Source organism: Pinus tabuliformis, chromosome Q (assembly GCF_031772625.1).
Source record: "Pinus tabuliformis cultivar Carrire ecotype Pingquan chromosome Q, CPIR1, whole genome shotgun sequence".
NCBI lineage: Eukaryota > Viridiplantae > Streptophyta > Pinopsida > Pinales > Pinaceae > Pinus > Pinus tabuliformis.
The window spans coordinates 1,188,464,893-1,188,536,981 of NC_142296.1; the positions used below are offsets into that span (position 1 = coordinate 1,188,464,893).

Here is a 72,089-nt window from a genome sequence, read left to right on the forward strand (position 1 = left end):
TGTTGTCTTCCGCTACTCTAGAAGGAAAATTATTGCCAATGAATTTTTGGTGTCTTTGCCTTCAAGTGTGGCCCTCCAGCCTACCAGTTGTCAATCATGAACTGGTCATGTGTATAGATCTCCTAGGCCCTTCAACAAAGACAAATTTGATAGATCCCGAGAGCATTGATATGTTGGGTCGTTTTATCAGACTTCATGTATGTATCCTCTCGAATGATACAATCGGCCTCTAAATCATCGTTTAACCCTTAGATGCTTGCACAATCTCCGTGTTTGGCTTCACGATATTAAACAAGGATTAACAACAAATAACACTCGAAGAGTACCTTGTTACCCCCTGCTGAGGTTGGATCTTTCACTAACTTTTGAGTTTGGGCGGTGTTGTAATACTGTCCACAAGCCACGACTCCCCAATCAATGGCCCTTGCTACGAAATATTCACTTGGCAAGTTGGCCCTTGTAAACAGCGCTGACCCGTTCAACGTGCTAAACATTGCTCGCCTGATCAATATACCCATAGCTCAGGGTTAGTAGCTCAACCCTACCTGTTCGATGCACACATGGCTACCTGGTCTACAACCCCTGGAATTCCATGCTAACCCGAATCGTCCACCTGATCCACTGTGACTGTAATAACCTCGACCCTTTGTTGCTTTGAGATTTCAATGTGCATGATGATATGGCTTGTCGAGCACGAAATTTATGTTCTATAGATGGCTATGGTTACCCAACCGCACACACGAAAGATATGGCCTATCAGGCTTAATCAATAATTTGGTTCTGGCCTATCGACCTTGATAACATATTGATCTCGACGGGTATAATTTGGATCTGGCCCGTTGGCCTTCACAACAGATTGCCCTCGATGGGTAGAGATTGATCAACAACATGGGTGCATTCTGGCTTCTTGACCTTGGTGCGCTCTGAAACCGTTGCGCGCAACAACTGTCGATGTAAACTTTGGTATGGCCTCTCGTCCTTGGACACATGCCCTCTCTCCCACCAACTACCAACGTTCTCTTTGTAATTATATGAAACACCTTGGTCTATCAACAGAGACAAAACGTCGTGGATTTGGATAGTTTCGCCTCCTTGACTGAGAAATGGTAAGTAACTCTGCCCTTGAAAATAATTTGATCTAACAGAAATTTGACAGATCGAGTAAAGAACGCACCCATCAGATCTCCCTACGCATAATACGCATAAGAAACCTTCAACGTTCAATTTTGTCTGGTTAGATCCTGCAAAAATAATAAACCCTCGAACTCGTTGTAGGAATCCATTTAAAATAATTAACTGGGAAAGAATAGACCAACTAGGGTGATATAGAGGACCACTGAAGATGGAGAATGTTGGTGAATATTGGCTACGGTGAGAAGAAATCCCATCGAAGTTCCCTGCATAAAATTCTTAGGCTGGTAGGATGCACAACTATGATGTCATTTTAGTATTCCATAACCTGGTAGGATGTACAACTATGATACCACTTTAGTATTCCATACAAAGAAATAATCAGTTGATCTGACACTCTTAGGTGTTCTAGCTAAAAGTAATTGCAATCAAAATACTAAACACAACAGCATCGAGAAATGCAACCTTTAGAAATGGTACATGTCCATACAATAAATTTCAAGTCCATCCAATGGGATGTACAAATTCTTATCAAAAGAGAATATAAATGCATTGAAGCACAATTGTGGGCCCTGGATGGATCTCCGACGAAATAACACCCACAGGTTTTCGTCCCTAGGATCAAATAGAACTAGCCATGCCAAGTTCTCAAGAAAAACACAACAAGATAGATAAACCCAAATGATCCAAATGCTTAGCTTTTATTCCCTTCTATAGGCTTGGTGGACTCCCTTAATGCCTTATTTTATTATTTTCCCTCGGACACTAAAGGAAAATATCATGGGAAAATACCATGATAAATACCATGCTTGATGGACTCCTTAAAGGCCCTATTTTATTATTTATTTTCCCTCCAAAACTGAACCCAAATACCATGGGCTCATATAATGGGAAAATACCATGGTAAATACCATGGACAGATTCCATCCATTTTGACCAGATCAAGAAACAGAATATTACAAGTACATATCTAACATGAGCCTAGACGAATCAAATTTCTTCACCTGCAAATCTCTTGAGTGCAAAATACAATGTTATATTTCATTTTTTAAATTGTATTTTTAAATGTCAAATAGAGTATATATATGACCAAACAAACATTTTAACTATAATTTTTTTTTTTTTCATGATATATATATATATATAAAGTTTTTAAAATGATATATAATATATACATAATTGACATTAAAATATTTTACATAACATGTACATTTAAATTAAAATGGTTTTTTATTATTAATGTATTTTTAAGTATATGTCAATATTAATTTGTATTAAAATATTTTATTGATAACTGGCATTGAATATTGTTTTATATACAACATTAAAATATTTTATTTTAACAATTTTTTTCTATATATAGATATATATGAAATTGATACTGATAAGGTTTTTATATTACAACTTTGAAAACAAAATAGAAATAAATCAAATCGAATTTGTAAACCCTCATTAAAAAAATCCAAGGAAAACATGTATAGAAATAATAACCTAAGCTTGTGGCCCAAGGTGTTGCCACCAGCAGAGTTGAAGACTAAAATCTCTTCTTTATTGAATACCGTCATTTATCATAGATGAATTTAACCCATAAGTTGAAACCATAGTCTATCTTTTGGAAATCTTGATATGCAAAGATGAATATATTTAGCAAGCTAAATCCTAGTCTATCCTCGAAAATTTTCGGTTGCAAAGACAACAAATATGCAAGTTCGAACACTACTTCATCCCCGAAATTTCAGTCTATAAAGGCAAACACAATGTCGACAGACGAGGCCAAGAGGGTAGTCATTCCGACCAGTTTGTTCGATGAGCCATTTTAATCATTTAATCACCTTAATTCACTAGAACCCCCTAATTGTGATTCTATCAATATCGTGGTTTACATGTATGACCATAAATAAAGGACCCATGTGACATGAATGCCAAGTGTGTCTTCTAGAGGGGGGTTGGGAGCTACCCTATATTGTGAGGGCTCCCTATTGTATTATGACATTAGAACTAAAGCAATCATAGGTACAAGTGTGATAACTTCTTGACTTGAGATTTATTTCACCATCCGTATCACCATAAGGAGCAATAATTCTATTTGTAAAGAACACAATTTGGTTTTGGTGACTTTGAATTGATTATTAACAATTTAACCGGGAATTTATTAAGAGTGTGTATCTTTTATTGAAAATTTATGACTTACTTTTCTAGTCCCATTAGCACAATCGCTTGAGAATGGGTTTCATAAGGAAGGTGGTTTGTGTTCAAACCTCACTAGACTACTAAGCATGTGCTTTGGGACGAAACATTTGACTTGCAAAAAAAGAGAATTAATGACTTATTTGACTAGATGAAGGGATAAGTAATACTCTTAAAAATATATTTAAGATCAAGATATCACCAATTGAGAATAAAAGAAAAAGACATTCCAAAACTAAATTGAAGATAACATTTGTATATAATGACATTGTGGTATTCCGTTTTTTATTAACAAATACTCCAGGTGTATTCATGATTTTGATGAATTGGGTATTTGATGAATACTTAGATATGCTTTTTCAAATGCTTTTATCTAATATTTTGATTCATTCATTCACATTAAAATAACATAATTAACATTCACGATTAGTTCTACAATGTCCGAGAGAAAACAAATTGTACTATTTTTATGAATTGAAGATTAATTATTATGACATATTATTTATAGAAAAGGAATAGTTCTAGATCCAACAAGTATTGAGAAAACAATGGATTGGTCAACACCTACAAATGTACATGAAGTACATAGTTTTATGGGATTACTAGGTTACTATTAAAGACTTGTGAAAAAAAAATCCAAAAATAAAGAATTCAATAACTTAATTAAAAAAAAAAAAAAAGATATTTATGTGGATTAAAAATTTGAAGAAACATTTCAAAAATTAAAATAATTGCTAGCAAAAACTCCTATCTTAAAATGGTGAGATATGGATAAGACATTTTAATATGCACATATACATTGAAGGAAGGATTGGGTTTTACTCCTATGCAAGAAGGTAGGGAAATAACTTGCAGTTTTAGTTGGAACAATATATAACTTATGATTAAAAACTTGTAGCAAAAGTGCATCATCATGGAAAGTAACCTTTTTTACCTAGTGTAACCTAATAGAGAGGATGGTTAGAGTTATTAAGAGAACACTAGTTTTGTGATAGCACATATAAAGTGAAGAATTAATAGACTTGAAGATGCCTTAAGTTATACTCCACAGGTATTTGTAGTTACACCACTAAAAAATATTTTGAGAGAAAATATTCTAAAATTACAACTATAAAATGAATGGTATAAGAAAGTTAAATTGGAACTAGAGAAGGAAGAAATGAAAATTTTTAAAGTTCAAAGGTACTTATTAGATGATGATAATTTATTACAAATTTCTAAAACCTTCCATCAAATGAAAAATGATCATATATATATATATATATATATATATATATATATATATATATATATCTATATCTATATCTATATATATATATATATATATATATATATATATATATATATATATAATTTTTCTTGAAAGTAACAAGTGGGAGAAACCAATTTTACTATGAAAAGAAATCAAGAGATGAGAGATAACATTTATAACAAACTGTATTGCTAGATCAATGTCATAATACGAATAAAAAATATTTCATTAAATTTGGAAGTTTTCTATTACAAGGCCTTCAACAACATTCTTTCTTTTGTAAATCATCATATTAACTTAATTCAACATTAAAATAATTTTAGTAATTTCAAACCAATTAGAGATCATGAATAGGTCAAACATGGGGCTTTTATTTACAATAGTATCAATACACAATATGAGTGTGAAATAAAACTCTTAGAAGCAATTGATTTAGTCTAAATCATATTATTATGTCGAATATCCAATAAATATTTTATAGTTATGGATAAGAGACTAGATTCCTCGACGTTTGAATTTTGTGTCTGACAACTCTAACCCCATTTCCCCCAACCTATAGGGGATTTTGTCATTAAATGATGGTGATGTGAGGATCTTAGAGTAAATGGCAAGGATAGGCGTCCCTTGTGTTGCAATGAAACTATTCTACTAAAAACTTAGTTAAATGTTCTTGTGCTCAATTTCCTACGGTCCCTTTGTGCCTTTATGAAGAACTAATGAGGGGGTGATCATTCATGTTCATAGCATCCAGGCATCCACTATAAAAGTTAGAGATTGTTGATCTAGGTATTTCAAGAATGTTAGGAACCATTGATCTATCTTCACTCAAATCCAAGTACATAAAATGAGAGTTCTTAAATGGGTGTTCAAGTCATTCCATTGTGATGGACAATGTCACAAATTGAAGTAAAAAAGAAATTTTAGTGGTGACTTCTTGTAAGTAGTGAAGACAAAGGTTTTCAAAGATTTGTACCATTGATGGTAGTGTGGATATTGATCTCTCCTTGTAAACATTGTCAAAACCAATAATAGTCTTGATGTAACAATGTGAACCAATTGTATGGAAAACCATGATTGACCATTAATTTCACTGAGAGGAGAAAATGATAAACATTTTTAATGGGGAAGAAATAATTGTGAAACATTACTCATGGACTTTAGTTGAAATTTATAAAAGTCCCCATGTTATTTAATTATTAAATACTTAATGTAAATACAAATAAGTTATCATTAATATGTTGATTTTGAAGATTAAATATGTATTAGAAGGCATTCATCTATGACACTTGATTTTTCATGTAGTCTGAATAAACCACTTATCAATTAATTCTAATTAGTTTGGTAAAAGATATATGTTTAATTATGTTAAGAGTTTTATTTCAAAAATAAATTACATTTATAAACTTATATGAATACATATAACTAAATGGAATTCAATAAATAACTTCAAAGTCTTGTTGGATTCTATGAGATTATTTTAAGTACAAATCATTTATTTAAGATTTGAAATTTACAAATGTTAATATTAATGAGAAAATCATATCAGATGGTGCAAAAGGTTTAAAGACATCCATTAATGGCCCATCTCTTGAATGAGATTAAATGATCTACTTAATGCTCATTGTGAATTCATTAATCCATTTTTTATTAGAAAATTCAATTTTTTTACATGGATTTTTATCCTAGAAATAACAATGTCACATTTGTACATTCATATTAAACCACATGATAGTTAAATAAAAATGAATTAATGGTTTCTCGAATTATTCACTTATATGACATGCTTGCATATAGAAATAATTGAATTAAGAATGCATAGTTAGAAAAAGTTGTCAATTCAAGATATAATAAACTAGTTAGAGCTCATGAACAATTGATTTTAAAATATTAATTTTCTAAAAAATATATCTTTACTTACATTAAGAGTTTTATTTCAAAAAAAAATCGCATTTATACATACAAACATACTAAATAGAATTTAATACATACTTGTGTTGTTGGTTTCTATGAGATTATTTCAATTACAAATAATTTATTAAGATTTGAAATTTACCAAATGTTAATAGAGGTGGGAAAATTAAATGCCGTATGTTGCAAAAAGTTTAAATACATTTATTTATGCCCGATATCCTGAATGAACTTGACAATCTACTTAACATTCATTACCAATTAATTATTCCATGTGTTGTTAGGAAAAACATTTCATATTACATGGAGTTTTATTTCAAAAAAAAAAATACCAGATTTACACACTTATATTGAAACTCATGATAGGAAAATAAAAGTCGATAAATGGATTTATATACACCAATTATAATTCATTATCAATTATTTATAATTTGTTTTGTAAAATATATATACTTACTTACATTAAAAGTTACATTTCAAAAATGCATCACATTTATGAACTTCTATCAATGCATATAACCAAATAGAATTCTTCAATCCTATTAGATTCTATGAAATTATTTAAACCATAGATAAACTATTTAAGAATTGAAAATGAAAAAATGTTAATATGGATTGAAAAATCAATGTCTTATGGTGCAAAAAGTTTAAATATAACCATTTTTTACCTGTCTCTTTAATGAGTCTAGATGGTCGACTTGACACATTGTTAATTAATTATGCCATGTTTGATTAAGAAGAGAATTGTGTTTTACATAGATTTTTGTTTTAAAACAATACAATATGATATTAATACACTCTTTATAAATTACGTGATAGAAAAATAAATTTCAATAAATGGATTCCTTATTAGATTATATGAGATGAGATGTTTGCATATACAAATAGTTGATTTAAGAATATATATATATATATATATATATATATATATATATATATATATATATATATATATTATGGATTAAAAATAGAATGCCTTACAATTTAATGAATAGTATTCACCTATGAGACATCACCCATTACCCTAAATAGTCCACTTAATACTTATTATCAAGAAACTAAAAGACTTGTTTTTTGAAGAAATTCATCATAATATATGGTTATTATAAATCACATTTATACACTCATATTAATGGACATAGATAAGTACAAGTCAATAATATGATTATAGCTCAAATGATATGATTCAGTTTATTTAAAATACAAATTTACAAAAAATTAACTTTAAGTAATGAAATTAGATGCCTTACTATTCAAAAAGTTCAAAGGCATAATTCATCCATGATATTGTCTAATCAAACCTTGATAATCCACTTAGCAATCATTATCATCAATTATATGTTTTTTGAAGAAGTGAAAAATTATTTACAATATATTTTTATCTCAAAAATTAAATATCACATGTATACACTCATATTAGTGCATTTTATATGTAAAAAATGAATAACTAATTTAGTGCCTTGTTGATTTTCAATATGATATGATTGCAGTTACAACCATTAATTGATTTAAGCATATAAATTTATGAAAATTATGGATTGAGAAATCACATATCTTATGCTTCAAAAAGTTCAAATCATTTACCTATGACACATTTCCCATTAGCCCTAACAATGAATAATGCATTGTGAATAGTGAATAGTGCACATAACATTTATCAAGTAAATTGTTGTAATTATTTAGTAAGAATATCACCTTTTCTTGAAAGGATTTACATTTCATAACTTATATTTCACATTTATATTTGATTATTGATGCATATAAGTAAACATAAGTCATTAAAAATAACATGCCTCAATGGTTCATGTAAGATAAATTGAATGGAAAACAATTCATTTAAGAGCACACGCACATGCGTCTTAGAGAAAATAAATTGATACAACAAAGTCATTACAAAAACAATTATAAATAATAAGAAATATACATATTAATATAATTGGAAATTCCAATATATTTCAAAAAATATAAAATCATACAAATTGATTCAACAAAAACTATGTCCAAAATGTATTGAAAAATTGGAATGTACTTTCAACAAATTTATAAAGGAAACTATCTCCATCCACTACTATGAATTACATGTTCTATTGAACATTTGAATGTACTCATGTTTTGTTTGATAAGATGAAGTGTCTTAAGAAAGGGGAATAAAACTTGCATATGCCAAGTATCTTCCTCTTTTCTTGCATAGGCTTTTATTAAGATGTGGTTTGATCGATATCCAATGAATTGAGAAGTATGATTTTTCATATCTATTAGCAATACATTTGGTTATTAATAATTATATCCATATTGGGACCACACATCAATCAAAATTTTCTCATAAAATTGTCTTGGTCTCCCTGCTTCCAATTTTGTTTGGAAATGACAATGAGACCTGTCCCATGCAAATTTAAAGTCCTCCATATCAATATTTGATTTTTCAAGTACTTTTTGGATGTACTTGCCAGTGAAATTTAATGTCCATATTGCGACATAATAATTTTTTAAGTAATATTTTAATACTTCTAGCTGAAAAGGCCTTAAACAATAGGACCTATCACCAAACTGTCAATCTGTTTCTCTTTCAATATGATTTTTTTTTTCATCTTTGGTGTATGATTGGAAGAATACTCCTTCCATTTCAAATATCAACAAAATATTTTGACTTTTCGTAATGCCCATCTGCATCTTCACTGCAACCACATGTATGATATTAACATATCTCCACTTCAACAGTTCATTTCTTAAGGACATAAAAACCTACTATTTTAAAAATGATGTTAATATTTATTATGAATTATTTCCATTTGTATGCAAAGGGGATTTTACATTCAGTTAATAGTAATCACAAAATACAAATACAATTTCCCCATTAAAATGAATAAACTAATAATACGTTTAGTTTATACATAGAACCTAATACCTCTATTTAATTTGTATGGAACAACAGTCTTATAAGATTGCATTGACCCACCATTTAAATAATTGATTTTAAGACTTATAATTATTTCTTTAATTGCAATTGAAAAATATAATTACAATAGTACAGTGCAAGTAAAAAAACTAATTATATATTAATTTCCACATACAATATAATAAAAAAATTTAATTTCAAACCTAATTAATTATATGCTAATTTCTAGAGTCTCTACCTTAGTTTATTTTTGTGCTTCTTTTAGTACAAATTATATGTTTATTATTGGTGCTACATACAACCTAATATAGTTTTTCAACTTATATGGAATAAAAAGGTTATAAGAATGCAATGGGCCATCCTTCACATTACTAATTTCAAAGAGGTATAATCATAACTTAAACCACATTTGAAACAAATAATTGTAATGATCTAATTAGAACAAATAGACCAGTTATATTTTAATTTTTACATACAATGTAATCCATTGTAAAAAATTCTATAGCATAGGAAATTTTGATATGAAAACATTATATGACCATTCAAATCAATAATTGTTATGAACACAATATCTCACCACAAATAAAAATATTTTATTTTTAGTAATGATAAACGAAATCAATCATTATTTTATTAATGTTGTGGAATAAAAGTAATAATTCATGATGTCATACATATAATAGCGTGAAGTAGACATTGGTCGTGTTAAGATACTTCTAAATGTAGTTGAAGATCCTTAAAATTAGCTCGAACATCCATAGTCTTGTTGAGTTTATGAAACATTCTCCATAGCTCATTGATCAACCAATTATCCTATTGATTTTCTCCAATGAATGGAGGGGAAAGAATTACATTTTCTTTGGGATTCTCTTTCACTCTCTCAAGTGAGCAATCCACTATAACAATATTGGTTGCATCATATTGGGTATGCATTTCGCACACTCTTTTTCAATGATTTAGTGTGTATAACTTTCGTTGGATTGTCAATGACCTTATGTCCCTTTTGTGGTTTACATTCTGAACCAATCCACTTAAACATAAGTTTACTTTGTAATGTTTCTGAAACAAACTTTTTTAGAAATCTTTTTGTGTTTTTTTTCAAAGTTGTCATCCAAATTGGAATGTCAAGAGATTCATTTTTGAAACATATTTGAAAAAATGTTTATGCATGTGGATGAATCCAAAATAACTTTTTCTCTATTGTGTAATCAACATCAGTTCCCATTTTCTCAATGTTCCCTTTGTTTGTTGCTTCGTCATTGATGCTATGATAAAAATGTCCTTTAGTTAAAAAATAGCTAATTTATTTTCAGTTACTTTAGCTGCAACACAATGAAAAATAATCTAGTCAAACCATTTTATTCATGTTACAAAAATTACTAAAAAAATTGTTGAAACAATACACATACCATGAGTGGTTTTTTCACTATTTATAGGTGAAACAATAATTTATTTTATCATCTTGATAGAACATGGAGTAAACATATTAACCCTTCAATCATATACCAATAGTACTTCTTATTAAGCCTTCAATCAAATACCAATACCAAGAAAAAAATTAGTAATGCAACCCTTAAAAGAAACACACACAAACGCACCTTTAACATTATTTTGATTGTTATTTTTTTCCTTTTTATTTGTTCCTATAATAAAAATATACAACATTATGGTAGGTACAAGCATTAGAGTTGAAGAATATTAAGATAAAAAAGTAGACACATTATAAATGTTTGATATGGCATTATCTTCATATTTGTAACTTTGCACCTCATCATCATCTTTGTTACCTTTATTTGTCTCTAAACTAAACATATAAAATATTTTGAATTGTGAAAATGAATAAAATAATTAAATAATAAGGAAAACAAGTGGACAGATTAAAAGTACCTGATATTATATTTTGTCCTTGATTAAAACTTTGTTTCACTTTCATTTGATCAATGTCTTTGTTCTCCTTTCTTGTCACTATAATAAACATAAAAAATGTTATAAATTTTGACAATAAACAAAACTCATTAAACAAGTATACAAAAATGGAACAATTGTAATTGTCCATATAATATTTTGGTCTTCATTTTAGTTTTGTGGGACATTCCCTTGGCCACTATATTCATTCTCTTTATTTCCAACTATAATCAACATATTAAATGTTATGAATCACGATAATAGAATTAATAATCTAGAATAAAAAAGAAGAAGATAGAGTTACAATGATTAATGCCCATTTCTATCTTCATCATTCCATGGTCATTGTCTTGATTAATTTCATTCTTCTCATAATTCCCTATAATATTCATCCAAAAATGTTAAATATGGAAATTAAATAAATTGAAAAAGTATCAAGAGCAACAACCAAACAAATTATGTACCTGGTATGATAACTTCTTCTCCTCCTCCTTCTCCTCCTCTTTCCATCTCTATACTTTTGTCAACATCATAAGAACTATATTGATTATTTTTTTGCTTCCCACTTTCATCATTCTTTGTTTTAGAATTTCCATCATTAGTCATTTTAGTAAACACTTTGAAAATTAAGAAATATGAACAAAATAGTATCCAAAGTATTATAAGAGAAGCAACAAAGAAATTGTAGTAACTAAATTTTCCAAGAAGTTAATGGATCTTGGATTTGATAGTTGAAATGATTTGTAATTATTTAACATGATTGCCCTTTATGACTCTTTTGCACAACACATTCAATGCTTGTTCTATATGTACAACAAGCCTTGATTAAATTTGTCCCTGCATAAAGAGAAATAACCACTTTTGCATCACAACATTGTTGGTGTTTTTCTAATAAATCCATTCCATAAATAATAATCTCTCTCATTTTCATCAAATGTGTAAGATTATTTTGAAGCCTCCAAAATTTCTAATTCTGAAGTATAGAAATGTATAGTAATAACTATATCATAACTATAATTGTTTTGGGACTTATATTCATAAATACCAATAGTCATTTTATAGTTGAACTTGGAGTTTTTTATGGAAATATCTAAAGACTAGCATACATCATTACAAAACAAAATTTCTACTAAGAGAACTGTAGTAAAGTCATTAAACTCGTTTTTCAATAAGAAATTGAAAAAAATAAATATAATATCCCTTGCGGAATGGTTCTTTTTTCAAATCCAGTGTATCCAGAACAACAAGGTCGGTATATAAAAATGAATGCAACTGACATTAAAAAGAGTGCAAGAGCGTTGACAAAAAATCAGGACCCCCAAAATGACAACCAAATTCAAAATCGTTGTAAACTTGTTGAACACTTGTTAATCCATTTATCATTTGTATTACATGTTCATTTTACATAAGTAGACCCCTCCGCCATGTTGCAAAAATTGGAAAATATGATATCATTAGTTTCATAATGCTCAAGAATGTTGAATGTGGTAAGACTCTTCTCATTCAAGTTAAAATCATGACTTTGACAATATGTAACCATTTCATCCAATATTGTTTTGTTGGTTTTCAATTTAGAACAATAACCTTTTAATTTTATGGAATTTGTTGGATGATTAAGTGGAATAGAAAAACCAAATGGTTCCATCCAATAGCTTATCTGCTACTGAAGCAATTTCTTCCATGGTTAATCCTTGAATGGACCGAAGAGTAGCTATTGTCAAACTATGTGGACTATTTCTTTTGTAGTTCTCAAAATTAGATTGGCCTGGACAACACTTTAATGTTCGTAGTTGGTAATAGTTAAAAACATTGTCCCATTTATCCCAAAGGTTCATCAAGATATAAGAGATTTTTTTTATCAGAAAAAACTGCAATTGGATAGTCGAAGAAGGAGCATAACATTTCATCATCGACCTAACAAAATAATAAGTATAAACTAATAAGAATTTAATGTAGAAATGAAACTAAATAAGATATTATAAACTAATGAGAATTCATTATATATATGAGAAAATATGACTTATATTATCAAGTTTAATCATTTATCTAAAATAAAAAGAGGTACAATAATAAAATGCTAAATGTAAAAATAATTAAAATTACATACCTTGTTTTCTGCTGTCTTAGAACATCCAATCCTCATTTTCTTTAATTTTTCATTAGAAATTAAGAAATGTCTAGCCGAGCGCACACAATAAATAAATGGAGTTTTGTAGAATACCTTATTTGCATAATTTAGTTGACAACAATTTCAGATCACCTCAGTGGGTTCAACTTATGGATGCAATAATCGAGCATTATGTTTTTTATATTTTTGTTTCGCCTCCTTAGATACATTATATTTAGGATTTGTTAAAATTTCTTTCGCTGATTGAATGGTGTGTTGACCATGAACTATACAAACATTAATATTCTTAGAATTTAGATCTGTGTCATTTATAATTTTGACAAAGATGACCAATGGATTAGACTCATTGATGCCAAATGGAATCAGAAGAGCATCAGGCAATGATGTTTGAAATTTCTCTGGGAATTATTTCATTAGTAATTTAAACCATCTCATGATCTCAATTTAAACACCTTGGGGGCTTATGTACATCTTTCAACAACCACTTTTCTACTAAAGGAACTTGAAAATAGATACCAATGCTTGAAGACTTAATGAATTTCGTCACATTGATTTGCAACCTTTGTTGTCTTAGATTTACCTATCTTAGTTTTTTGAAATTATGTAGTAGGCTTGAAATCAGTTTCTGTTATGTTCTCCTCCAAACCAGATACTCCTATTAAAGCAAGTAATTGAGAATCAAGTTTATCATCTGGTATTTTTTCATGAATTTTACCTTTTTGTTGTAAATGAGGAAGTACAGATGATGTTTTCTAACATCTTACATAGTGATATCTCACAATGGTGGTGATGCATTTTAAAGATTTGCACATCTATTTAGTCCAGATTTAGTGAATCTTTCATAGTTATCGAACTTTAACATTGAATTCTTTATTGTATTTGGTGAATAAAGACTTGAGGCTTCAATCAAATCTGGTCTAAATTTTGTATACTCCACTTGACAAGAAATTAATTTTACCTCATTTTATTTTATCACCTTCACTTGAAAGTCAATGTCATTTTCATTGCAAGCATAGAAATAAATAATTATTCCTAATATCTTAGGTTCTTTCCCATCTATGGATCCAAATATATACATATTAGGAAACATATTCATGGGAGATTCTATTTGGACGTACCAATCTTGCACAAACCCATATTTATTAGATGTATTGTACTTTTTAATCATTTCAAAAGTAGAAGTAGAAGGTGTTATTGATACTATCATTTGAGTTGAATAACTTTTATTTTTCTTACGTGATGATTGTAACATTTCATTTTCTTTTGGGCCAACCAATTATGCAAACAACCAAAAAATAAAATTTGCATGAAGAAAAATGAAATTATAATTCCAAATATTGTCACATAATGTTCTTTTAAATTTTGTAAAACCACCTAATCTAACCATTTCGAAGAGAGTATACATCAAAGATAAAACTACAATCCTAGTTGAAGGAGGCATCGTTCGCATATCACTTGTTTTTGGTTTTCTCTTCACTACTATACATCGAATTTCAGGCACACCAAATTCCACAGTTTCTAGAAAAAAATTATGGAAGACATGAAATACAAAATATTATTAAACAACCTTATAATAAACAATTTCCATTTACATGCACAATAATAAATGAGTACATATGTTATGCAAGTTTACTATACGACACTAAAAGTTATCACTTAGCTAAACTTGCTAGGAAACGAAAGCACCTAATCTAACCATGTCTAAAAGAGTATACATAAAATATAACACCACCATACTAGTTGAAGGAGGCACTGTTTGTATATCACTTTCTTTTTATTTTCTCTTCACTACTTTAATTCAAATTTCATGCACACCAGATTCCACAATTTCTAGAAAAAAAATTATGGAAGACATGAAATACCAAATATTATTAAACAACCTTATAATACATGATTTCCATTTACATGCACAATAATAAATGAGTACATATGTTATGCAAGTTTACTATATGACACCAAAAGTTATCACCTAGCTAAAATTGCTTGGAAAAGAGAAATACCCATGTTAGTATGGGTTGTCCTCATTAAAAACCCACTCCTAAGGCTATTTCCATGGGTTTTATTAATCAACAACCATTTATTAGCATAATGTCTAACCATTGTAACAAAGTATAAACTAATTTTAAAATTGTCATACCATTTAAAGATTTTGGTGTCATGTTTCTTGAAATTCCTTTTTCCTTGGATGGTTTCTTTGAATTATCACAAGCTTCATAGTCCATGGTTTCTGAAAATAAGGTAAAAAACTATTATCACAGTTTTGAATTATTAAAAAAATTATGAATTTATAAATACTATAACTATTCACATCATTATATGTGTGACAAAATGAACAAGAACAATAAAAAGTGTAAAACTCAAAATAATATCTAATCATGGTTAGAAAAAGGGCACCCCAAAAGAATTTATTATGTTCTTTTGATCGTGATTATATGGAAGCTAGCAGCTACTTTCTTTCCTTATAGCACGAGCATAAGGACATTTCCAAAAGACATTACATTGTGAATAAATAAATAAAAATGTAGAGACTACAACAACATCATATTTACATAAAATTTATCTCTTATAGTTATGTATATTCTTAGTTTGCTTTAGAAACCGTAAAACAAAAACACAATGAAAAAACACTAGCTATGGCGATCATTAGATTTTATTCTAAATCTTCGTCTAGCACAAAGACAAACACATAACAACATTGCAAGGTGAAGGAATTATATAATGTGATAGAATTGCTTCTAGCAAGAGCACAAGCATATTTCCAGCAAGAATGTTGCAAAGCAAAAGAAATATTTACATCCTATATTTCTTCTTAGGAGCCAAATCTACAATATTATATTTAGGAGCAAAAGCTCTAGTATATATCTTCGTAGTAGCCAAATCTACAATAGCATATTTACAAATATAAAATATTACAAGTTATAAGTGGCAAACAGCCTTAAATCATATATATTCCTCAGCCACAAACCTAGAAATATCTTTAAGCTCTGAATTAAAAATTTTAACCAGGGAAAATTGAATGCAAATCAGATTTGTTCGTAGTCCCTAGTATGGTTGCGAAGATGTTATCACTCCCTAATTTCTTAAGGCTAAGAAAGAAACCTAGAGGTAACCACAAAACCACTTTTAAGCTTAGAAGATAGTGCTTCTAAACTCAGAGAGGGATCTCTCTATTGGATTTAGATTCTTCAGAACTATTGTCAATGGAATTGATGCCAACTATGTGAATTTTTCTCTTTTGTTTAACAATTTCTCCATCTCAATCTCCATTACTTTGATCTATCCACTTTGTTCAGTAATGATTCTAAACATGTCTTCCTTTTCCTTCTCTAATTCTCCAACTTCCTTAGTCAATGGGTATTCTATGGACGGAAGCTTAGGATGCTTCTTGAGTGCTGCAATGTCAGCATTTTTCCTTCCGATAATATCCTCTATAGCTTTGACGTTCCTCAGATCATATCCCTATTTAATTACTAGATCCTCTAAATATTTGATTTTTGTGTCTTTAGTCAGACAAAAGATTTTCTCTAATTTAAGCTAGGGCTAGATGTTATTGACTGAAGCTTGCAGAGTAGAAGCTGCCATTGCTGAAGATGTGAAATTTGAGTACAACATCTCCCCTCGTTGCTTATGCAAATCTATTTGATCAATTAGATGAATTTTCTTAGTATCGAAGGAAAAAATTGATTTCTTGTATTCTTATGGAGTTTTTGGGAAAGGTACCATAGCCTATAGGAAGGCTATCTGCATTTTCCCTTTCTCTGTGTCAAAGGTAGAGAGTAGCCTATGTTGTGAAGAGGTTGTCTGCTTCCAAAACTATGTATATGTTGTAGCTTTTAAAAATTTGTTTTTCTTCTTGATCTCTTTGTACGTAGCAAATATGTTTGGTCCAGCTTGGTCATGAACTAATTCCCCTCATTGAGAGGTGTCTAATGGATTTTTGGAGGCTGAAGAGGATGGAGATCCTATAAAAATATCTTTATCCCTCCTTGAAGCATGAGGGCCTGTCAAAATAATAATGGACTGTGTATTTTCTTCTTGAAAAGCTTGCTCTGTTGGATTGGTTCTTTGCCTCTTCTTGTAGATCTAAAATTATTTCTCTCAAATTTATATGACTGTGGGGGAAGAATCTTCCCTTGGCCTGTTGTACTACTTCTTCTGTGGTGTAGGAGTTTGTGCTGTAGTTGTTTATATTACCTGCTCTTCTGCCTCCTGCAAAGTGTTTTCCAGCCATTGATTCTAGTTCATGTATTTCTCAATCTCTGGCCTAGGAGTGTGAATGTATGGAGTGGTATTTTTTTCTACTCTTAGCTTTGAAATCACTCCTAAGGGGTAATATGACTAGGTGAAGCTGGGTTTGAAATTCATTTTCTTTAGGAGGATGCTTGCCTCTTTAGTTTCTACCCTAGTATTGTAGATGAAAGGGCCCACCTGTGTTTTAATCTTAAATTGTGATTTCTTCTTTGCTACCACAAAATGTGACTCGTCATGCTAATAATTTGTCTTATGTATTCTAATGAGAAAATTGTCATTGGGACAAACTTTGGCAACCTGTAAGGTGGAAATTCACACCCACAGAACCTAATTTATGTGTAGTTCTGGTAGAGGTACCAATCACTTGTTTTGGTTTGTTCACTAAGATGAAGAAAGCTTTTGATTTCAGGTCTTATCCTTGGCTCCACATTATTGTTTAATAAGAAATATAATTTATATAAGAGTTGATCAACATATTCACTGAAGGTGAATTCATTGGAGTGCTTCCTCACCAAGGAAGTCCAATGAATTAATGATTGAGAATTTCCTTGCTCATCCAATTTTGTAAGGGAAACTGAAATCTGTCTGCCTGATGGTATAAAAATAGATAAACTAGGACTTAATCATATTTAAATGTTCCCTCTATAGAAAATTTCAGGAACTCCTCATGAATTTCATCTACTAGATACTGTTGGAAGTTTGACAACTAATTATGTAAATTTGGTTAAAATGTAATGAGTTAGTTTTATACTGAATCATCAGTTATGTAACTAAGAAGGCACATATAAAACCAAATGAATGCCCGAACTATTGTATGGAGAATCATTATGGATTGAATAGAGATTCCAATCCCTTGCCCCATGGATGTTTCCTTGACACCCTGTGAAGGGTTTAGCACGTAAATCATGTGTTACTACTTGTGTGTTTGAATTTAGTTTTCCAGTGAGTTATGTTCTTTTCTTGGTTAATGTATAACTGCTCTTTCTTGATTAGTAACTCATTCATCTAGACACAACAATTGGTATCAGAGCAGTCCATGAGTGTTTTCCAGAGGCCGCGTGAAATGGAGGAAGTCGAGAAAGCTGTTGCCAAACTGCTGTGTGTCTCCCCGTGAAGGAGAGGTTCACTGCCTTGTGCCATTGCTGCGTGGAGAAGCCCATTTACTTGCGTGAAGGAGAGGAGGAGACGCTAGTGAAAGCTTGAAGTAGAGGTTCATTGCCCTATGTGAACTTCCTGCATGAAGAAGAGGAGGAGACGTTGGTGACAACTTGAAGGAGCCAAACCCCATCTCTGCATGTGCTACCACTATGGTCCCAAAACCTACTTGGAGGTCCTATCCAGAGTAACGGTTCATAAGGGAGGACTGCGTGCAAGAAAAAAAAACGTTGGGAGACAGTGCCCTCTGCATGTTGGTCATGGAAGTTTGTTGCTACCCAGAAGAAGACGTTATCCAGAAGAAGATGCTGGTGAAAGCTTGTGTGGAGCCTCTACCTGACTGCTGAGACACTGCGTGGACCACTACACTCTGTGTGGACTGGCAAGGAGGCCTGTTTGCTACTTACGAAGAGGCTGTATTCTTTGCGTACTGGTTGAAGAAGCTAGAGCTGCTGCTAATAGTGCATTGTCCAGAGCTTGAAGAATAGTTTGCAAGAAAGAAGACGTTGGTCTTATGAAAAGGCTGTATTCTCTACATATTGGTTGAAGAAGCCAGAGCCACTGCTGATAGTGCATTGTCCAGAGCATAAAGAGCAGTTTACAAGAAAGAATACATTGGTCAAGGCTGCGTGAAAATTGCTCATCAAAGAGTGATCATCTTAGAAGGCCGGGTATTTTTTATTATTTTTATCTATTTTTTATTTTTTCAGCAGTTGTTGAATAAATTCAAGGTTTGTTAAAAAAAAAAAAAAAAAGGTTTTTCCTTTCAGGAAACTGAAACTAACAAAAGGAATTTTCAAAAAAATGTTGTAGATTTTCTAAGTCAAAACTCTTAATTTTTTTGAGGAATTTGTGAAATTTTCAAGAAAATTGAAGTAGGAAGCATTAAAAGCTTTGAAATCCTTTGTTGGAAGAAGATAATTTAAATATTTTTTTAAAGAAACCCTAGTTGAAAGAACGAAATGCTAGGAGGAAAGAAATGGCCAAGATGTTGAATACAAAACTGGAAATCATAATAGTAAAGATATTTTAGACTATATTCATTATGATGTGTGGGGACCATCCCCTGTTGTATCATATGGAGGTGCTCTATATTTTTTAACATTTATTCATGATTTCTCTTGTAAAGTTTGGGTCTTTATGCTAAAAAGGAAAGTTGATGTATTCAATGTCTTTAAACAATTTAATGCAATGGTAGAGAAAAGAACAAGCAAATCATTAAATGTTTAAGAACTGACAATGGCAGTGAGTTCACTTCAATTGAATTTGAACAACACTGTAAGGATGAGGGAATTATTAGACACAAAACTGATATTTATACTCCTCAACAAAATGGTGTTGTTGAACGTATGAATCAGACTCTTATGGAAAGAGCCAGAAGCATGGTCAACAATGCTAACTTGCAAAAGGAGTTGTGGGCAGAAGTAGTATCTACTGCTTGTTATTTAGTTAACAGATCACCTTCAGTAGCAATTAATTGTAAAGTTCCTGAACAAGTTTGGACTGGTCAGTCTTGTGATTATTTACATTTAAGGATATTTGGCTGTGATGCTTATTCTCTTATTCCTAAAAATCAGCGTTCAAAATTAGATCCAAAATCGAAATGTTATGTCTTTGTTGGGTATGACTATGGAGTGAAAGGATACAGGCTATGGGATCCTACATTCCAGAAGATAGTCATTAGTAGAGATATAACATTTGATGAGTCTTCTCTTGTAAAATCAAATGTTGAAAGAATTGAACAGGAACAAGTATCACCAAATGAATGAGTTCAGTTGGAGGCTAGACCTTTCAGTGACAGTCAAAAGGAAGGAGAGACTTCTGGAGAAAAAGGTGTTGAAGATACAAAGGAATCTTTTGAAGTTTTTGAACTAGTTCAGCAACCAGTCACTCTAACACGTTCTACAAGGGAAAGGAAAACTCCCGAAAGGTATGTAGATTCTTCTTCATATTTTGCTTTGATTACTAAAGATGGGGAACCTTCTTGTTAACAGGAAGTAGTAGATGATACAAATAGCGAAAAATGGAAAACGACTATGAAAGAAGAAATGGATTCCTTAGCCAAGAACAATACCTGGGATCTTGTAGAACTTCCTGAAGGGAGAAGTGTTGTTGGATGCAAGTAGGTCTTCAAACTGAAATGGAAAGTTGATGGAAGTATCGAAAGGTATAAGGCGATACTGGTAGCAAAAGGTAATTCTCAGGTTGAAGGTATAGACTTTCATGAGATTTTTTCTCCAGTTGTAAAACTCGTTTCTATTCGTACTGTGTTGGCACTAACTGCATTACTTAATCTTGAGTTAGAATAGTTAGATGTTGAAATAGCTTTTCTACATGGTGATTTGAATGAAGAGATATATATGGAACAACTGGAAGGTTTTGTACAAGGTCGCAACAAAAGATTAGTTTGAAAGCTCAGGAAATGATTGTATGGTCTGAGGCAGTCTCCCAGACAATGATACAAGAAGTTTGATTCCTTCATGGTGAGCCAAAACTTTATAAGAAGTGAGTATGATCATTGTGTATACTTCAAAAGTTTCAATGGCATATTCATTATCTTAGCTTTGTATGTTGACGATATGCTTATTGCAAGCAAAAGCATGGAAGAGATCAACATGTTAAAGGCTCAGCTCTCTAGGATGTTTGATAGGAAGGATCTTGGAACAGCAAAACATATCTTGGGCATGGAGATACACGGAGACAGGAAAAATGGTAAGCTTTGGTTATCACAGCAGAAGTATGTGGAGAAAGTACTTGAAAAGTTTTGTATGAACAATGTGAAACCTGTTAATGTTCCATCAGCTTTCCATTTTAAGCTTTCTTCGGTTTTGAGTCCTAGAACTGATGAAGAAAAGCAGTATATGTCTCATGTACCATATGCAAATGTTGTAGGCAACTTAATGTATGTGATGGTATCTACAAGACCTGACATTTCACATGCAGTTGGAGTTGTCAGCAGGTTCATGGAAAATCCAGGTGAAAAACATTGGCAAGCAGTGAAATGGGTGCTTCGATACCTAAGAGGCACAAGTGACCATTGCATCATCTTTAGTGGTAGTGAAGGATCTGTCTGCGGATATGTAGATGCTGATTATGCAGGAGATTTGGACAAAAGAAGATCTACTACAAGTTATGCCTTTACTCTTGCAAGTGGAGCAGTTAGTTGGATGCCAAAGTTTCAAGAAATAGTTAACAACGTAAACTTTGAAACGGGAACTAATACTATTACCCGTTTTGTAGAGATAGCAAAAAAGTGACCCGATTATGAAAAGGGGTGATCCAGAACACACATGTTTTTTTTAGAGCATAGTTTTTGGCACTATAAATTTTTGTATGTACATTGCATTCTAGAATGGTAGTGATTTTGATGTTGATTTTAAAAAAGTGGTAATTCTACACCATGCCTTTTTTTTAAAATGTTTTTTTTTTTTTACTTTTAATTTTATAATGTATGAAATGTAAATAATTATTTTATAAATTTAATAATTTTGGAAGTGGTCTTCTTCTTCATATTTTCTTGTTTTTATTTTTATTTTTATTCTTTTTTTAATGAGGTTTTTATTGTTTTGCATATTTAAAGAAGAAGGTCAATATTTTTCATTTTTGATATTCTACATATTTATACATTGTTAATTAGATTTTCAATCCACATGAAATAATTGTCTCTAAAAAACATATATAAAGAAGACAAAAATAAAAAATAAAAAATGTTAAAAAAAATGATCTCATAAAATAAATAATATATATATATATATATATATATATATATATATAGTATAGAGAAATTAAAAAAAAAAAAAAAACATTAGCAAAAATTAGAAAAAAAAACAATTAAAAACAATCTCATTAAAAAATAAATAAATAAATAAATAATAAAGAAAAAAAAATTAAAAACTAATAAAATTAATATTAAAAACAAACAAAAATAAACTCAAATTTAATATATATATATATATATATATATATATATATATATATATATATGAAAATAAATAAATAAATGAATGTGAAAATAGTAAAAAAACCAAAAAAAAAATTTAAAATTTAATTTTTTTAAACAATTTTTTTTATTAAAAAAATTATTATTGTTATTTTAAAACAATATTTTTTTAAAACAAATTTCATATTTTAATTTGAAATTTAAAAATTAATATATATATATTAAACAAAAAATTAAAATTTTTTTAAACAACTTTTTTTTATTAAAAAATTATTATTATTATTTTTAATATATATATATATATATATATATATAATTTTTTTTTTTATTTAAAAAAAGTCATTAAAAAAATTTTATTTTGTTTTTTAAAACAAATTTCATATTTTAATTTGAAATTTAAAAATTTTAAAAAATTATTTAAAAAATTAAAAATTAAAAATTTTTAAATGTGGTCGCCTGCTCCCCTGCCACCAATGGTGGCACAGCCGTGGGCGGAGGGGCATGCACGCAAGCCCTCTGCCCACAACCGCACCACCACGGGCAACCGGGGGGGCGCGATTCGCGAAGGCCCTCTACCCACGGCCGTGCCAACACGAGCGGTCGATTCCGAGAATTGGCCGCTTGCCCCCTAACTGCCCGTGGTGGTGCGGCCGCAGGCCCCTCTGCCCACGGGTGGCGGGGGAGCGGGTGCCATGTTTAAAATTTTTTAATTTTTTTATTCAAATAATTTTTTAAAATTTTTAAATTTTAAATTAAAATATGAAATTCATTTAAAAAAAATTAAATTTTTTTAATGATTTTTTTTAAATAAAAAAAATATTCTTTAAAAAATAATAATAATAATAATTTTTTTAATAAAAAAATTGCTTAAAAAAAACTATATTTTAAATTTTTTTTGGTTTTTAAAATAATTTTCTTTTTAATATTTTTAATATCAATTTCAGTTTATTTTTGTTTTTTAATATTAATTTTAATAGTTTTTTTTATTTTTTTTCCACTGTTTTTTTTTTAAGAGTTGTTTGGCTTTAATTTTATTTTTTTCCTAGTTTTTGCTAATTTTTTTTGTTTTTTTTTTTTAATTTCTCTATTTTTACTTACTTAATTTTATATATATGTTTTTTATAATTTTGTTTTTTTTTTCCCAAATTCTTTTATGATTTATGAGATAATTTTTTTTTTAACATTTTTTATTTTTGTCTTTGTATATATATCTTTTTATATTTGTTTTTTTTTAAGTAGTCAACATTTTAGTCTTAATTTTAGTAGTTTTTAATTTATTTTTTTTGTTAATTTTCTGTTTTTTTTAAATCTAGTTTGTTTTTAATTTTTTCTTAATTTTTTTTTTTTTTTTTTTTTTTTTTTTTTTTTCTATTTTTACCTACTTAATTTTTAGTTTTTTTTTTTAAATGTTGTTGTTGTTGTTGTTTTTTTTTTTTTTCCATATTTTTTTTTTCTTTTCTTTTGCCAATTATTATTATTATTATTATTATTATTTTATGCTTTACAATTTTATTATTATTATTATTATTTTTTTCTAAATATTTTTTTTTACTATTTGTTTGTTTATAACATTTTTTTTTTTTTAGTTTTTTAATTCTTATCATTATTTTTTTTTTTTTTTTTTTATTTTTTTTACATTTTTATGATTTTTTTATTTTCTTTTTTTTAGTATTTATTTTTATTTTTATTTTTTTAAACTTTTTTTTGTTTGGTGTTTTTTCATTGTTTTAATTACTATTATTATTATTATTATTTATTATTATTTTTATTTAATTTAATTTTTTATTTTTAATTTTTATGTTTTCATTATTTTTTTTTTTAATTTTAATGTTTTTTGGAGTCATGATAAAATATTTTATGCCATTATTTCGAAATGTTGAAATTTTACTTTTGAAAAAAAGAAGGTGGTGTTTTCCCAATGTTAACACTTTTTGTTTTGAGGGTGTTTTTTGGACAATTTTTGCGCAAAAAATTGGTTTTCACCAACATTTTTAAAACATGTTGAAAATTTACCCAAGAAAAAAAAAAGGTGTTATTCCAGTATCAACACTTTTCGTTTTTAGCACTGTTTTGGATGTTTTTTGAGGTTTTTTGGCCATATTTCCCATTTTGAGTTTATAGTTCCTATTTCAAAGTTTACATTATTAGTTGCTTTGTCCACTACCAAAGCTGAATATATAGCTGCTTCACATGCCAGTGAAGAAGCAATCTGGTTAAAGGGTCTGCTTGATGAGATTGGAAGGATGCAAGAGAAAGTGAATATACTTTGTGACAGTCAAAGTGCTATTCATTTGGCCACAAATCCCTGCTTATCACAGCAGAACCAAGCACATTGATGTAAGTTATCATTTTCTGAGACATGTGATCGATGGCGGAAAAGTAGCTCTTCAAAAGGTCCATACGCAAGAGAATTGTGCCGACATATTCACAAAGCCAATTATAGTAGAGAAGTTGCGATGGTGTTTAGCTTCTCTTGGCTTGCAGAAAAGATGATAAATGGGCATGGGCAAGGGATTAGGAAAATTGTTGTCAAGGTGGAGTTTGTTGGAAGTTTGACAACTAATTATGTAAATTTGGGTAAAATGTAACAAGTTAGTTTTATATCTAATCATCGGTTATGTAACTTAAGAGGCACATATAAAACCAAATGAATGCCTAAACTATTGTATGGAGAATCATTATTGATTGAATAGAGATTCCAGTCCCTTGCCCCATTGATGTTTCCTTGATACCCTGTCAAGGTTTTACCATGTAAATCCTGTGTTGCTACTTGTGTGTTTGAATTCAGTTTTCCAGGCAGTTATGTTCTTTTATTGGTTAATGTATAACTGTTCTTTCTTGATCAGTAACTCATTCATCTAGACACAAGAGATACTCATTGTAGTTGAAGATGGAGGGTTTTTCACCTATTGTAAATATTGACAAAAAACCAATGATGGCTTCATCAACCCATTGATCAGATTGATAGCCAAGTAAACATGAAACAATTGAGATAATCTGTTTGGTCATCTCTGGGAACATAGAGGATGAATAGGGGGGATTTTTCTTGGGTAATTGGGCATCCTCAGGGAGAAATGTTTCAAAGATCTTAGCTCTATATGGGAAGGTGAGTTTCTTGTAGAATTCCATGAGGGAATCTACTATAAAAGGTTTCAGAGGGGTAGAGTTTTTCACTTGGAGCATTTGGGAGATGGATTTAGATGTGATTGTGAAAAGGATGTCATTATTTTGGGCCACAATTTCCCTCTGACTGGGAATATATCGGAATTGGCACCATGAAACCAACTCAGGGAAATGATAGGTTTGAGGGAAAATGAAGTGGGTAGGGAGGATTCCCACAGACCCAATTCATCACTGAGGTTTATGAATTTTTGCATTAACCAATTGTGAAGTTGATAAAGGTCAGACTCACAACTCATTTCAAAAATCTTATACTCTTGGTCTACTAGGGGTTGATGGTTCAAGTCAACGACAGGGGGTAAAAGGGGGTTTTTCTGTAACCTTTTTTTTTTTTTCCTTTAGGAGCCATACTCGATAGAAAAGAACTGTAAATTTGGAATTTACCTGGGAATAAATTGGTCGAACACTAGTGGCTCGATGTACAGAGGTAATTCATTTATGGATAGGTCATAGTGGCAGTTTGGTAAGATGACTAGACACTGTAATAAGCTTTGTTTATTGACCGGGTACTGGAAATGGCTCTAGTCACTACTGTATTGAAATAGTAAGAAGAGGGTGCCAGAATGGGTTTTGGTTTATTTTATAGGAAAAAATGGCCTACCATTACGATTTGGCCATTAAATGGGAGTGGGTCTGTTATCATGGGAATGGGTATGGATGGAATAGTTAGATAATGGGTACACCAGGGGTGAGTTGATGTAGAGGGGGGAAAGGATGTGACCATAAAGGGAAATGAGTGAATAGGAGGGTTCTATGTGGCAGTATGGTATAAGAGTGAGGTGGGGACAGGAGCTGCCACTTGACAGAAGGGGAGTCGAGCGGAAGCACAAGAGTCAACGGCCACAATAGGCATGAATAGGGAAAGTGGATTTCAGGGGGTTAAATGGTTTTCAATGGGGATGGGGATGGGGATGGGGAGGGGAGGGGGTCTAAAATGCACTAGGGGGTGACACATAGGAAAAATGGTTTGCAGTGAAATAAATTTTCGGACCCTCCCCCCTCGGTTAACTGTCGAAGGGATGGGGGGATCCGAACTCATCACCCACCATTGATCTGGGAAGGCGAGATCGTGGCCTTCCTTCACTCTGCATTATTTATTACAAGATGACAATGTCATCGTATCAAACATAAATTTATTAATGAAGCCCAATTGTGATTTAACAATGTGATTTGACTAAAAAAAATAATTAACACTAATGTTTGAGCGCGATTAAACTGTGTGCTCCAATACTTAACCTTTATTTAAATATTTTAACCACGATTAAATTATTTGGTTAAACATTAAACTTAACAAACTTTATTTACCAAATATAATAATGCTTAAATGGTGTGATTAAACCAATTAATCCTACTTATCTAACTTTAAAGTTGCATTTTAACCTGGTTCACATCATGTTAAAGGTATTTCTCATGCATTATTTTTTATTTTTTAAAATGCAATGGCATTTAAATTTGCTCACTTGGGTATTTTCATTTTTTTTTCTTTTTTTCTCATATTTTTCTCATATTTTTTCATTTTTTCATATATATATTTTGTATCCCCTTTTTTCTTTTACTTTTCTTTTCTATTTTTCTTTTTCCTTGGAAATAATTTGCAGGATGAAACATTATTTACAATATGGCATTTAAAACTCAATAGATAATCATCAATTTATCCTATAAATTATAGGACCCTAATAACAGGGATTTGTTCCATGGGTCTACTACACCAGCGAGTTCTACAAATCATTCAAATATTTATCCTATTGATGTTGATTTCGATCGTGTACATGAGGGTGATTTTTCATAATCACAGTGTGAGAATGTTGAATCTCTTGTTCTTGATCTCTTCCATCTGTCTCTTTAATAGGTGAAGAAGAAGACCTTACTTCTCGACCAATTCAAGATGGTTCTTTCATTTATTCATCTTCACTTTTAATCCAAGAAGATATTTATGTGTTAGATACCAAACCTGATCAAATTGGTGGCCTCAACAATTTCCATTCTATTGAAAACATATTCGCTTACACCTATGATGATTCTCATTTGCATCCATCTGTTGATCCTACAAAGGGAATGGAATTTAATGATTCACCCTTAGAAGTCTTGGGGCCTCATCAAGAAGTTGAGGCACTTTAGCTTCCGCTAATGGTTATGCTAGGTTCTCATGATCTTGATGAATCCCCACTCTCCTCTTAGCATCATCTTGCCGGATGCAAGATCATCCTGGAAAGCCTTTGTTTCGAGCGGGGTTTCTCTAAGTACAGTTTTCCATCCTCTCTCAGATGATATGCATCAACCTCTGTGCCTTGATTTGTTTGTTGAAGAGAGTAGGCCGATCATTGTCTCAAATCCTTTTGAATGTTTCCCAACCAATGAAAATTGTTATAAGATACAAGTAGTTGATGTCTTACAGTCCACTCACCTGACTTCTGTCTTTCATGAGACTCTTTTGATTCATTCACCTCCTTCTTGGAAATCTGGAGAATTTAATCTTTTGAAATGTCAACCTGTCAGTGTTCATACATCTCATCAAATGAACATTATATTCACTGAGGGTTTTCCTCTCACATCTTATGATGAGCATATGCATTCACCTATTGATCTCACGAAACCATCGATGTTTGATGACTTATCCATTTAAAGTTAAAAGTTTGTTAGGATGGTGAGGCACCTCAACTCTTGCTAATGATTATGTCAATTCCTCACACCCTCAACGAAATCCATGGACAAATTCAAACTAGGGATTCCAAAATTAGGGTTTCTATGCTTGAATCTTGTGGTATCTCAATTGCACCTCATGAACAACCATGTTTTCAAAGTCATCAAGCTGATCATCCTCAATATCATGATAGGATTGTTGAATGGCTTGAAGGATCCTATCTGGAAAATTCCTCTGCAACTAGGCGAGATCTTGCTTCACTTGCATTGAATTTAGTGTTAAGAATGGATGAATGTGTCTCATGGATGGATGATCATGGCTTTCACGTTTATAATTCTATTTACCATGTTAACACTATGGCTTCTCTTGAAAAGAACTTTTTGGCATGTTTTCCTGTAAGTAGACATGACCTTCTTGCTATCGTGCATGTTTCATAGGTGAACATTTTGGTTTTTGCACAACTCTTTATGCCAGTTCTAATTGCTGATGTATTTTTCTTTGCAGGTCGAGATCTGCTATGATGGATGCATTGGAAGTTTGATTTCACATGACCCTACCTCTTCTTTGGTTAAATTAGAGTTTTAGGGTTTAGCCTATTTAGGTTTTAGGTTTTTCTTATTAGGGTTTGTTTGTCATTAGAGTTTTCTTTTATGGCTAAGGTTTAGGTATGCTTTGTCATGTTTCATTATCATAGGAAGTTAATTTGTTCCATGACATTAGGAATTTAAGCATGCATTCATCTTTTGTGTTGCATTCTCTGCATAAGCATGGCATGGAACTCTTAGTTGTAGTTAGTTGATTCTTTCTTGCATAGACATTGCATTGCACTGCATTATTTTCATACATTGCATCATTGCCTTGCTTGCTGCATTACATCATGGATTTGTCTTCTTGCATAGAATACAGTGGGCATTGACCTAGCCTTGCATTATTCTCTATGTAGCATGCCATTGCATGAGCCTTCAAAAAATTAGAGCCCTTCGAGCCTTTCGTTCTATGATTAGCTTTATTACACCTATTTGCACATGCTCAAACCTTACAAGAATTTCTTTAGCCTCTTTGCACATGATGAAACCCTAGAAGATCTCCCCAGTCACCTTGCCTTAATGTTGAAACCCTAACCCTCACAGTTGTGTGTGGTTGTAATGGTTGCTCTGAAAGGAAACCTCTCATAGAACCAGTAATCAAAATTACGTCCAAAACATGTATCGTATCAGTCTATCTCATTAACAAGGAAAATACGAGAAGGTACTCATGGGTAACCCTAATTAGTTCAAATGAGCTATATTTGTAACTTGAATTCTGTTTCCAGCTTGGTCCTGGATATTTCCTGGAATGTGTTCATTGTTCACCTATAGATTAGAGATGTGACGTGTAAACAAGCCATGAGAGAAAACCTAAATCAAAATATTTTTCAGTTTCTGTCAAAACAAGAAACAACCTCTCTTGCTTGTAAAATAAGCCAGGATCCCTCATCCTCCTTGGCATAATAAACACCCATTAATAAGTGCTAATTTTCACATGAAAGAAAATTAAGTTAAATAAAGGGTAAAGGATTAAGAAAGGCTTCCTGCACAGAGAGGTGATGCAACATCTCCAACGGGGTATAGACCAGGCTCGCTTGAAGCAAAGCGACGTTTGTGATTTTTTGAAGTGACTACACTCGGGTACTGTCCAGGCCTACTGGCAGTGGAGCAACACCATAAACCTATTTTAAAATTATGAATACAATAATCCCTGCACCTATTTCTCTGCATCATTATTAACTACTAGTGTTTGTGAAATTCTGATGTTGTGCTTAATGACTAGCAGGACCTAGCTGAGACATAGGGGAAGGGCATGCTTGGAAAAGGTCAAACAACCCTAGGAGTAGACATAGTCCTTGGTTCAATACCTCCTTGCCACATCCAAAAGACTCAATATGCTATAAGGACACAGCCAGAGATGTTGGATTCTACCAGTGGCTCACAATTGTTGTAGCTACTACTACAATGCCTAAACTTTTGGACATATTCAAATTTGAAGTCCCCCTCCACTCCCCTCAGGCCTTAAAGGTTGTGATCATGCTCCAAATTGGTAAATTTCCCAATTCCTCAATTATCCTCAAACCCTATTACTACTTATGCCCACATAATGCATATTTCTCAAATCCTATGCATTTTAACATCTCATTTAAAGTATCATGGTTTCATCACCATCCCCATAAAATTGCGATCTTCTTTTCCATTTGCGGGTCCTACGTTTCATGGGATATATTACAAAATATTGGCAAGTGTTTTGTGTTTTTAATCATGCCACATTTGGTCTTTATAAGTGTGAGAGCATTAGGATAATTATCATTTTCTTAAACCTTGTCCAAACCCTAATCTACTAGCACCTTCATTGAAGGACTAAGTCATGATTGGCTCGATAATCCTCTCTGGATGTGCATTATCTTCCTCGCAACACATCAAATTTTAAGCTTATTGTAAATTGTCTTGGTCACATCATCATACCTTTGCATATTCATGTGCACAAGTGTTTAATTTTTTCAAGAGGAAATCTCTGCGTGAAAGACTAGGTTGCTAAAGTTTTATATTCTGCTTGGCATGATTATGCTTTCAAGAAAACCTTTGAATACTTGAACTAGTGTTGTTTGCAAAGTCACCTAAAGGCATGTACTGTAATTATTTCCAGGCCTAGTTTAATTAAGGATAATCAAATTATGTCTTCCAAGGCCTTTGCTCTTTTTTGTATGTTTAAGGCTTGCTCTTTAATTTGAAAATAGACAAAGCATTAGAATCCAATTCCTTAAAGTCGTTTAAAAGAATCATTAATTATATTCATATGAGAATTACTTCATAAGTTCTTACCGTCTTGCAATTGGACATCGTAGGTCCTTTTGATCACCATATGTTTGGGCTTTCATACAATGAATCATAAGATGAGAGTGAAGCATGGCACTAAGAAGGGTAGCATGTAGTAAGCCCACTAAGGAAAAGGGAATATGTTATCTTTCTATGGGAAAAGACATGTTATCAATCATTGGTGGTTTAGGAGAACAAAACACAAAGTCTCACCAAAAGGCGCAACGATATTTCGTATACTTGGGTGTCAATGTTGAAAGTGAGATGCATCAAGAATAATAACTCGGATTGCACTGGTAGTTGTACACAAGAAAATATACTAGAAGGGAGATCTCAATGCATTGCCAAGAAATATGTGCCAAGGGAAAGTTGTTATTACTCGAAGTATTACAATACGTTGTTGATTTAACTATGCAATGAGGAAAACGTGTTGAGGACAATGCAACTATCAAAATAGTGTTAGAAGCATTAAGACCATGTTTTGTTAACCTATTGAAAACATGTTGAACACATGTCAGATGCATCAAACAAGTGAGGCATCAAAGATCAAAGTTCTGCAACCATGTATATGCAACGTTCTAGACAAAATCACGTTGTGCATAAAACCATGCTTTAGTGATGAAGCACAAAGTGGTGACAAATCCACGAGTTGAGCATATAAGAAACAACACGATGAGTTGAAAAATAACTCAAGGAACCTATCACTTATGAGGCTATCCTTTGGGTTGCATTTTTTTGGTGTTTGCATACAAAGGAGTGATACATTAAATAATCGTAAGACAACAAATGGTAGAGATCAAGTGATTTTTAGTGCAGTTGAGAGGAGGATATATAAGTAATGACATGAGTAACATGTCCAATTCTAGATCCCTTTTAGCAGCATTGCAAAGGACATAACCGATACCATAGATTAAGATATTTGGCATCGAGGCATGTCGATTCTGAAGAGGAAACGACCATGATGTTATTGTTGGGCCTATAATTAAAAGACTGTTTTGGAGTCTTAGGAACAAAGGCTTCTCTTATGATGAAAAGAGGAGGAATATATACGAGATGGTAACCAAATTTGATGTAAAATGCATATTGAAATTTATGTGTCGATATGGTGGTGAGATCATATGGAAAATGTAACATGTAATAGAAAAGTTCCACTAGGTCACAATTCGCATGCTGCCAAACTTCGATGCGACCTTCACCATATTCTTAGTTCGCTAGGTCGTAATGATTTTCCAACAATATGCCTAGTAAATAGGACCCATTTTGTTTCGCGACTCTGTGACCTATTCCCAAGTCACCAAGTCACATAGTCGCACTTGGTGTAGCTAATGTTCCATGCATTCTCTCATATTATGTGACTTGGTGACCTTATTAAAATCATACCTGACACATGTAAATCACGGTTCGAAAATGCGACCTACTCAAGCATCGAATAGTGGACGCCATGATTTAACCAGGGAGGAACACAATTTCAGATTTAGCTTTGAATTAATACCTAGGCCAAGAAATTCAACATGGAACTAGGAGCAACCTTAATAGTCCGACAATGTTACCATTGCCCTCAGCATGCAGTTCATGCTCCCAAAAAACAAATCCTCTCGCATGGTGAACACATAGGGAATTTCCAAAGCAAAGGTTGAGATCTTTGTCATTGAAAATCACATAATGTGGGCGTCTTCCAATTCATAATGGAAGTTTGTGAAATTCAGTATCTAGAAGAAATAACACACGCTATCAAAACCACTCAATGCTACCGTGGAACATCGGTTTTAACACTATGCAGAAATTTGAAACCTTATAGTATCAATGTCCACAAGGAATGACAATGATGTGTAATAAATATAAATTGAATTATGACATGGGTTTGGAATTATTCGAACGATGCATGGAAGGTATTGATAGGAGACTTGGTGCACAGGCTCTCTGTTAACACATATATGAAGCAACCGTATATCATCTTAAGTTGGTTATAAGCACTATGAGTTGTTAAGCAACATGTTGACACCGTGAGGAACATGTAATGGAAATGGTGCTTATGCCCAGTAAATTGTGCTAAGACATGAGTTGAAAGGGAGAATTAAGATGCAATGGTGTCTCTTGGTCATACTCATAAACTCATGCCTCTAATAGGTTATCGAATGCTGCACTGGAAGCATATGTTTTAGGGGTATGATGGGCATATTTCATTCAAGGGATGCAAAGTAACTAAGGAAATGACAAACATGAAATCACATGTAAGTTTGGGGTAGAATATTTCAGGATTAGTACCTATTGATAAGTGTGACTCACACTAAAATGTGACCGCATGACCCGTCCTTACACTCTGTTACTTTAGGGTTGCAAAATCACAAAAGGTGAACCTTAAAGTGCGATCTCCTTTAAGACAGTGACTTTCCCGGAGACCTCATATGCAGCCAACTTATCATGAAGCACACAAAGTGAACAAGAATACTCATGCACCTCAAGGTCGACTCCAATCAAGGTTAATACATAGGGATCCAGTTTACCTAAAATATGCCCTCTGTTTAGATGAATAAATGGAAGGAAAAGGGACCTTGCCAAGGGTTTTAGTTGGTGGCCTATGTATGAAAATTTCCTATCATTTTGGACTACTCCTGAAAGAAGGTTTAGAGAAATATTTCAAATAAAAAGACGGCACCTCCAATGGTAGCAAACTATGAGTCTCAAAGTTGGTAGACAATGATTGGAAGGCTAGAAATACCATGCAAAATCCACTTGCTCTGACGACAATGTTTCACAAGAGGGGACTTTACGGGGGTCCAATTAATTTCTTTCTTTTAGTCAGTTAATTATTCATTTTAATGTTATTATTTTAAAGGTGTCAATGACTAGTGTCATTTGTGTGAAGGTAGAATATTTGCATGAAGAAACGTAGGGTTTCTTGCAAGAAGCTACACAACTAAGGTTTCTGTGGACAAGTAAACCAACCCCACTAGGTTGCTCAAGGAACTGCACCAACATTAATGACAAATGTATTAGCAAGAAAATGAACAATCAATGTGGCAAATGAGCATCACCACTCTGTTCATCTGCTTGTATGAATCATTGTATCTGTTGAAAAACATTGGAAACATGCATTAGAGTTTCCAACTTCTTTATTCTCCTCACAAGTTCTCTATCATTAGAATGTAATTATTTCCCATCATAATGCCAACAACCTAGATGAGATGAATTAGGCATGTAATAGTCATTGAGCATGAGAGAATAGTGAGGAAGGTCAAGAGTCATGAGGGTAGATGAAAGGTCACAGGAGGAGGTGAAAGGTCATCCTCCCAACTCCTCATGCCTCATTTGAGAGGGACTTTAGCACTTTATTTTAGGTTAGGATTAGATAGTTAATTTGTGCTTGAGAGCTAGAGGCACTCAACTCTTGGCAGATAGGATAGAGGTGCTAGGGTTTTGAATTGGGAAATAACATGAGTAACCCATGTTCCATTATTGGGATTCAAAAAATTTCAAGATATGTACTTGAATTTGCAGTAGCATTAGTAAGATGTTCTTCGTGTTTGGAATTATTTCCCATGGTTACTCATGGTGGTTGTATTGGTTGTCTAATGTTTTCATTGTACTTGTATGCGTGCTTTCATATATGGAATATGTAATGGATTGATTCATAGTTGTTGCATGTATGTTTTATTTCGAATATGTTCTTACCTATTTCTTCCCATGTCATTGATCTAGTCTGAACTAACTTGCAATCAACCTCTAGTATGTTCTTGTTCATGTATGTCTTCTTGGGATTTGGCTCACTAATCCTTCTCATGGCATACTCTTTCTTATTGTTGTTGTGACTTGATTGTACCTCTTTTTGTAGTTTCTCAATCTTGGGCTGATTTTGTTTCATTGTCTCGAAATTTCATTCTTTCCCTCACTCTAACCCTTTTTCATTTGACAACCAAGAGCGAAAACTTCCATGGTAGCAGCCAAGCCCACATACCGGATGGGGCTCCTATCCCAATTGGTGTGAGATCTAATTGGGACTCCACATAGAGAAGACCCCCTAGCTGTTGGTGGTACATTCCAACCCATCAACACATTCATTAGAATTTTGATGGCTAGATATTGACAAAGATGCTCAAAATTTAATATATTAAAAAATGTGCATGCCTAAGTGATATCCTCCATGGATTTCACAACATATCCATGGATTTTCCGTTAAGGTGCTCGTTATTTAACCAATTTATTATTTTTATGTCTATCAACTTCAAATGATCATAACTTCTCAACCAGGAGGATTTTTTTCAAGTGGGATATATTGTTGGCAATGTTTCAGAAAGGAATATTGAAGCACATCATCCATAGATTCACTAGATAACTATGATAAAAAATCAATAGAATTCAAACCTCTTTTACTTCACTTGATGAGGACATGCAAGATATCATGGTATCATACTACTTCCTATGGAATATTGTTTCTTTCTTAGTAATCCCCTTTCACATCAAGGACATTATTTGTCATCAATGAGAATATTATGTGCAAAATCTAACACTACAGTATCAAATAAGAAAACACTTAAATTCATGGTATGTTTGTCATGAATTACTCTCTCTCTCTCTCTCTCTCAAAATTATCTCAAATCTACATTTTAAAAAAATGGCACAATGTGCTCGATATACATATGAAACATGTTGCCTAAACATGTATGTATGGAATATGGCAACAAATATAGAAAATAAATTTGATATATAAAGGACATCACATGCATATATATGATCGTATAACATATGGTGTTGTATATAGAAAATGGAACTCATTGGTCACTCATTGACTAGTTCTAGCCTCACCATCGTCATTTCCATACTATAAGTTGATCTTTATCCTCTTATTAGAAGAAGGAACTCAATTTTCTTTTTAGGGCATGCTTCATCTCTCTTGGGACTCCAATGAAGAAACACCATTCCCATTCTCTTATGATTCAAGTCTAGGAAAATCATCGAAGATGATATAATTAGTCATGAGGGAACTGTCCCCCTCAACATTCCCCACCTTTCTACTATATACCACTCCAATAGTCACAAGAATGAAATCAAAATATTTAAACAAGAAATTCCTTGAATCAATTCAATTCATCATAAAGGAAAATATAATTGATGGACGATGTCACTGTGAATGTTTCACCCACTGATGGAGATTCAGTTGTGGGTGGTGTAATTAGCTACATAACCGACTCAGACGGAACATCTACTATTGCATCCACTAAGCTACTATCATGGACTATTGGTCATGGAACGACATGGGAGTTCTCTAAGGAAACCATGAGGAATAGAATAATTAGAGTCAAAATAGGGACCTCATTGGGTGGCCTATAGATGAAGCTCCTATAGGTGGATGCTATGGTGATGATTATGGAGGAGGGTGATGATCAACACCCATGGGTTGTACTAATGATGGAAGTTCCCCAATTGAGGTAAGTAAGAACAAACATCAAAGCAATGTGACAATAAAGATGGATACTTGATGGGTGAGTAATGGATGGTGGTGAATGATATGAAGGGTGAAAAGAGGAGAATTAAGAAAGTGAAGGATCATGCATGTACATTTTTAATATTTCAATTAATAAACGAAAATACGAGACTTGAAATGGTTTGTAGGTGCACACGTCCATACAAAAATGTTTTTTATTAACTAGTAAAGGTTGGTTGTTTCTTGGGGCAATGAAAAAAGACAACAAATATTGTTTAGTTATGTTGAGGTCTCTAATTTTTTTCTTTAGGTTTAGACCAATCCTATAGTTTTCATATATTATAGCCCTATAATTAGAAATATTGGTAAACTGGCTTTGGGTGTTGAGGATGGATGATATTCTTTAGGTTTAGACCAATCCTATAGTTTTCATATATTATAGCCCTATAATTAGAAATATTGGTTAACTGGCTATGGGTATTGGGGATGGATGATAAAATTGAGTTTAACGAACTTGCCAAAGATAATTATGACTATTCTATGGTGTTTTGGAGATCCTGGTCGGTGACTTCAATGTAGCCAAAGATGCATCAATTTCATCATTTGGATTTCTTGGTTCTTGGTTCAGGTTTCATTGTTCTCAATTTTGGTTTGATAATGATTGGTTTAGGCTTTGATTAAGCTCCATATTAACTAATATTAATACAACCAAATATAGTTATTGTGTTTACAATATTATTTTGGGTATTTTTTCTTGTTTTAAACCAAACTAAATAAATAAATAAAAATAATAGAATTCTCACTTGGACTCCAAAGATAATGTATGGCATTTATTTAGCATTAGAGGTTGTTCATGAATCAACCAAATTGCTCAATATCTCCAAAAAGTGTGTCCCACACTCCCAATATGGTAAAAAATGATTCATAGGTGCATAAATAACCAATCTCACTAGGAATGCATGTGTATTCCTAAGAACATGTGTCCATTCATATAACACATGCATGTTCCTAAAAATCTAGGAATGTGTGCATTCCTCAACCATGTCGAGATGGAAACTGATTACCATCCTAGTTGACAACTCAACCCATGTTGAATGCCCATGGTTGTGTGCACATTCTTAAGAAAGCACACAATATTGATGGCCCCATTACTACTTTTAAGGCTATCATATTCTTGCAAAAACCCCACACCCAAATTATATAAATTGTTAATGATATTGACATTTTGTTAACTAAAATAATAGATAATTAATTAAACATTACTTTTCAATACTCAATCAATCATTACATAAGTATAATTATCAATTTTTACAAAAATAAAAATAAAAATATATATTAAATATGCTAGGTAGAATTACAAAACAGGAGTATTCCATAGTTATTATAAATATTCCTTATGCTTAAACTATTTAAAAGGATATGTATAATTGTGAGACTCGAATATTCAGAAAACATTCAATAAAATGGTTAAATGATTCTTAAAAATTAAAACACATTGTTTTAGTGATTTGTAATTTTTAATTTAGTATTAGAGTTGAAATTATTACTCTTTAGTTTTAGTTTTATTGGTAAAAAGATATAAATTGTATTTTTATAATTAGTAAATACTTAATTATTTAAAAATAAATGAAATTCTTATAAATATTATATATATCATTTTAATATTATTAACTATACTAATAGGTTGTTTATTAGTCATCATAAAAACATAAGTAATTCATGTTAGAAAAAAGAGAATTTTTATAATCACATACATATTTATAAAAGGAATAGATCCATGCATTATTGATCGTTCATTAATAAAGTTTTGATTAGAAAACTCTCAGGAGAAGGATAGAAAACTAACCTATAATGAAAGGAATGGATCCATGCATTATTGATCGTTCATTAATAAAGTTTTGATTATAAAACTATAAGGAGAAGCATAGAAAACCAACCTATAATGAGAAGGATGGCAACTGAGATCATGAAATCGGGCAAGCGAGAACTGCGGGGAATGGGATAATCTGGAATGAGGGGAAGTCTTGGTCGAGGATGCTTGTGGGATCCCGGAATGTCGGAGGTGGTCAAGGCTTCGAGCTCTACCCTTGGGTACTCTGGTCTATCCATTGAGCAACTTGTGTTGTCAATAGAGGAGGGGTCTTGCCTCGACTCTTAGTATAATTATTTATTTGTTAGTCTTCTTTGTTCTATTTGCTATTTACCTCGCACGCGGTTTTATTCTAAGCTGAAGGTTTAGTGGAGATTTCTCTTGGTTGGCTCTTTCCGGGTTGGAACGGTCTGTATAGTGTTGGTTCTCACTAACACTCACAGTGGCCCAATAGCCAGATTGTTCCTAGTTTGGAGGGGAACATTATACATGGGCACGAGTTGGGTTGGTGACGACGAACGACAAAAGGATTGGTGGAGCATTTCCAGTTATGACATCTTCGGGTTTGGTAATTCATTCTCTTACCTCATTTCTCTTGTGCATTTATGTATCAATTGATGTTTCTTGTCTAAGGGGAGGTTTTTCTGCGGGCCCCTTGTAATGTTTCATTCAGGCTCCTAGGGGCACAGTGGTCCTGCCATGCCTGCCTTCAGTTTTCCTTGGTCTGCCTCCATGCCGCGACAGAGGGGTTGTTCTCGAGGGGGGGGCTACTCTTTGTCGAGAAGAGTGGTAGAGGCATAAAGAGTGGCCAACAGGGAAACATAGGAGGATGCTGCAATTTACCCCGCTCGCTCCCCAGGCCATGTAATAGCGCTAGCTACCTTGGAATCTTTGGTAGCCCAACTGCGAACAATGCCATGCAGATTGCAATGAACTAGTAGCCTACATCAATGATCTTCAGCATGTTCAAATGAAATATTAGACATCTTAGATAACATGACACGACAACATCATCGCACCAACGATCACCTTCGAACTCTGGAAGCAAGGGTGGAACACAAAGACTTCCACATGCATGAACATGCAGACTACTTTGCTACTCCTCGTGTGTTTCCTCCCAACCTGCTTCCTTAATATGTTGACTCCTTCTCTAGTTTAAGTTCAATTTTGTTTACATATGGCATGGCTAATAGGCCAATTGGAAATAAACGTTGGCATCGAGTGTCTCTGTTTACCTCCATGCCCTATTCTCAAAAAGTATGTTCGGAATGAGAGAGAAGGGCTTGTTAAGACGAATTTTGTACTCATTTTCTCTTTGATAATATAATGAAAGCTTGTTCAATGAAAAAAAAAAAATTGGATTTGATATTTGATATTAATAATAAATATCATTGTATCATTATTTTTTACATGAATATTTTCAATATAATTTTTACTATATTGATAGGCATAAATCCATGTGGGAAAAATAAAGAAACAATGTTTTGAAAATGTTTACACAGAATTTAAAATCACATCTACAATGTACACTCTTATATAATATCATGTGACTATTATTAACACAATTACATTAATAAATGTGGTTGAAATGCGTGGATAAACATATATCAACCACATACACTGGCATAATCATGTTAATAATTAATTAATGATAATTAATAATTAATTGAGTCCTTGACTCTCTCACTAAAAACAATAGCATAGAAGAAAGAAGTCAAAATTTTATGCAAATGACATAAGAAACAACAGCATAGAAGAAAGAAGTCAAAGTTTTATGCAATTTTGTTTCTTTACCGGTGTGTATTTTTTATCATCAACAAATGGCTAGATCATCTATTCATATTACCAAGAACCTTCGCGTTTGAGGGCGTTGCCACAATGCCACAAAGCTCATTCTGATGATCACCGGGAAGGGAATTGTTGTGAGAGATGCAAATTGTTTCCATTGATTCTCGAATGGACTCTGTTCTTGCACTGATTATTGTAATGCTAATTGCAAATCGTCTCATAAAAAATAGTATGACTGCAAGCATAAGCAATTACTTGCCTTTTGTGACAAGCATATGTTTGATAGAGAAAAATGGAAAAATGCAAAAGCAGAGGGGATTAGTAAAATATTTGATGTTTAATCTAGGGTGCATACATAGCATCGGTGTAATCTAGGGTGCATACATAGCAAAAACATACCTGGATAGTTAGTGACATTTTCATAAGACAGATTGAATTTCTACCTAATTCATTTCTTCATATCGGCCATAATTTTACAAAAAATGTCGAATAGGGGTTACATTGAGTATAGTATTGCTAAAAATTTGCATAATGCAGTGTTGTTGGGTGGTATGCCAATGGTGACACGTCATGTGATCATATTTCATTGATATAGATGGTATTTCAAGCATAATTATTTAAGGTTACGTGTAGAAGATTTCAAGAGAAGATATGCATGGCAGGTTCTAACTGCCTTGACATAGTTCACCCAAAAGATACAAAATTTATCTGACAAACTGATTTATCTTGGACAATGTGATTGTTACATGAGAAGGCGTGCATTGGGCTTAAGATTGTAAAATATCTCATAACCTTTTCCAATATAGTATAAATCAAGGCCAAGGAACACTAATGTAGGGAATGATAAACATGCGTAGAAGCTAGGACATTCATAACATAGTAAGAAGAGCATTCCCTATGGGGTCCTCTAGGTCAAACCCATTTCTAATTACATGGCCATGCAATTCATTTCCTTGCTGCAGAGCTTCTGGGCCAGCACACGCACCAAGTACACTGGAAAAGGTAACATGATCCGCCTCTATAGCTGTCCATTGCATCCAGCCATAAAGCCTTAATTCCTCCTGACAATAACCATTTTTAGTATATCCAACAATCATAGTATTCCATGACACCACATCCCGTTCAGGCATTTTGTCAAACACTATCCATGCATCTGCTACATATCAATATTGACTTGTTCGACTTACTCAGAACTAGTCACTGAAGCTGATCATATAGTGCAAGAACTCCAGCCCTTACTACTCTTAACATAATATTATCTATTACTCCTCTGAAGAGGGCATGGATTCCCTCTTGGCACACAATCTGTTCGAAAAGCATTGACGGTGTTGCTATAACTTGTTTCTAGAAAAACAACTTGACAGAAAATTTTGTGTGAGATCCATCATAGTTGCTAGAAGTAACATCACAAGCTCAGAACATGAGCAAGAATGTAGATTTTATGTCATATTTCTTACTTGTATAATGTCTTCAGCATGTCGTGTATAAGACAAAGAAAGAAAGTCAATGTTGTTGCGAACTCCCCAAGATGCAATAACCTTAAAAGTACAAACAACAGAAATAAATCAAATTACAAACCTTGTCATAATGAAATCACATGATGCACAATAAACTTTAGCACAAAAATAGACTAGTGCTCTGCAATTTGTAAGGTTACATTTATTTCATGAGATCAAAGCTTGAACTATCTAATATTTGAAGAGCGAGGGTTACCACAATTAGCAAATGCACAAATTAATTTATTTGACACTTTGATTTCATGTTAGTTACAGATTGCATGCTTTCAGTTTATAAGGTTTATCCTAAGGTCCTTGATGGATGCCAATACTGTCTTCCGACATTGCTTGATGAACATTTGACAAAGGATGAGAACAATGATGTAATTGAAATTCAAAGATTATGAATAAATAAGGAAGACCTTTATATAAGGGAAATTAACTCAATATGTTCATTTTAAAGATATGCTATCACCAATATAATATTCATTAGGTTGGGGACAAATAGAAAATTAGCATTAGGTTTCTAACATCCAAATGGTCTCACCATTGTTTGAATTAAGCACTCCTAGTGATAAAAAGAGTGAAAATATGTTAAAAATTGGATTCTATAAGCTTCTAGAGGGCATTATGTTGTCAAAGATTGCCCAAGGTGAGAATTAATCAAGTGTCGGATACCCAAAAAATCAGCCATTGGATTTAGTAAACTACAAGTAAAGCCTGTTCAAGGTGTAAGATAGAATTTAGCATAATGAGCATAGACAAACTAACTAGTGGATAGGCAGTCAAACAAACTATGTGCTTCTAAAGGCATTATGTCGTCAAATATTGCAGATGCCCCAAGGTGAGAATTAAACAGGTGGATGATACTAGAATTTCAATGTGTAACATCAAAGTTCCAAATGGCTAGTTTATAAAGAGAAAAATAGTAAGAAAGGAGCAAGGTAATCTTATATAATTTCTTTGGCTTCACATTTGAACATTATGTTGTTCTGAACCATGATACCCTAAATTCATATATTAATTCAATGGATTTCATTAAACAATGCCCTATCCTTGAAGAAAAGTAATAGAAGAGTACTGCCATTTCTGTGGAAACTGTATATGTTCTGAACCTTCTTTCTTGATAAGTTAATGTCGGATATATGATCTGATGGCTATTTATTTCTGTGAATGCTGTCACAGTTTGCTTCTAATATTTTTTCCAGTTGATAGACAACTTTCAAGACTTTTGCTGACTGCAAAACACAATTTCATTAGCAACACAAAACTAAACAAAGCAAAGCAAACTGTGTGAAAGGCAAATAATGCCGAAGGGAAAAGAATAATCTCTAAAATCATTGAGAATCTATGCCCATGCAACCTACAAAATTTGTACGTGCTTGATATTGGCATAAATTCTACACCAATTGGGCTTCACACAGACATTTTTCTCAACCCATATTTAGGTAACTCTTACATTTCCGAAATCTTCATTGATGACTCTTCCCTGGCCAATATTCATTAATATCTGACTTGAAAACCTAGAAAAAACAGTGAATTTTGACCCATCAATTGCAACAAAAAACTAAACCATTCGACATTACCCAATTGTAGTTCTATGTGCTAAAAATGAAATTGCAGCATTAAAACAATTCCAGTCAGTCATGACCATGGACCCTCTGTCTAAAAAAATTATAACTATATTGGCAACTAACACAGTAATATCCATGCTTGCAATTACTTACGTGCTTATCTGTATCACTCAGTGTCAGAAGATCAACATGAACTTGAGTGGCACGCATTCTAAACAATGGACCAACAAGAGTTGCACTGTTTTTGACACGACACACTATATCTTGATCCTTAATCTCTGCAACCTGCAATCAGATCAGTTAGCAGATATTTAACACTGGAACTCTATCTATATCAAGATAAGATGTGCAAATGTTCCTCTGCTAGGATATTCACAAAAACAGTGTCAGAAGAGCATAGTTATTTAAGGCTGCGTGTATAAGATTTCAAGAGAAGCTATGCATGGCAGATTCTACCTGCCCTAACATAATTCACCCAAAAGATACAAAATTTATCTGACAAACTGAATTATCTTAGACAATGTGATTGTTATATGAGAAGGCATGCATTGGGCTTAAGATTTTAAAATATCTTATAACCTTTTCCAACTCAGTCTGACCATATCCCTTTACAAGATTAGTCCATGACACCACATCTCTTTCAGGCATTCTATCGAATAATTGTTGTGCTGCAGAATTGTGCACAAATTCTTACGAATTCTAAGAATGATGTTAAAATTGAAACAAGGCAGGGTGCAACCATTTGGTTTCCATCTCTGTTACAAGTATTCCATGTCAGAGCAGCTATCCATTGAATATATGATAGGTCTTGCCTCTGTATAGAGGCCCTTTTGGGCCATGATCCATTTTCCTTTGAAAATATTACATTTTCCTGCATCTTTCTTTGGATCGATCTGAATTGTCTCTAAAACCTTGCATTCATTCCTTTTAATATCTTGAATTTAAGACATTTTCTCTATGCTACTTCTTGTGTTTACACTGTCGTTGTCAAAGAAATAGTGACTGGTATGGGACCATTTTTATTGTACAGGCAAGAACAACATGAAATTGGGTTTAGGAGCTTCAAGGCCATCAAATATTGAACTGAATGATCGTCAGGGATCATATGTACCCACAACTCTTTCAATCAAGGAAGATTGTTAAATTGAGAGAGAAGACATTAGAACAAAAGGGAAGGAAGACAACCATTGCCATATCAACAACGATTCTTTATGTGAAAATAACTTTGACTTACAAATCATAAGGCCTAAATTATCCATATCAATATGAACTTGAGTGGCATGCATTCTAAACAATGGACCAACAAGAGTTGCATTGTTTTTGACATGACACACTATATCTTGATCCTTAATCTCTGCAACCTGCAATCAGATCAGTTAGCAGATATTTAACACTGGAACACTATCTATATCAAGATAAGATGTGCAAATGTTCCTCTGTTTTCAAAGCCTTAATTTATATTGGAGGAGGGAATGACCAATGTCTTTTTATTTTCATTTTTGTTATACACTAAAAGAACTACTAGTACCCTTTTATCCACAATTTCTCTATACAAGGAGCATAGATTTAAATTTCCCAAAAAAAAATAACCTGTTACAATTTTACAAAATGTTAAAAGACACAACAGCATGAATACAGGATATGCCAACTTCCTTTTAAAATCTTTGCACATGAAATGGAGCTCGAAACCAGATCTGCATAATCTTATATAATGTGACCATGATCTTGCAACTGATGCATGAACTCCCTCTCCTAGGTAACAAATCTGGGTAAAGCAAACTTCCCAGCACTTTTATAGGCGTCTATAATTGCCTTGAACGTGAATTCGTTTGGCTGAAAACCCTTCTGTTTCATTTTGTAAAACATTCTCCTAACACCGTCTACCAACCCTAGCTTCCCATAGCTAATTGTCATACTTGCATAAGTAATTGTATCTGGTTCAAGACCTTTGGCTTGCATGATCATGAACATGTTGTAAGCTTCATTAATCCTCCGAGCACTACCAAGTGCATATATAACAGCATTGTAAGAAGACACATCAAAATCCAACCCAGAAGCTCTCAGTTCATCACAAGCTTCCAAAGCTTCAGCATGCATCCCCATTGCAGAAAAGATTGTCATTCTCAAGGCATGAATACCATGTGGAAGCCCACTTTTACGTGCAACATCGCGCTGCTCTACTGCCTCCTCTCTTCAGAAGAATGCCCAGTGTTTTGTATGTATTCTCATTGGGTGAAGCCTTTAGTTTTAACATTTGATGAAAAACTTCAGCAGCCTCTCTCAATCTTCCATCTGCAATGAACAGGCTAATGACACTATTAAAAGAAAGAACGTTAGTAAGAAATCCCGATTCTAACATTTCCTTTGCAATTTCAGTGGCTTCATTAAGCCTTCCATTCTTTTTGTATAAGGACAACATCATGGAAAAAGAAAATTCATTTGCCTGCTGCTTTTCCTTCAAGACTTTGAATACTTCTTGTGCTTCAGTCACCATATCAGTGCGAGCATAAAGGTCAAGCATACAGCCTGATAAAAAGGCATCTGGCTCAACACCCAATTTCTGTATGCGTTTGTACGTTTCTTGTGCTTCCTTCAAAAAACCACGTTTACTATAAACCTTAATCAAAGAACTATACACCACAGAGTTCCCTGCAAAACCAGCATTTTGCATTATTTGAAAGTAACGTACAGCTTCTTCCACACATCCAGCTTCAACAAATGCATTTATCAAGGCACCATAAACAAAAACATCTAGCTTCACACCTGCGTTAACCATCTTTTCAAACATCTTCTCTGCCTCTGCAGCTCAACCCAATCTTCCATAGGCGGCAATAACAGCACAAAATGATGAACAGTTAGGCACAAACCCTGCTTCCTGCTTTTTGGTAATAAAGTGTTTTGATTCATCTAGAAGTCCTGAACTTGCAAATGTCTGAATGACAGAAGCATATGTACATCTGTCAGGCAAAACCCCTTGAACTTCCATTCTTTCAAACAACCTCAACACTTTCTCATGGACTTTTGCAATCCCATAGGCCTTGATCATGACATTAAATTCTAATACAGTTTGACCCTCGCCTCTTTCTTGACTGCACTTAAACACCTTTTCAGCTTCTAACCAATAACCCTGTTCCCCATATGCATCAATATTGGCAGCATAGCATTCACAGCTCACTCCTCCAGCAAGATGGAACCTTTCAAACCATGCCCATGCTTTCTCAAGCATCCCCAGATCTATATACATCCTAATAACAGCTGATTCAGAGTACTCATCCACATGAACGCCCAATCCATCCATCTCCCTGACAACAGCTTCTACTTCACTGACCATGTGTCTAATACAAAATGCATATAAAATAGTTCGACAACCCACAGTATCAGGAACGAGCCCTGCTTCCTTCATCTTTGTGAAGTAACAAAATGCTTTATCAATATTGTCATTTTGAGCATGCAATGCTATAAGAGTGTTATACGTCCTTGTGTCAGGCAAGCAATGAAGCTCTTCCATTTTCACCATAAGGGCATCTGCTTCGTCAAGATATCCATAAGATCCACAGATGTGAATCATGGTATTGAATGTTACAACATTTGGGCTTATTCCTTCTTTTAACATCTCAGAAAATAACTTGGAAGCTTCTTTTAGGCAGCCTGCCTTCCCATATGTATCAATTAATGTATTATACATGTAAGAACTGCCTGGCCTCTGAACTTGATCATTCTCTCTGCAAGGATCCATGCACTTATCATCTAATAACCCTTTAATGAGCACTCCTTCAGGAAAATTATTTGGAGAGCAGTCCCTTTTACCCACTGGGTCCTCAAAATGATTTTTTACTTCACAACGACGACTAATATAGAAGAAATCCTTCTGTCGTTGTCGATCAGGCTCTGATTTAGATGAACAAACATTTGTAGTATTTCCTAGAAAGATTTTCCCAGAAGACCAGTCCCTGAAGAACTGTTCAGCTTTCTCAGATTCCCTTGCCTTCTTCAAAATATGGACTACCGTGTTCACGATGACCTCATCTGGCCAGAGACCTTGTGATATCATGCGATCCAGCCAGAGAAGAGCCTCTTCTTTGAGACCAGCTTTCCCATACACATCTATAAGAGTACCATAGGTAGTGGCGGTAGGCAAGACCTTGTCTTTAACCATTTCTTCCCAAAACTTTTTCAGTTGATCCCATTTCTGTGCTCTTCCTAGAATTCTAAGCAGGATATTATAGTGAATAACATTAACTTCATAGCACTCTTTCTTCTGAAACCACTTAAAAATCTGAACTGCTCTTTCCCAGTCCCACTGCTCCTTTAGGATAATGCTTCGCTCTTTTGCACTGAGGTTTGCTTCCCAAGGTTCAAGCGCTTCGTCAATGTTCTCTGTAGAATCCAAAGCTTGCAAAATGGTTGGGATACACCCACCATACGATTTGTGTGAGCTTTTTCTTTTAGTTTCCATTTTCTTTGTTACATTTCTGCACCCGGAACTTGACTTTACTAGTGTGCTCTTGTGAGACTCTTTTGGTGGATAACGATGGCCTTCCGTACCTGGAGAAACATGAACAGATTGAAAATGTTGCTTGTATTTCTGTTTCCTCTTAGCCCTCCTGGGATGTGTATTGCAATAAGGATAAAGATAAACATATCCTGTGTTTAGGGCCGAAGAAGAAGGGATGTCTACTAATGACTGCGCTAGCATTTCTTCTGTTTGATAGGCAAAGGCAAAACATGAATGAAATAATAACAGATTACGGAGACTCGTAACAAGGAAACCTCCTGCGCGGCCTGAATCGTATCCTGGCGGGATGAGGCTGTAGTGCCGTGAAGTTGATTGGCAGCGTGTAGGGCAAACGAGTACAACTATTGATATAACAGCACAAGGCTACGCATGCAGGGAAGAAAGACATGAAGAGTCTCTGCGAAGAGTCTCATCGCCAGCAGAAGAGTCTCATCGCCAGCAGGCAGTCTCTGCAAAGAGTCTCATCGCCAGCAGGCCAGGCCTGGCCTTTCATGGCCCATTACCATGGGGAAAAAACCATTTTTCTATAAAAAAAACAGATTAAACGAACGACAGAAAACACCCTAATCATCTAACACACAGAATCAATGGCTCAGGATCGCACACGCCACATTTTAGGGATGTCTTTCTCAGAGGGAACGCCTTATGGCGTAACTATTATTAACACAATCACATTAATAATTGTGGTTGAAATGAGTAGATACACATATTGTTGGATATTTTTCGATGGGGAAAATACCAAAAACCAATCAAATTTAACACCACAGAGGCGATGCTCTGTTTCCACTGTTCGAGGATCTTTTGCACAGGGAAGCTTTAAAAACAAATATACTCATAACAGTCCATTACACAGCCATAAAAATATTTCTATTGATTAAAATATAAAGCCTGAAACAACATTCATCCTCTTTGCTGAGAGGGATTCACCACAAAGATACATTCAACAAAACACTACTCTGTTTTCACCCTGAGTATTTACTGAGCTGGTTTTACTGCTGTAAAACCCTTCTTTTTACATTACTGCTGTAAAAACAAATTTACATATGAATCTCAAAAACATTAAGAGTCTGCTTCACTACTCGCGCATTTCCTTTTTGCAAAAAGAAACAAAGTTCACCTCATGAAAATACATGTGCTCCACCCTCTGTCTTCATGCACTGCTGTGCAAAACTATATATCTTCAGAAAAGTCAACACACATCCTTTTCGCTTCAGCCACACACCTTTTGTTTCTTTGTTGCAACAAAAATTACAGAGCGCGTTTTTCACTGCTCCTTCGTTCCATTTACAATGGTCAACTACAAAAAAAATTACACACGGCCCCTGTTCTTTTTCTACACACTGCTGTGTGTTTCATTGCATGTTTCATGAACAACCCCTCATGAGCATATGTTTTTCTACACACTGCTGTGTGTTTCATTGCATGTTTCATGAACAACCCCCACGAGCATATGTATTTGGCTCGTTATAAAAAAAACATATATATGAAACAACGACTCCAAAACCAAAATCATTAAGTTTTACGTGCCGTAAAAAACTTAATGCAAAAACACATTCTAACTACCGTGGTTTTTTTTAACACATATGGTCAACGTTTCTTTTAAAACATAACACATATAATATATGTGCCCATACCGCCGTGCATATAAAAAAACATTAAAATTAAAAACCACGTCAACCATTTAACAACCCCCTGCAAATGCCATTTAATTCTCAGCATGGCATTTAATTAATTTAGTCGGCGGTCAACCAGAAATTTCAATTCACTCCACGCAAAGACTTTAATGTTGGTTCGTTCGTATGCAGCTTCAAACGATCAACGGCGGAGAACGAAGAACCCCATCGGACGGCTGACAAGAATATCGGAAGCCAGTTTGCTGCCGAACTTTAGCCTCCGATAAATTACGTTGGCTGATGTCAGGGGAGAGCCACGCGTCAACTCAAAATTTTATCGGCCCTTGTGTACGGAAACCACTCCATGCCAAAGAACGGTGCGATATGCCTCAAGCGGGTTTGTGGTTTTGTTCTGGCGGTTTTGGGTGCTGCCGTATTGTCCACGTCCGCCTGCACGGTGTTGCGACCTGCAGTTGGAATTAACATTCCAACACATATATCAACCGATTGACTCCTCCACGGCTCTCCGTCTGCGCTCCCACTGCCTTCCTCCACGACTATCCATGGCCATGCCGTACGGTGATCACGATGTTTTATCCATCAAACAGCAAACATTAATTAAATTTAAATTAATTAAATATTTTAATGTGCAGGTGACAGCATGTTCACTCGTTATTAAATCTTAGCCAACAATTTCTTAAAAGACAAAAAATCTACAAGTCCAGTTCCACTTATTGGCGTTGAGATATATACGCTTATTGGCGTAATTATGACCATGATCGTCGTGATTCATTGTACGAAGACATTGCGCAGGAAGAACTTGAGATGACCACTATCACTGAAAAACATCATGCCATTCTCATTACAAAACAAGGTTGCAAATAATTCTCGGTTTACGAAGACGTTGCATAGGAAGACCTTGTGATGACCATTCCTTAACATGCCACGATATTGACATTGTAAAAACAAAAATGACTCCCTTCCACTCAATAACAGCGCTAAACGCTATTAACTACGAGTGTGTAGGGCAGAGCAGGCTTCAACTCATGCCGTTTGTATGATGACACAATTTTGCCACTGTAAATAAAGGGACAAATTTCTCATAGTCACAACGAGAGATTTGGTTTTTTTTTTTTTTCAAACTTGTGACGTTTGCACTCCCGACCAAAGTATTGTCAATATTAATGATTGTTTTAACTGACTTTGCGCCAAAATTGCGATAGGATTTGCTACTCCAGTAGGGTGGGAGTCAAATATAATAGAAAATTTCAAAACTTACAAGTTGATGAAGAAATAATAGCAACTTATACATGGACTCAAAATGAACCCATCACACCATCACCTATTATCCATACTATATATACATTTCAAAGATAGCACAATGTACTAGATTTGTTGAATTTGTCTAACCGAGGGTAACAGATTATGTCAACAGCATTTTAATAGTCACTTAATATAATATTATATTCTGTGCACATTTTCATGGATTTATAAATATGAATATTCTAAGAATTATATTAGAAATATTGATGTTAAAATAATAATACAATAGTACTTTGATTAAGATTTTTTCCATGTCATTTTTTGAAAGATTTTAATCATTATATAATGAATCATATAAGCATCTTAAAAATCTTGATCATTATCTCATGAATCATATAAACATCTAATTTGATATTTATTATTAATAAAAAATATCAAATTTAAAATATTAAAATTATAAATTAATAAATTTAAAATATAACATTTTATTTTAATATATTCAAAAGTTGATTTCATAATATCTCATGTATAAATATTACTATTTGTGTAGTTTTTTATAAATATTATTTTATTGCTATTATTAAATGTTGTAGATATTATTTATTATTTTTTCCTAATATTATTTTAATAGTAATTGAAATTTTAAATATTTAATATTTAATTTTTATTTTTATTTTGTTAATATTCATATCTAAATATTATTTAAAATCTATTTTAATAACATTGGTTTTTTATTAAATACAATTACATTGTAATATATCATTATTATCATAATATTAATATTGTATCTAATTTTGAATTTAATTACTTAATTATTAATGACTAATTGTATCCATCTTAATCCTCGATCTATCAAGTCGCAAGAGGGATCAAGTCTCTTGAGGTGCAAATTTTTCCTCAAGTTTTGCACTCATAAAAGAGATTTGCACCTCGAGAGATTTGATCCCTCTATGCCCCTGATAGATTCAGGGTTAAGATGGATCTGGGCTAGTTGTAATTAAAGTAAGAAAGGTCACCATTACGACATGATATGTTCCAAACTTCAATCTTTATATTATTATTCCATAGTTCAAGTATTATTATAGTTATTATGTAATTAAAGTGCACGATATGTTACAAAGAAATTTGTAGAAAATACATGGTGGACAGATTAGACACAAAAATAATTCATGTCTATTGCAATCAAAGCCAAATTACAAGCCACATAAATAGTGCTCATGAGATCCAAATCCAAACAAGGAGAATATTGTTGAGAAAATATCTCAACAAAAATCCAACAACCAAAAACCAAATCCTACCTCTTTACTAATGTAGGCATTATTCCAAATCGTGACAAATTATAATTCACATGCCACATCTGTCTAACTAGTCTTCCTCGACACTTATCCTCACTTTGAAGTCTCTAGGACAATGCTCTTTTCACCGCCACAATATTTGAACTTCCCATTCAACTCGTTTAAGACATAACTGTCTCTAACCATCTTTAATGAACTTTGTATAACTAGACCTCTATTAGACCTTCTATCAAACCTCTGAGATTTCTATTACAATTGAGGTGATAATACCAAGTATGTGTACCATATTGCATTCCTATTCTATTTCTCAAACAATTCACACTATCAGAGTTTAAGGTTGGAGATATCACATACCCTTTTACCGTTCGTCGCCTTGCTTCCACCTTCTGATTCATCTCACTGCCTGCTCTTCCTTTCTCGTCACCTTTCTTCTTTCTTGTCTACATGAAAATCACCTCTTTTCCTTTTTCCTTAGATTTTATTCCTTTTTCATTCCCTCCTCCTGCCTTTATCGCCAGCTGTCCTGTTGTTTCCCTGGCATGCCTCCCTTCCCTTCTGCCTTGGAAGCTCCCCACTTGTCCTGTCCACCATCCCGCATTAACTCATTTCCTCTCTCGGCCGCTCTTGCCATCGGGTTGCTGACTTGACCTTTCCACTTCTCGTTAGTGTGTTTCCCATCCTTGATTTTGCTATTCTGCCCTCTCGTCTTCCATTCCTTTACATCTCTGCCCTCGTACTCTCGAAGATTGTCCTTACTCTACTCTCCTCCGTCATCCTACCGAACTCCGATCTTACCATGTCTTGTTCTACCTCTGTCCTGTACTGTTCCACGTGCGACTATCCTTTTCCTTTTTCTCTTCCCGTTTTTTCTAGTCGAATTCTCTATATGCTCGCTCTTGGTCCTATCTTGTTCTATCAATTTGAACAATTGCTCCATGTCCTCTTTTTGGTGGATCTCTTCCGCGCTTGCATATAGTTCCTGGTCCTATTTCAAACATCCCTAGTTTGCAAGGTAGTATGCATGAGCATTTCCCTTTTGTCTCACATGGGAAGGTAATATGTAGACTAACCTTCTCATTTGCTAGCTTATTTTTTTAATTATCCATGTGGTCTGCCAACTTTGACTCAGCTTCTCTGTTGGTACTCCATGCTATAACTATTTGAGTGTGTCTATCATGAGCTTCGAGTCTCCTTCAATCTGGAGTTTTTGGTACCCTTCTCGGATAGCTATTTCTATCCCCTTGTTCATCGCATGGAATTCTGCCTCATTATTTGATGCGTTTCCACAGTCCATTGAATAAACACATCGAGTTTTTCTTTTATCATCCCTACCTATCCCCACCCTCCCTGGATTCCATTTTGCCACTCCGTCAAGTTTAATTTTGTGAATCCCTGCGGCGGGTTCTGGTAGTGGTCATCTTCTCCTGCTTTTCCAGTCTTATTTTTTTTTCCATCCATGTCTGTGGTGCTTATTTTGATTTGCAAGCGGTTCAGAATATGTGTCTCCGTTTGGTCTGCCTTCCAGTCTTCATCATTCCACTTCTCCAGGATTATGGTTTCTCTTATGTTCTGCACTGTTTTGCTTTGTATTCCCTTCTTATCTTTTCCGTCTTCCTTGAATATCAACTAATTTCTTGCTTTCCATATGTTCCACAGGAGGTGCCCTATGGATAGATTCCAGGCTCAATTCAAGATTACATTACAGTATGGTTTACTCCTCCATTTCTCTACAGTTGTAGTTATGCTTCTCTGCTAGTTCCTTCTTCTTTCTTAACTATCCTCTTGCTTCTCCTGGGAGCCATTTTTCTTTCAGCTTGGTCATTAACACCTTTTCCCTGTTGCTCTTTGTCCTGTTTTGCAGTCTTGCACTGTTTTGAATCGAGACCTAACATAGAATCAACACAAATGTCAGCCGTCTCTTTTACATTTCCATTATTTTCCGTGGGTTCCCCCCCCGCGTCTCAGGTTTTCCAGCCTCTGGTTTCCCACCCTCTGGGTTTCATCCCTCTAGCTTCCCTCCCTACTGAGCTTGATTTTGGTTTTGAAAATTCTTCGGATCTTGGGGTAACAGTTGTTACTTTGCTTTTCCCAGCCCTTGCAAGGGTCCCCCTTTTTCTTATTTTTCCTCTTCTCACTTTAGGGCTCACACTTGGTGCGGATTAGGCTGCTGCAGCCTCCTCTTATCTTAGTTTTCTTAGGTTTACCGGACAGGTTTCTTATGGTTGAGTTTTCTCCCCTCCCCCTCTGGTGCAGCTCCATCTCCCAAAGGTTCTGGTTTTTCCTTTCCCAGCTCCCCTCATTCAGGGCTATAGGCATTCTTCCTTTCCCTAGAGTATAGCATGCTAGGACCTCTCTTCTAAGGTAGGGGTCAGTAGAATTTAGTTCAAACAGGCCTTTGTTCTCATATTGCTCGCCATCTCTCCTATTTGCCTCTCCGTCCCAGGCTACCGGGAGCTCTTCAAAATGTTTTTCTATCAGACCTCTGAGATTGCTATTACAATTGAGGTGATAATACCAGGTATGCATACCATATCACATTCCTATCTTATTTCTCAAACAATTTACACTATCAGAGTTTAAGGTTGGAAATATCACATACCCTTTTACCATTCGTCACCTTGCCTCCTCCTTCTGCTTCGTCTCGCTGCCTACTCTTCCTTTCTTGTCACCTTTCTTCTTTCTCGTCTGCATGCAAATTACCTATTTTCTTTTTTCCTTAGATTTTATTCCTTTTTCATTCCCTCCTCCTGTATTTACCGCCAACTATCCTGTTGTTTCCTTGGCGTGCCTCCCTTCCCTTTTTCCTTGGATGCTCCCCACTTTTCCTGTCCACCATCCTGCATTAACTCATTTCCTCTCCTAGCTGCTCTTGCCTTCGAGTCACTGACTCGGCTCTGCCACTTGTTGTTAGTGTGCTGCCCATCCTCAATTTTGTTGTTCTTCCCTCTCATCTTCCATTCCTTTCCATCTCTGCCCCCGTACTCTTAGTGATTGTCCTTACTCTGCCCTCCTCCGTCATCCTACCGAACTCTGATCTTACCCTATCTCGTTCTACCTCTGTCTTGTACTATTCCACGTGGGACTATCCTTTTCCTTTTTCGCTCTCATCTTTTCTAGGCGAATTCTATAGATTCTCGCTCTTGGTCCTATCTTGTTCTATCAATTAGAAAAATTGCTCCATGTCCTCTTTTTGGTGGAGCTCTTTCACGCTTGCATCTAGTTGTTGGTCCTCTTTCAGACATCCCTAGTTTGCAAGGTAGTATGCAGGAGAATTTCCTTTTTGTCTCACATGGGAAGGTAATATGTAGGCTAACCTTCTCATTTGTTGTCTTATTTCTTTAATTATCCATGCGGTCTTCCAACTTTAACTCAGCTTCTCTGCTAGTACTCCATGCTATAACTGTTTGAGTGTGTCTATCATGAGCTTCGAGTCTCCTTCAATCTGGAGTTTTTGATACCCTTCTCAGATAGCTGTTTCTATCCCTCTGTTCATCGCATGGAATTTTGCCTCATTATTTGATGCGTTTCCATAGTCCATCGCATAAACCCATCAAGTTTTGCTTCTGTCATCCCTGAATATTCCTCCTATACCTGCCTTCCCTAGATTCCATTTTGCCACTCTGTCAAAGTTTAATTTTGTGAATCCCTGCGGCAGGTTCCGATAATGGTCATCTTCTCCCGCTTTTCTAGTATTACGTTTTCTTCCATCCATGTTTGTGGCGTTTATTTTTATTTGCAGGCGGTTCAGAATTCATGTCTCTGTTTGATCTGCCTTCAAGTCTTTAGCATTCCACTTCTCCAGGATTATGGTTTCTCTTATGTTTTGCACTGTTTGGCTCCATATTTCCTTCTTAGCTTTTCTGTCTTCCTTGAATATCAACCGATTTCTTGCTTCCATATGTTCCACAGGAGGAACCCTATGGATAGATTCCAGGCTCGATTGAAGATTACATTACGGTATGGTTTACTCCTCCATTTCTCTATAGTTGTAGTTATGCTAAGAAATTTTTATATTGTAGGTTTATTCTACGCACTAAGATTTTATGTGCTTATTAATTAAATTGAAATATGGTTATGGAGTCATTGTTAGTCCCTAACAATGTAGGACTATAACATTGACAGATGAAAATTATAATGTTTAATATTGAAAAGTAAATATTTTTTCAATAGTATTAAAAAAATATTTTTCAAACATTTAATTGGACCATAACTTGAATGTCTTATTGCATCCTTTGCACAATATAATTCCATGTGCATAATTGTCTTACATATTTTATGCCATCATTTATTGATATGGTTGCAATATTCATGCATGATTTTTGGCATTTGTGTAGTGATTGTTTATTCTTAAGCTTTGTAGGAAAAGCATTAAAAAATAAAATACTTGAAAATAATTTATACTCAAGTAAGTAAATATCATATTTATCGTCAATTACTTCCCACCATAAGCTAAACAAGTTTTTTTATAAGAAATGGATAGGAATAATATGTAAAACATATGCTTACTCGATTTACTTACCACCATTATTTAGTTTTCATTAGCACTTATTCAGCTCACATCTCAATTTATTAGTCCCCGCAAAAGAAGGAAGGACTATTATTAATTTAACATTGACCAATGTAACTTGTAATTATTTACTCAATTTTTCTTAAAGCATAATTTGTAACTTGAGTTGGAAGGACTAGGATGCCTGCAAAATAAAATTAGAATATAATAAATTGAATTTTATTAATTTTAATTTTTTATTATTAATTGAGAAGACTTAAATGTTTACGCTCATTTTCATACAATACAACATCTCCCCCATAGTGACCTCTATATTACTTTTAACCCTTTTATTATTTTGTAATTGAGTCCGACATGTAAATGTTAAATGTTAAACATTTATGCCTACACATCTACGCATATACTAGGATGGAGGTGCAATAAACCTATTTACAATTGTAAGATGCTAATTTTGATATATTATTTTAATATCAAAATATATTATTTTAATATTAAATACATTATTTTATTATTAAAATAATGGTAGCCCCAAGAGTTAGCTCAACTGGTTGAGTTCCATTTGTTAAAGCACCTATGCTATTGAAAATTCATGTAAAGATTAATTTCTCAAACAAAAAATTAGGCATGTAATCATCTGATGACTCACACAACTTAGCACACCAAAAATATTACTTGAATGATAGTTAATGTTGATTCATACTAAATTGTGCTTTTCAAACTTCTAAAAATATTTAAAATTAAATTGATTTCTATCCTTAAAAAGTTTTAAAAATAGCATTTCTTTATTATCATAAATTTGAAGAGTTAAAATATTTTGAAAATCAAAATTATAATAAATAATTTCAATTTATAATTTAATTGAACAACAATTAAATTAACTATAACATGTTAATTATAGTTATAGTTAAGCAAGGTCAAGTAGAACTAGCCAAATTGAACTATAATGAAATATAATTAATTAGAATTAATAGTCAACAAAGTTTAATCAAATAAAGGGTTACCTTCAATCCCACTAACAATAATCAATGATATTCAAGCATGCTCAACCATATTAAACCATGCCAATTATAATTAATGATTTTCAAATATATTTAATCAAACTCCACAATCAGTAATAAATTATTCATTTTATATTGGGCTATTATCCGGTTTTAAATATTGTTATTTTGTCAAATTTTGAAATTTTATGGTATACTCAAGCATTATACTCTCAAATTCTAGCATTAATAAGTGAAATACCCTATCAATGTCTATGAGCTTATAAGAAGCTCAAGGCCAAACCTTTATAGAACTAATTTGAAGTCTGTTTAGTGTCTCTTGTGCATTATATTCCACAATTTCTTGATGTTGCACATTTGGTAAACAATTTGGGATGTTAAAACTCATCAATCTATTTTTTGAATCGGAAACATGAGAACGACCCAAAAACTACATGACTCGGGTTGTTTAGTAAACCTTTAAAAAGATGTTTGATACTCAATCTCTCATTTGAAAAATATTTTAGAAGAATTTCAAAAATATAGTTTTCAATATGTGGAAGAAAATTTAATGATCACCATCTTAATGAACAGTTTTCCACTCACTTATAAACATTTTCTAGATACATTAAAAGTTGTTGATAATTGGAAAATTAAACTTTCAATTCCCTTAGTGACATTTTGGTTCAACATGATAAAACATTTGGGATAAATAAGGATTCAAGGGAAAATCTTTTCTTCACCCACTGAAGGAAGGGAGAAAGCTCAAGAGAGAGAGAGACTCGTCAAATTAAAATATAAAAGAAAGAGGGTGAATAAGCTCATACAATAAAATAGGAAGAAATAATTATAATGAAAATACAATAGTAAGATCTAGGTTCAATGACAATTATAGAGAAAGAGGAAAAGGCCAAAACTTAGGTAGTGATCATGGAATAAGCCAAAAAAAAATCATCAAAATTAAAAATACTTATGTATGATAAATAAGAGATATAAATTATATATATATTTTTAATATTTATAGTTTGTAAAATTAATCTATTTATAAGTAATAATGAAAGCATAGACATTACATTTTAGATGTGGGATGAAAATAATCTTTTTATAATTCATATTTAGGTTTAAAAAAAGTTGATGATGGATCCAAACCTAATGATTTTATTGATTTATAAAGTTTTTGCTAGAAAATTAACATATATTATGAGAAGTATTGAAATATATTGAAATAGATGTATTTTAAACTATTATAAAAATATAAAAGTCCAAAAATATGATAATTAATTATATTATAAATATATTAAGGGGATTGAGCTTTGAATTTTGTTTTTAAGTTTTAAATAAAATTTATAGTATAAAAAAATGAATCATAGTTAGATATTGATAAATATTGATAAATAAATAACTATTGTAGCCATTTTGGAGTAGCAAGATCCGGATTATCCACAGTATCATGTTCATTTTGTCGACGTTTCAAGTCCAAAAGAAATAGTTGGTAAATGTGAATAGAAATCAATCTAAAAAAGTATAGAACATTTCATCTCACATTTCAAGTCGTTGAAAAAAAATTATTATTATTATTATTATTAAAAAAAATCAATATATATATATATATATATATATATATATATATATATATATATATCTATATATATATATAAAACAAGATTCTTAACTATGGAGAGGTATCCCTATTTCACTATGTAAATTCTTAAGTTGTAAATAGTTGTGGTTATAATATCATGGGACAATACCATAGTGTATCAATACCACATATCCAAATATCTATAACTTATTTCACATGCCACTTGTTCATATGCCATTTTTTTAATTAATAAATTTAATTGAAAAATAAAAAAGAATAACTACTTTGGAAATAAATATACCCTTTAATATATAAATACTACTAAAAAATATTCTGAAATATTTTATAGACTTTAAATCTTTTACATCTACTTAATAATTAAATTAAAATATTCTAAAAGAAACATACCTATTGTTATAATTAATTTCATAATTAAGTATAATATAATATTATAATAAAAATGGTATATTACATTATAATGATACTAAATAAAAAATTAAAATTATTAAACTAAATTTTAATATAAAAATAATTTAATGATTGTTTTAAAAAATTATTTGGGAATGATTCTTGAAATGATTTAGATATTTGAAAAATTTAATGAAAATCTACGAATGATACTTAAAATAATTTAATATTTGTTTAATAAAATAATTTAGAAATGATTTCACATGACTTAGATATTTAAAAGAATTAATGAAAATGTAAGAATGATACTTAAAATAATTTAATATCTGTTTAAAAAAATTATTTTGAAATTATTTTGTGACGTGATTTAGATATTGAAAGGATTTAATGAAAATGTACAAATGATGCTTAAAATAGTGGATGATAAATATGTTTACAAGAAATAATTACATCATACTTATATATTAGATATTATTAAATTATTTTTATTTTAAAAGAAAATGTGTGGTTTTTAAAAAAGTTAATATTTTATTAATGTCGGAAAAAGGAGTACTAGAGTCCGTCCCAAATCAGGTGGTCTCACTCTCACTGGGTTTTTGACAAAAAAGTTCATGAGATGACAAAAATACAAAAAAGTAGCTAAGGACATCATCCATTAAGGGTTGGGCGAGAGGCACCAAAACACAGCAAAAACATAAAAAACACCAGAAATCATACTAGTCGTCTGACGTTATGGATAGAAGGTTGTCTGGGGCCGTTCCAAGCAACAGAGGAGGGTGGTAGTCACACTGAACGTGTCCTTCATTGTTTGCCATCCACACATCTATTTTTTCTACTTTGTTAGTGAGTTGGTTTTTCCCTCGCTAAACCACAACCAGTCTTTCCCGAAGTTGACTTTGAAAGTAATGCAACCGCTCTAGAGAGGCCATCTGCACCACATGGTCCTCATGCCAAACTCATTCTGCAACATCCACCTTGTCCATCAAACTGGCAATGAGAGCGCGGTAGTTCTCCAGGTAACTGTGCTAGAGACCCTACCCCTCTTGAGCCTCTAGTGTTGTCGACCCATGCTTCACCTTGCTACCATGAGTGCCACCACCCCTGCGTGTCTTCCCACAGTCGTGCGACCCTTCACCTCTGGTCACCCCCCGCTTGCCACCTCTATGGCCTCCTATCACACCAGGGTTTGTGACAGAGTATTACCACTGGTAACCATGGCGAGATGAGGAGGACGGAGTTCCACTCCCTCCTATAGTCATGTAGCTAGGAATAGAAGCAAGGAGACTGGTTTGAATGGCTTCAAGAAACCAATGGAGAAAGCAACTGAGGGTAATAGCACAGAAAAACTAGAAAACATCAATGCCCAAGAATAAGAAGAGAATCATGAGGAAGTCAGAAGGAAGAAGAGGACATGAGGAGGCAGTCAGAAAGCTACGCACAACAGTGTGTCAGGACTCTTTAAACCCAGGACATTGTGTTGTTTTAAGTGATCCAGCGCTACAGGTGCACATGGAGAACATGGAGGCATATGCAGTTATATGCAAATTTATGGGAATATGGCCAACAAATAAATCTTTGCACGCATGGATAAGGAACCACTTGAAACTGAAGGTGGAAATAACCCTTCACCTTGGGTTCAAGGGTTTCTTCACGGTGGTATTCACGAGGTTAGAGGAAAAAGACAAAGTGTTCGAAGGAGGACCCTATTTTTACGTTGCTGCAGGCATCTACATGCGACCATGGGTGATGAATTTTGTCCCGGAATGAGAAACATTCACTTCAGTACCAGGTACACCCATTGTTAAGGAAGATAAAGCTTTTAAACAAATCTTGAATAAATTTTCTATGACCGTTGGTACAGAGGTAAGAATTAACAAATCAAATATTTTCTTTTTTAATACTGACATTGTTATTCAGAGAAACCTCAATAGAATTCTCAGCTTTCAAAGGGAGCAGCTACCTTCCAAGTATCTGGGAATATCTCTTAGAGACAAACCTTTGATTAAAGAAGTGTGGGAGCCGGTAACTAAATAAATTCTGGACAAGATACAGAAATGGACATGCAGGTCTTCGAATTGAGTAGGACAACTTGTGCTTATAAAGTCTATCCTGCAAACTATTCCCATCTTCATATTTTCAACTCTTCCTACTCCTAAAGGAGTTATGCAACACATCAGGAATATTCAAAGAGATTTTTGATTCGGATTTAAATAGGAACGCAACAAATTGCAGAGAACCATAAATACAGATATGCAACGGAAATAATACTTCATTTCACTACTGTGAAATACTAAAATATGCTTACAAACAAAAATGGGAAGAAACCAGCTAGGGAGATGGTAGCTTATCTCTAAGAAGAGATGTGGCAACTTCATGCCTCTGAACTGTCTTACAATGAGCCTGGAAGGCCTATTTATTATTGATAAACAATGGAAAACCCTAAACATCTAAAAACCTAACCCTAGAATATGAAACGCCAATCTGTGGGCCCCGTTTGGGTAAATTAGTACATCAACTTCCCGGGGTCATAAATTTGGCATACGATCTCCATTTGACACACACAATATCTCGTTAGAAAGATCTATCTGAGAACTACAAATTTGGGAAGAAAAACATCATTCCAACCCAGTTTTCTAAAAAAAATGTCATTTAGGGCCTCAAAATGGCTCCGAAAGTTCAAGACCTGAAAAAATGCTAAAAATAGTAAATTATGCTACAAGAAAGGAAACTGAAAAGCTGAAAGAAACAATGGTGGGGGTCCAAGTGGACTTGGTGGGTGGCCACCAATATCCACCTGGATCAATTTTCTTTGGGGAAAAGAGGAAGAGAAAATGAAATGTGCTTTAGTAGCTTGGTATAAGCTCTGTAAACCCAAGAACCAGGGCAGTTTGGGTCTTCTTGACCGTGAAACCCTAAGCAAAGTTTTGGGGGAAAAACTTTGGTGGAGATGGCTAAAGGAATCGGTAACCCCTTGGGCAAAGATCTGGAAACAGAAATATGCAAATAATTGGCAGGAAGGGGATCACATTCGAATGTCTGGGCACATCAAGGGCTCCCACATTTGGAATAATGCTTGGGAGAAGAGAGCCATTGTTCAGCAGCATAGTTTCTAGGAGATCAAAGATGGAAATCCAGAACAGTTTTGGGAGGACAACTGGCAGTAGGAACCTAACCTGTTCAAAGAAGAACTAGCCAATCTCAAACATGACACTGACAGTAATGGTTTAATCAAGGTAAGTGACTTTTGGGATCTGGCAAAGAACAAGGGTAAATTAAGAATATGGAAGAAACTGGTATATAGTGATGAGACCCCTCTTATGGCCCAGAGGAAATCTCTTGCAGAGGTCTTGAAACAAAGAACTATTTTGACATCAAATTTGGCTGACCAACTGAGATGGGGTAGAAACAAAGAAGGCAACTACAACCTCAAATAAGCCAAGAGAATTGCCCTAGGGCTTGACTTCCAAAATCCTGATAAGGTATGGAAGGACCTGTGGCAAAACCCGCACTTCATGAAAATCAAACTGTTCATGTGGTTGGTGCAACATAAAAAAATTCTGACCTGGGAAAATCTTCGGAAAAGAGGCTTAGTAGACCCATCTAGATGACAGTTATGTGGTCTATAAGAAGAAACGATGGAACACCTACTCAACCTCTGCCCATTCACCTCTACCTTGTGGAATTGGGTGGCTTCAACCTTCAAGCAAACTGACAGGGACAATTTCAGCATCAATGGCACTTTGAAGAATTGGAGGAAAGACTTCTCAGAAAATGAACTAATCAACAAAGCATGGACTCTGGTTCCAGGCTTTTTAATATGGGATGTCTGGAAAGAGTGCAACAACAAGATCTTTAAGAACAAAACTGGCTCATCCGAGAACATCATTGCACAGATCTTAAGACAGCTCAAAGAAACTATGGGTACCCTTCTAAGGAAACCTCCCGAGAACCCGCCTCTAGACCAGGATGCTCACATTCTAAAGCATTTAGGTTTACTTTCGCTAATCCCCTAGGGCATAAGCAAGAGTGTAAGCAAGAAAACAACCAGTAAGGACTTCTGGCAACCTTCCCCTCAAGGATTTTTGAAATTCAATATAGATGGAGCCTCTAAAGGAAACCCTGGGAGGGCAGGTTATGGCGAAGTTATAAGAGATGAGAAGGGAGACATTAAAGTCATCTTTCAGGGTCATTTGAGGAATGCCACAAACAATATGGCGGAACTCATGGCCTTAGAGCAATGCCTAGAAATCCTGATCGAATCCAGTTTACACAATGCCATCATTGAAGCAGACTCTGAATTGGTAATCAATTTGGTCAAGAAGATATGCAACGAAACAACTCCATAAAAAGTGTCGGACCATTGGCGCATATTGCAAGTTTATCAACATATTCACTCACACCTGAGAGCCCTAAGAACAGTCAACTTTTCTCTTGTACGAAGAACAATTAACAGACTGGCGGATCGTCTGGCGAATGAAGGAGTGCTCTGCTCAAGAAGTAGCAACAGATATGATTGGGCTTCGACACCTTCAGGGAACTTGAGGGATGACTGTCATAAACAGGCAGCCGAAGATAGGGAGAACTATCAAAACATGAGAAAGAAGTAGAAAGTAGACCAATGGAAGTCGTAGATAATGGACCAATCACAGGGAAGGAACTCTTGTTAAATAGCGAGCTAGTTGGAAAGCTGTGTACCGAAGCTAACTCAGAATTCTTCATCCTATGGATTTCCGGTGGAAAAAAAAACTCGAAAGTTATGTCCTCAAGTGGACCCGAAAAAGTTTAGATTGGCAGCTTACAAATCTCATCATGTCCAAAAAAACTAAAGAACGTGCTAGTTGCCAGCACGAAATTGGTGATAACCATCGGATCTATGAGGGATGGATTGCACGGTTATCAAGCTGCAAATGCAACGGAAGATAAAGGTAGTATTGGGGGTCGTCGGATCTATTGGCCTTGGCCATCTAAGGGTCATCGGGTCTAAGATGCATGAGGGATAAGAAGCCTGATGGACCTACTGCTTTCTAGTTTCACTTAACTTTAGTTTTCGGATACGGTTAGCCGTTTTATGATGCGCTTGTTTTCCAAAGCAGTGTTATAAGAACGGTCAGTTCTTTCATACTTTGATCAACGGTCAAATGCTTTGATGCTTTGTCTGCCGGTGTCACTGCAATGTTTTGACTGATGGGGCAGATTCATAGGGTTGTTTGATGGTGTCGATGCATTGGTGTTCTCTTTCAACCGTCCTTTTGTAGAATTATCTAAAGGTGGAGTGTAAGGATTTTCTGAGCAATAGCTTTTAACTTTAGAAAGTGAGACTAAAGGTCTATCTTTGTTAGCTTCTAACTTTACACAATGAGACTAAAGATAGACTAAAGGTCCATCTTTGTTAGCTTCTGACAATACTGAATCATAATTTTTTCTAAACAATACATCATTGACTAATTCATACTGATTTGATTTCAACCTTAAGGCATGCTTTGTTTTATAATTAAGATGCATAGGAGCATATATGTTCTTCAAATAGAATTTCAAATCAGCATATTGTAATTGTATATCATTGAGGATTACCTCTGATATTTGTACTTCATTAGCTTGATCTTCTTCTGGTGATAACTGGGAAGATTTTGTTAACATCCTACAAAAACCTTGGCCATTAACAATTTTAGTTGGCCAGATTTCTACATCATATTCTTGAAGCGCAGTAAACCAATTGACTCTTTTCTCCCCTACTTCTCTGTGGATTAATAATTGTCTTACTACAGGGTAGGGTACTACTATCTTTGTATGGGCTTCGAGAATAAAAGGTTTGAAATGTTTCAAGGTTTTAAAAACAACAAATTCTTGTTTCTCGACAGCTGAATAATTTAACTGGGCACCTTGCAAGTTAGAACTGAAAAAAGAGATGGGTGCCTCGATGTTTTCATCATTCAACTGTGTTAAAACTACTGCATATGATGTATCGATGAAAATAGATATAATAAAAAAGTTTTGAAAAAGTTGGAGTTGTCAGTGAAGGAGCATTAATAATGCCTTTTTTAATCAACTCAGATGACTCCCTTTCATGTTTTCCCTATTTCAAAAATGTGTTTTTTCGTATCATTGTCTAAAGGGGTAAGAAAATCTGTGAAAAACTTGGAACAAATCTTTCTAAAAAATTAATTTGGCCTAGGAACAATTGCATAGTATTTTTGTTATGTGGGAGAGGAATCTTTTTGATCTCTTGGACTCTATCAGGATCACCGTAAATCCCTTTTTTGGACACTACAAACCTAAGAAGTTTTCCTTTTGATAAAGAAAAATATGATTTTTTTGGATTTAAGGAAATGCCATATTTCTTGCATCTTTCAAATTTGTGCTTCAGGTCACTTAAATGATAGTTCCTATCCTTAAAATAGATTGTGATGTCATCTAAGTAAATAAGAATGGATTTATTAATCATACCTTTGAAAGCAATATCCATAGCACGTTGAAATGTAGCACCTATGTTAATGAGTCCGAAAGGCATCTTCTGATAGGCATATGTTCCCCAGTTGGTCTTGAATGTTGTTTTTAATATGTCATCTGGATGCACAAGAATTTGATTATATCATGAGAATCCATCTAGAAAAGACATTACTTCAGAACCTACAACTGATTTCAATATCTACTCCATTGTACACAAAGGAAAGTTATCTTTTTGACAAGTTTTATTCAGGTTCCTAAAATCGATACAAATCCTAATATTACTATTCTTTTTCCTCACATGCACCATATTTGATACCCACTTAGAGTGTCTAATAGGGAAGATTATTTTGGCTTTTAGAAGCTTGTTTAGTTCGAATTTGAATTGACTCTCAAGGTTTGGGTGAATTTTTTGAAGCTTCTGTTGAATTGGATTTTCATTCAAAGTCATTGTTATGGTATGTTGAATCACAGAGGCATCATAGGTTTTGAGATCTCTGTAATCCCAGGAAAATACACCTCTGTATGTTTTTAACAACCTAATGAATGATATTGTTTCTTCTGATGATAACTCAAGACCTAGGTTGACATTTTTAGGTTTTTTGTTTGACCCTAAGTTTACTACTTCAAATATCAATGTTGAACTTTGAGTTTTGGAGTTAGTAACTTTCTTGAATATATCATTTAGATCATAGATATCTTCCATCTTAACTACAGACTTCGGGATTGGGTTTTGATTCTAATCATTTTTAATTTGCAGATCATGCTCTTGTTCATCTATGATCTATTCCTCATAGGACCTTTCTGATGTAATGAAATTAACTATATTTGCATCGTTATTGAATACTTTCCGATTTGTTACATTATCAGGAATAGATGGGCTAAATATTAACTCTATTGAAAATATGTCTGGACTGAAATCTTCTGAAGGTATAAGCTTGGATGCCACATTAGCACGTAAGTCAGCACTTGTGTTTTGCAATCTAGGAACTGAAGAAAAGTTAAAAGCAGAGAAATGAGAAGTCAGATTCTGGGCTAATGACTGATAATGTTTAAGGTGCCTAGAGACACAATGAACTATGTTTCTTGCCTACTTCACAAGTATTTCAAAATCACCATAGACTTGCAGATATTTGAGATTAAGGCCAATGGCTTGACACAGTCCTTGGATCAATGCTTCATATTCAGCGATATTATTGGTGCACTGAAATTCAAGTTTGCATGCTAACACGATTTTTTCTCCCTGTGGATTGATCAAAATGCATCCTGTGCCTGCACTGTCTTCAGATTTGGAACCGTCAAAATAGAGAGTCTAGAACAAAGAATTGTTTGAAATTTTATCTACTAAGTTTACACACTTGGAAACATATGTTTGTGAATTTTTTTCTATTTAAGACACTATGACATTATCTGGAAAGGGAGACCTCTGAGCATTAAAGGATCCCAAAGATGACTCAATCACGTAATTCCAATGATGTTATTGGTGAAGGCAACAGGTTCATTGCTTCCCTCAAGGTCAGTGAGCATATATTTCATGAACTTTTCTCGGTTTACCTTGATTTGGTTTCATTTATCATTATGTGTAAACCACATGTGAGACCAATCAGTTGCGAAGTAACCATGCAACTTTTCAGATCAATCCCTACTTAAGATTAAACCATAAATTTAGGGATATCAACCATTAAAATATCAATTATTTGGGAAACTTTTGGATTAGAGGAAAGCCTAATTGAAACTAATGCTATTTCTCCAAGTACCTCTACTTTTGTCCTGTCTAATTGAACTATGTGTACTACAGATTTTTGAGGTGTAATATTCAATTTGGTGCACACAACTCTTGGCATAATATTTGAAGAGGCTCCTGAATCAACAAGGTAGTTATGAACATTTCTGTTGAAAATTTTGTAAGTGAGAAGAAATGGAGGAATATGAGAAATAGATCTATCACCAATTACCACTAAATCTGATGGATCTACTTTGTTGGAAGATGATTGAGGTTTTCTCATATCGCAGGCAGCTTGGGTAACTATAGCAGATGGCAGAGGGTATACAAGAACTACTTTTAACTCTCTTAATAAAATTTTATGTTGTTGCTTAAGTTTAGTGAGTTCATGCAATGAAATGTTTGCTCTAGTCTTTTTCATGTCTTTCACTATATTGTATTCCACTGTGTCTGAGATTACCAATGTTTTGGAAGTATTTGGAGGATCTAGAGGAATAGGATTGGTTTGACTAGTCTTAGATTTCTTACTTATTGTTTTCTCCTTTACAGGAGTATCAATTTTTTGTTTTTGATTTGTGATAGACATGTTAGGAGAGATTTTACTTCTTGTAGTCATTGGCATAGCTTGTGCCTCTTCTTCAATTGGGAGGATGAAATCCCACATTCCATTTAATTCAACTTTTTCTTCCGTTTCGACTTCCTCTTCGGCTGGTGAGTCTCCTTCTGCTTCTTGATCAAACTCAACATTTGAAATGGTGTTTGGGGGTTGTGATGCAAAAGAAGGATTCCTTTTAAATGAGCAAAAAGGTTTCATGGGATCAGAGGTTTTGTGACCTGTTTCTTGATTTCGACCATTTCATTAGACATTTTTTTAACACTTGCTAAAGGCCTTTAAGATCGAAAGGCTCCTTTCAAGCTTTCTTTTTAGAATCATCCTTAAATGTTACTTTCTTTGACTTCCTCTTGTCTTTTTATGATCTCTTTTCCAAACCTATAATCCTTGTTTCTACAGAGATGGCTTCTTTCATATTTTGTACGAGGGTAGCCTTATTGGCTCTATCTATGAAAATCGCAATATTAGAAGGAAGACACAATATGTACCATTCTATTTGTACATCTACTGCAGGTTTTGAGGCAGCTGGGATTTTATTTAGAAATTTGTTAAATATGGAGTTGAATTCTTTGATCCTTGCTTCTAAATTAGCTTTTAAGTTAGAAATATCATTTATCAAGGATGCTATGGTTCTATCATCACCAAATTTTGTAGGAAATATTTCTTGAAAAGTATCCCAGTCCCTAATTGAACCTGCTGGAAGGGAAAAATACCAAGATCTAGCAGATCCTTGGAAGATATAAGGGAATAGTTTGATTACAACATCTTCATGTGCAACTCCATTAAGATTCACGGCTATCATAAAGTTATTTATATGTTCTTTAATCGGAAGACCATCATCGGGATTGTACTTCGATAGCCATTTTTCTTTGTTTGTTGGGAGGACATTTGAATTTGCAACCAGGACAGCACCAGGGTTTGTCCAACATTGAGGGGGTTGATTGGCCATAACTTGAGTTGGATACTGAGAACATGGGAAGGTCGGTCCAGAAGTAGGTAAAGATGGCGAAGAACTTACTACTGGGTTAGTACTACTAGTGGTAGTACTAATTGGAGAAGTGGATAGTTGAGAAGTTGTAGTAGAAGTGAATGGGGAAGTGAATGTTTGAGAAGGTGATGTGATCTCGTTGGTATCCGATTCAAATCTTGGTGAGGTAACTTTCCTACATTGTGGAGGGATGGGGAACTCAAAAGGGGTTACTCCAACCCTTTCACTTTGCAATCTAGTTAATACACGAGTTTGTTATAATAAGGAAGTAACCTTTCTTCAAAAACTTCGGTCCTTTCTAGTTTCTCAACAGAAATGGATATATGTTCCAATCTATGTATCAAAGAATGGACTTAGGGAGACTTGAGAGTGTAATCTAGGGAAGGTGGTTATCTTACTGCTTCGGGAGACATGGGATATATTCTTATAACTTTAGATTTCTGATCAAGAGATTCTGAATGAGATCTAGAAGGTGTAGAAGTTGTGGAGGGGTTTTGACTCTTATGAATGTTTTTCGATTGATATTTAGGTTTATATGCCATTCATCGTCAGATGGCACTCCTTCTAGTGCCAAAATGTTGGAGCCTCAGAATTCTGCTGCCCCATCATGGGGGATAACCACCCGGTCCAGACCTTAAGACAGCTCCTTTTCCATTTAAGGTGGTGGCTCCGAATAGGGATAATGGGACCAATTTCCCAGTGTGGGTTTTAAGATGAGAGTGGGTGGTTCATAAGTGATTGTAATAGAATAATGATAATCTAAATGACTTATTCTATCATGCAAATCTCTAACTAACTTATTCTAATATAAACCCGGGTATTTATGTGTGGTATGTGATCTACAAAGATATATGCTTAACATGTGATAATAAAGATTAGTCACGCATAAATAGAGATTATAACGTATAAAGATAATTTATTTGAATAAATAGTTAGTAAAATAAATTTATAAAATATACCACATATATGATGAGCTATATATGAAAATCAACAATTTCAGCTAGGCATCATACAATAGTGTAATTAATGCTTAACAGAAGGGATAAATCTCATATACAATTCACGAAAGTAAAGTGTTGTCACCAATTAAACAAAAATATAATCAATCATACAAGATAATAGTACCATATGTGTGAATTTCGGCTCGTTTGACTAATGACATGAATCAACTCCTTTCCTCAAATCAAATTATCTCCCAATAACACAATAGTGCATCAACAAAGGAAGGTAGTATGATATCTAAAAGAAACGATCATGTTCCATAATTTCACCAAAGCATTCACAAACTTACAAAATTGCATTCTTTGTAAATGTTTTTGATAAAATTCTAGACCCTTCTATAAATGCATGAGAAGGGTATAAATACTATTCTAACTAATGTGAAAAAATAAATTATACAAAAATTTGAGGGGGTTTCAAACAACCTTCCTCCTAACTAGTTAACTAACTCTAAAAATAAACAGTGGCTTGATGAGCAAAGGCTAAGATGATGATTTTTTTTTCTGCCAGCTTGTCCTTCATATCACATATATCGGTCATTGGTTTGAGTTGAGGAGGTGACCTAGAATGGGACCGGAGTTTTCCTGCGAAAATCACATCAGTGAGAGGTGGCATCATCTGCTGAGTCTAATGAAGTGAGAAATTAAGGGTCATGATTTGGCTATGTGGCTTGACGAATTATTACCAATACGAATCCCAGTCAGTCTTGATCAGTTTTGCGATCGCTTCCCTCTGAGTCTCTGCCTTTTCCTGCTAGCTTTTATGCAAAGCACCTAAATCAGGAATTTCTTTTAAATTTCCTTCCTTTAACAAGTTGGTGACAAACAGAGTGTGATTCACCACCTTGATTATATTCTTTAATACCCCAGCTACCCTTTCCACTACTAGCTCGACTTTGTGATAATAATGTCTTTGTGTGTCTCCTCAATCTCAGGCAGATTGACTTTCCTTCCGTCTTCTATTTCTTGTCATTCGATAAACTCTGAGATGATGGTGTTCAGATCAGTGAACTCGGTCCTCTGCTCGATCGCCTTATCTATTAGCTGATCGCTAGTGATCACCTAAGGAGTAATGTGTGACAGCTTTAGACAGAAGTGCTCTTACTGTTTCATCAGGAGGGAATTCAGTTTCAACGCCTCTTTAACAAACTCCTCGGTAGTAGGAACTTCCTTATATTTTTCCATGGCTTGTTCCAATTCTTGGAGTTGCATGTTTTTGGCCGATATATCGGCTTCATGGCTTATCTTCAGGACCCCCATGATCTGTTGCAACTGGGAAAGCTTCTCATCTACTTTCCTGTTCACACTTACTTTCTCTATTTCAAGCTGATGCTCGAGTTAGGATATCCTCTCCTCCTTTTCTCTCAAAAAAGTAGAGACTTCAGTAGCTTTTTCCATGGTGCTCGTTGCATATGCTCATGTGAACTATGATAATCTAGTCAAGTTCTCCCCTGGATGTGGGTGGAAATGGTGGTAGTTGAGGTGGCTACCAACTGGGTTGGCATGTGGAGAACGCACATGGCCTCCCACAAGGCGGCACAGAAATTCAAAGATGGCATTAACTACAACCATGAATGCGCCTTGAATGAATA

The 72,089-nt window shown here is 33.8% G+C and overlaps 1 pseudogene; it reads right to left on the bottom strand.

Annotated features, from left to right (window-relative positions):
• Window positions 1-23,195: 23,195 nt before the first annotated feature.
• Window positions 23,196-48,398, bottom strand: LOC149223949 (pentatricopeptide repeat-containing protein At1g73710-like; annotated as a pseudogene).
• Between the last annotated feature and the right edge of the window lie 23,691 nt (window positions 48,399-72,089).